Source organism: Bidens hawaiensis, unplaced genomic scaffold, assembly GCF_021521415.1.
Source record: "Bidens hawaiensis isolate Kalapana, Puna unplaced genomic scaffold, B.hawaiensis_p1.1 tig00039985_1, whole genome shotgun sequence".
In the NCBI taxonomy this organism is placed as follows: domain Eukaryota; kingdom Viridiplantae; phylum Streptophyta; class Magnoliopsida; order Asterales; family Asteraceae; genus Bidens; species Bidens hawaiensis.
The window spans coordinates 5,153-76,765 of NW_027497036.1; the positions used below are offsets into that span (position 1 = coordinate 5,153).

At 34.6% G+C, this 71,613-nt stretch overlaps 6 protein-coding genes and 5 pseudogenes across 7 annotated transcripts; 10 read left to right on the top strand and 1 right to left on the bottom strand.

The window, feature by feature from the left end:
* The first annotated feature begins 4,622 nt into the window (after positions 1–4,622).
* LOC143591690 (F-box/FBD/LRR-repeat protein At1g13570-like) lies at positions 4,623–6,185 on the top strand (annotated as a pseudogene). Its single transcript, XR_013145743.1, has 3 exons — positions 4,623–5,574; positions 5,649–5,831; positions 5,884–6,185. The product of XR_013145743.1 is annotated as an F-box/FBD/LRR-repeat protein At1g13570-like (transcript).
* Positions 6,186–8,176: 1,991 nt separating this feature from the next.
* Positions 8,177–11,567, top strand: LOC143591685 (F-box/FBD/LRR-repeat protein At1g13570-like). The gene is made up of 4 exons (XM_077071824.1): positions 8,177–8,304; positions 9,122–9,938; positions 10,243–10,410; positions 10,509–11,567. The coding sequence occupies exons 2-4, from the start codon at positions 9,126–9,128 to the stop codon at positions 10,779–10,781; spliced, it is 1,254 nt and encodes a 417-aa protein (XP_076927939.1). The 5' UTR covers positions 8,177–8,304; positions 9,122–9,125; the 3' UTR covers positions 10,782–11,567.
* A 5,802-nt stretch (positions 11,568–17,369) lies between these two features.
* Positions 17,370–22,185, top strand: LOC143591684 (F-box/FBD/LRR-repeat protein At1g13570-like). The gene is made up of 4 exons (XM_077071823.1): positions 17,370–17,474; positions 19,627–20,377; positions 21,420–21,587; positions 21,685–22,185. The coding sequence occupies exons 2-4, from the start codon at positions 19,631–19,633 to the stop codon at positions 21,955–21,957; spliced, it is 1,188 nt and encodes a 395-aa protein (XP_076927938.1). The 5' UTR covers positions 17,370–17,474; positions 19,627–19,630; the 3' UTR covers positions 21,958–22,185.
* A 356-nt stretch (positions 22,186–22,541) lies between these two features.
* On the bottom strand, positions 22,542–23,974 carry LOC143591691 (F-box/FBD/LRR-repeat protein At1g13570-like). The gene is made up of 2 exons (XM_077071827.1): positions 22,975–23,974; positions 22,542–22,898 (listed from the first exon to the last, which is right to left on the bottom strand). Exon 1 carries the CDS (start codon positions 23,949–23,951, stop codon positions 23,181–23,183), a length of 771 nt encoding a protein of 256 aa, XP_076927942.1. The 5' UTR covers positions 23,952–23,974; the 3' UTR covers positions 22,542–22,898; positions 22,975–23,180.
* An 11,228-nt stretch (positions 23,975–35,202) lies between these two features.
* Positions 35,203–36,561, top strand: LOC143591689 (F-box/FBD/LRR-repeat protein At1g80470-like). Its single transcript, XM_077071826.1, has 3 exons — positions 35,203–35,778; positions 36,051–36,227; positions 36,301–36,561. Exons 1-3 carry the CDS (start codon positions 35,203–35,205, stop codon positions 36,559–36,561), a joined length of 1,014 nt encoding a protein of 337 aa, XP_076927941.1.
* A 1,421-nt stretch (positions 36,562–37,982) lies between these two features.
* On the top strand, positions 37,983–38,673 carry LOC143591692 (F-box/FBD/LRR-repeat protein At1g13570-like; annotated as a pseudogene).
* An 11,571-nt stretch (positions 38,674–50,244) lies between these two features.
* LOC143591686 (uncharacterized) lies at positions 50,245–54,593 on the top strand. Its single transcript, XM_077071825.1, has 3 exons — positions 50,245–50,407; positions 50,508–50,678; positions 54,117–54,593. Exons 1-3 carry the CDS (start codon positions 50,246–50,248, stop codon positions 54,384–54,386), a joined length of 603 nt encoding a protein of 200 aa, XP_076927940.1. The 5' UTR covers position 50,245; the 3' UTR covers positions 54,387–54,593.
* A 6,648-nt stretch (positions 54,594–61,241) lies between these two features.
* Positions 61,242–63,008, top strand: LOC143591705 (F-box/FBD/LRR-repeat protein At1g13570-like; annotated as a pseudogene).
* Positions 63,009–64,988: 1,980 nt separating this feature from the next.
* Positions 64,989–68,086, top strand: LOC143591693 (F-box/FBD/LRR-repeat protein At1g13570-like; annotated as a pseudogene).
* Positions 68,087–68,089: 3 nt separating this feature from the next.
* LOC143591694 (F-box/FBD/LRR-repeat protein At1g13570-like) lies at positions 68,090–69,776 on the top strand. Its single transcript, XM_077071829.1, has 3 exons — positions 68,090–68,887; positions 69,040–69,206; positions 69,285–69,776. The coding sequence occupies exons 1-3, from the start codon at positions 68,095–68,097 to the stop codon at positions 69,552–69,554; spliced, it is 1,230 nt and encodes a 409-aa protein (XP_076927944.1). The 5' UTR covers positions 68,090–68,094; the 3' UTR covers positions 69,555–69,776.
* Positions 69,777–71,612: 1,836 nt separating this feature from the next.
* The window catches only part of LOC143591695 (putative F-box/FBD/LRR-repeat protein At4g00315), a 1,612-nt pseudogene continuing 1,611 nt past the window's right edge, over position 71,613 (top strand).

Consider the following 71,613-nt stretch of genomic DNA (forward strand, 5'->3'; position numbering starts at 1 on the left):
CGCCCATAACGAAGCTCAAGCTGCCCTCCAATGGCTTCTTCGAGAAGCGTTGCCTCAGGTATGTTTAGTTTTATCTTCACGCTTTTCTTTTGTAAGAAAAGGTTCTAATACTTGTGTTTTCTTTGTAGGTTGTGCGTCGGGTCTTTTCAGAGACCTCTTACGATGATGCTATGACCGCAGCCCCTCAACGCTTCTCATGAGGATGGGGAAAAGGCCGGCTTCTTGCTTGGTCTAGGGTTTGTTGAGAAAGGCGTCCCGCCTTCCAACTTCCCTTTGTTCAATGTGGATACCGAAGCCATTTATGACCAAGCATTGAACCAATACGCCGCCTTCCCGCATCCAGTGGTGGAGAAGGTGGACGAAGTAGCTGCTGCTGATGATGGGTTAGCTGTCCTCAAAGCGTTCCTCGAACCACCCCGTTCTTCTGACGGAGCGGGTCCAAGTGGAAGCGTCCCTGAAGCTTGATCCTGAAGATCCCTTCCCATTGCTAAGATAGACTTGTATAGTTTTTTTTTTTTTTTTTTTTTTTCTTTTAGGCGGGTAGTTTCCCGGCCATTCTTGTAATATATTCTTGAAATATTAATCTTTTTGCGTATAAGATTGTTATTTCCTTCTTTGGGTTCCTTGCTTTATAAACTTATGACTTGCATACTTAGTTTAAATTAGCAATTTTCCAAGTGTTTAGAATAAGAACCTTTGAACGTGGTTGATAGTGGGTTAAAGTTTCGCTTCCTCCTTCGTGATTGTGCGGGTGGAACCGTCACTTGCACTTGGTAGGATGGCTAAACTTTAACTTATATCTGACCTGCGTGTAGGTTTTCCTTTTCGAAATTTCTAAGGCATTAAGATAAGTTGACCTTTGAACGTGGTTGATAACAGGAAGTCTTGCTTCCTCTTTCGTGATTGTGCGGGTAGAACCGTCACTTGCACTTAGTAGGATGGCAAAACTTTACCCTTATCTGACCTGCGTGTAGGTTTTTCTTACCTTTTGAGGATAAGTTAACCTTTGAACGTGGTTGATAATAGGTGTGAAGTTTTGCTTCCTCTTTCGTGATTGTGCGGGTAGAACCGTCACTTGCACTTGGTAGGATGGCAAAACTTTACCCTTATCTGACCTGCGTGTAGGTTTTTCTTACCTTTTGAGGATAAGTTAACCTTTGAACGTGGTTGATAATAGGTGTGAAGTTTTGCTTCCTCTTTCGTGATTGTGCGGGTAGAACCGTCACTTGCACTTAGTAGGATGGCAAAACTTTACCCTTATCTGACCTGCGTGTAGGTTTTTCTTATCCTTTTTTAAGAATTTTGTTTTGAACCGTTCGACGCGCGGTTGTCGATAGGTTAGTGTTCATTTTCCTTTCATGATTCATGCGGATAGACCGGCACTTTCATTTTTGGGTGCTGAACTTTTTCCCCTTCAACTGACCTGCGTGAAGGTTTGTCACGTTGCTGGGTTCGTGCGGGTAGGACCGCCTTCCCATGCAATGACGACGTAATTATGCGGTGAAAACCGGCATATTAGTTCAGAAAAGTATAAATGTAAAATCATCAGCTTCGGTGTTCTTAAAGAGAATCATTTCCATTAGAAGTGGCTCTTGGCCTTTTCTTTACAAATTGGAATTGATTTACATGCAGACTGTGTAAATGAGCTCCCTTCCATGTTGGGATGGGAGTGCCATCGAGCCGATACGCACCTGGTTCGGGATCTCGTTCTTTACGCAGCATGTAGTCTCGATTTTGAAGCTGGAATTGATTCGTGTTTTTCCCAGCTGGGGTTCTATACGCACTCGCCTGCTCAGCCTTTATTACGCCACGAGGTGCGCGAGCGTCCCATCTCTGACAAATGCTTCGACCATATCTTTTACATCTATGCATTCTTCAGTGTTGTGGCCCTTTGTCTTGTGAAAGTCACAGTATTTGCTCCGATCAGCATCGTGACGATGTCGGATTATTGGAGGCTTTGGCCATGGGAGCTCTTCAGTGGCGAATATCTCAGTGACGCTTTTGGTGAGTGGCGTCCATCTGGAGTTCCGGTGCGACTGTACATTATCCCTTCCGTCCAACCGATGTTGCAAGCCGGATGAGGTGTCAAAGTTTACCCTTGACTGCCAAATGCCTAGCTTTCGTTTTTTATTTAGTCGGGCGGTGAGGACGTTGTCTTCTCTCGTCCTCTGGGTGTAGAGGTTTGTGCTCTGTGGGAGATCTCTACCCAGTTGCTTCTCTGTTTCCGCATAGCGTTTTGCTGCTGTCATGATGCCATCCCATGTGGATGGCATGCCATCTTTACCCGTTAGGGTGCGGATGAGCTCTGGGTCATGTGCGCCCTGGATGAAGGCAGCGCGAACGAGATCTTCGCTGATATTGCCCAAACTTAGCTTCTTTGAGTTGAAGCGAGTGATGAAGTTTGGCAGAGATTCATCTTCCTCTCGTATGCATTTGAGGATTGTCCATTGCTCCTCGGTATACTTTCGTTGCTGGCTGAAGTGTTGGCTAAACTTCTGTTGGAAGTCTGCCCAGTCGTAGATGTGGTTGACCGGTAGACGATCGAACCATGCTCTAGCAGCCCCCACCAGCGTCATTTGGAACATGTAACACCACGTGGGTTCCGTCCAATTACTGACGGTTGCCCCCGCTATGAACCTGTTCAAATGATCGTCTGGATCAGATATACCGTCATATGTGCCTATGTTAGGCATTTGTTTGGCACTCTTTGGGGCGATTGCTTCAGCAATGTCCCTTGCAAATTTGGACGTTCCTGCATTTGCAACGTTTGGTCTGAACGTTTTAGAGAAGTCCCGTGGACTTCCACCTGTGCTTTTTGGTTTGAAGGCTTGTCCAAAATGCCTTTTCGGTTGGGATTCCGTTTCCTTACGCTTCCCTTTTGCCCTATGGCGAGGGTTCGCGTCGGAGTCGGATTCCTCCGAGTCATCCTCCCAGTATTCGAATTCGTCGGCCTGTTGCACGGAACGCAAGCGTTCGTCCAACTCAGCCTGGAATTCCTTTTGTCGTGCCTCCGCCCATGCCTTAACTTCATCGAGAGTCTGGCGGGGGAGTCTTCGTTTCTCAAACTGGATATCGGTGGATCCCAATAGGTGATCATTTACTGCACTTGCCCCAGCTTTGGTAAGTGGGGTAGTGTTCGTAAAATTTACTTCACTTGCCCCGGCTTCGGTAGCCGGGGTAGTGTTCGTAAAAACTGTGTTGCCGGTGTTCATCCCAGTAGCTGGGGTTGTGGTTACCGGAATTTCTCTAACCATCTTTGTAGAAGTTTGAAAAAACTGGAGAAAAATAAAGTTCTAGCTTTATGCACGGATGGCGCCAATGAAGAAACACTAACCGGACCCCGGGCAGATTACTGGTAACCTGGGGGTTGGATAGCTGTTTCCCACGAGGGGTTAGACCCTTGGAAGATGGTTCTTCTGATAACCTGCAAAACAGACACCGTGAGCTCGTCACTGAGAAGGGGGGGTTCCTCCTTGTGACCACCCTCCGGCGTGAGAATCAGACTAGATTGCTCTTTAAATATAAAAGTATATTAAGAGATTGCTAGAGCAGATATCAGGTATATTATGATGATAATATGATAATAATGTGTCGATGATCATACCATTTGTGGTATTTATAGCCGAAGGTAGGTTTCCAAGGAGGTATGGCCGGCTGCAACAGTGTTCCTGTTCATCAACAGTAGCCTACGCACGTGCCCTGCTGGTAGTTGGTGGGTAGGCAGCGGCTGATAGTGACCAGGCCTGCTGTATACTGTTCCCTTTCCACCAACTGCCGGCTACGCACGTGGTATGACAGTAGTTGGTGAGTAGGCAGCGGCTAATAGTGATACAGTACAGGAGCATGCTGCTCGCCATGCTGTATCAGTGAGCTGTCGTATCTCTGATCAGATCTTTCGCCCATACCTCGTCAGGTACAGTAAAAGGTCCTTCAGTATAGACTGGCTTATTTGGGCGGGAGTATTCCCCCTCCCGCCTCTGTGCGGGATTGCTCCCGGCTTTGCTCATTCCTTCAGGTGACACTGAACGAGAGCTAAGTACCTAGTGCGTGTAGCCATGCTGCGCGGGTGGCCTTCCCTCATGGCTTGTATCCGAGGCTGCGGGAACAGGCGGAGTCCTTCACCATGGGAGGCATTTCCTGCGGGAACAGCTTGCGTACTGCGCGTAAGGACGTCACGTCTCTGAGCATGGTTGGTCCTGCGGATCCAGTTGGTTTTTGCGCAGACGTCCCTGTTTAAGGTGAGTCTTGCGGGACCAAATGGGCTCTACTGGGACCTACCTCTTCAATTGTCCATTTATATATAGGCTTCAAATATATTTTGTGATTCTTATTTAGACTAGATGTATTTATTTTTATAAGTTTTAACTATAAATTTTTTGTATAGTTATGTAGCTTGTACCAGGGGTCGGTTTGGGTCAGTTTTGGACCGTAACCATAACCAAGATGTCGGTTTCAGTTTGATATTAAAGATTATGACGAGTTGGTTAACCTTGAATATGTGTTGAGCCAAAAATAGCTAAATATATAGTTAGGCATAATCTTGGCCTGAAAGTAAGTTTGGGCTTGCAAATTTTTTTACCATGGAATAAATTGCTATTAAACATTTATATATACAAGTATACTACATTAAAATACATATAATTTATAATATTAAAAAGTTAAATATAATCAGTTCGGTTAGGTTTTCTGCACACCGACATCTTGTTTGGTTGATGTATGCCATGGCTATATATTACTTCCATTTATGTTTATGATTTTTGTTATTTAGAATAATGGGAAAAGAAGATGTTATTAGCACCATGCCAGATAATGTGGTAACTTATATACTGGATCGGTTGCCAATACAAGATGCAGTGCGAACCAGTATTTTGGCTAAAAACTGGAGGTATAAATGGACTTTGCTTAGCCAACTCATATTTGACGAGTACTTCTTGTTCTTTTTAAGAGAAACAAATGGAGAAAGTAAGTTATGGGCGAATTATAAGTAGGCTTCTTCTTCAGATTAACGGTGTTAAAACAAAGTTTCATCTTTACATAGAGGACGGTTGTAAGTTGGATGTAGAAGATATTGCACATTGGATTTTGTTCTTGTCCAAAAATGGAGTTGTGGATCTCACAATTTGGAATATGCATGTCCCACAACTTAAGTTGCCTACACATCTCTTCGCTTGTTTAGAGTTGAAACATCTGAAGCTTTTTTTATGTTGTTTCAATCCCCCGGCTAGGTTTCGTAGTTTTCCCAACCTATTGAGTTTTCAGTATGGTTTGATGCAATTTGGCGGTAGCTTTGGGGAGTTTCTTTCTCAATGTCCCTTACTTGAGATCTTGAACACGTGTTATCCGCGTTCCCTTTTTGATAAATTGATCAAGAATCATCGGCATGAGTTACTTGAGACGATGGACATGGATATTGTTTCTGTTGACAAAGTGAAACTAGTTGATATTGCAAAATTTGGAAATCTAAAAATATTATGTTTGTCATTGTGTGATAGTGTGTTGATCACTAGTGTCCTTGAACTTGTGGGGTTTCTTCCAAACCTTCAGGAACTTAGTTTGGATTTGTTAAAGTGCAAGGTAAGGCTAAATTACTCTCTCTCTCTTTTTTTTTACATAATTTATTTACTAATAATACTCACCTTTTTTCATAGTTGACAAAAGATAGTGTAAAAAAGAGGTTCCTTAGCACCTTTCCAAGTCTCAAGACTCTTACATTATTAACAATAGATTTATGCAACAATATTATGTTATCATATGCTTTTGAATTGATTAGGAGCTTCCCGAATCTACAGACCCTTGACGTCACAAATGATTCAGTACGTATAATATCGCTTGTCTTGTAGTCTCATACATAGTTATGCAATTGAATTTTAGTTATTCTTGCAGAATGATGACTCTACACCTGCAATGTGTTCTCCAGAGGTACACTACAACACAATGAACTCGTTGCAGCTTCGGAATGTGGAGATTTGAAAGGTGTTGAGAATGAGTTATGCTTGATTAAGTATTTGCTTGCGTGCTCCCCTTTCCTAAAAAAGATTGTTATTCATCCCCACTCGAGACTAGTATCGTCCGATGAAAAGTTGTTTGTTAGGAAATTGTTGAAGCTCCATCGAGCCTCCCCCAAAGCTGAAATCGATCTTCACTAATTTTACTTTTCTTCAACGTGTCTCTTGCTGCGTATACGACTATAAGCATATATGTATGATCTCTACTAGTTTTAGTTGTTTTGAACTTCTTTTGAATATGCGAATGAATTTGTGGATCCGTATGTATGTGTTTGTTAGTCTATTTTACTCGGTGGGATCGATAGTTCAAATTACTTTTATATAAAGGGGGTTGCTATTTAATCTGTAAACCCTAATTTTTTGCATCTTATAATCTGTATATGTATAGTCTTTAATACAGATTGTTTTTTAAACTGGAGATGGATGGGATAATGGCTTATTTGAGATTGTAAGTATATACCAGTAATTATTAAATTTTATTTGAATAACTGGTTGGTATAATTCTATATTAAACAACCATATTTCAATATAAGTATTGGTTAGTGTACGAGGGGATATATGTAAATTTGTTCATTAAGGGTAAAATGGTCATTTAGTTAGTTAATTTAAATGAAATGAGGAGATATGTAATATATGTGGTTTAGGAAGGGTATATATGTAATTAAATATTTAGCATTGGGGATATATGTAATAAAAGAAGTTAGGAAGGGGATATATGTAAATGCCCCTGTGTAAAAAGGGTGTCAAAATAGCAAAATGTATGTATGAATAAACAATGTCTAAACTAAAACCATGGTTAATCATAAATTAAAGTTTATATGTTTATTTATGTCACTAAAATTGTTACTAATTTACACAGACTATTTTTCAGATTGAAACCAAGAAATCTATAAACAAATAACTGTAACAAAGTAATCTTAACAACCTAAATTTTCATTACGAAATGATTATGCATGAATTAAACCTTTAATCATTTTTTATAATAAAGACGTAGTAAATGAAAAATCATAAAGCAAACCAAAGTCACTCCAATTTGGTTTGGTTTTAAATATCAATTGTTTAGTTTACTTGCCATGATAAAAAAGTTACTTTTTTCTTAAAGGCATATAGCTTTTTTTGGAATCTAAACCTATACTTTTTAGGTGTTTAAAATACTTTGTCATGCTAGGCATTATAGCATTATTGCAGAATATAGTAAGTGAAACTAAGTATATTTCGGCTACAAAAATCATTTTGAAAAACAAATAAAAGAAATTTTAAATAGATTTTTACAAAGAAAAAACAACTTGTAAGGTAATAAGTTATAAGTGTTTCAATTAGATTACTAATGTAATTTTTGCTCAAATCGGGTCACAAAATCTTTAAATCGAGCCTCATTGGATTTTTTGTGCGTCAAGTAAGCAATGAAGGAGAATATGTGGAGGTTGGGATTTGAAATATATGTAGTTATATTTAAAAATAAAAATACATAAATTATATTGAAAATAAAAAGTAAAATTTCATGTCACCGCTTCACATTAACACGAAAAAAAGATAAAAATATTTTCTTATTGAAACACAAGAAAAACATGCTAAATGAAAATGTTAAAACCTATAATTAAAATAAAATATGAAAGTTAGTAACCTAATTGGAACATTTTTTAAAATTGAGTGACCTACTTAAAACATTTTTGACAAAGTTATCAATTTTTATTAATAATAAACTACACTACTCCTAAATTACACTATTTTCCTAACTAGCGCTATGAATGACCAATGATTACAACATGGCAAAATACCCGAGTGGCGTCTAAGGATTTAATGAGACCCTAGGAATCAATCTTTTACGAGTTAAAGCATTCCTCACCCATTCCCAGATTTACGTGAGAGAATTTTGTAGATTATATGATAAGGTTAAGAGCGGTTGTGAATAGAGGAGAGACAAAAGCTAGTATTTCTTTTTGTAATTTTTGGGAAAAGTTTGTTTGCCCGCCATTTATTTTTTAATATTTTTTGAAATTGGTTGTCAGTAGTGTAAACATAAACTGTAAAAATAAATGTATAAAAAATATTATTTAATTTAATAAGAAAGAAAAATATAATGTTTTTTAGTGTAATTATAATACGCGATGTAAACGAAATAAAAAGTTGATCCGGTTCTAATAACACAAGGATGCAAACTGTACTTACTCAAAATAACATAAAATTTGAAACTGATAATTAAACTACTGGGAGTAAACAATACGCCGGAAAAAATGGATCATTAATTCATTAGCAATCACTCGTCGGAAATAATAATAAGGGGGTTTTGATTTTAAAGGTTAGATTATATTTTATAAGTTTTTTTTATCATCTTTACAAAATTGTTGATTTGGGGATTAAAACTTCATCCCCGCCAATATTGTTTCGGGTTTCGGGTCGGGTTGTTCGGGTTTTTTTTTTTGAGAAAAATTGACCCGGTAACCAACAAATCTAAGGTTTGGGTTGGTCGGGTTCGGGTTTTTTTTGGTATTCTTTAATTTGGGTTCGGATGGCTTCGGGTTGGGCTGTCCGGGTTTTTTGTTGAGAGAAATGGCACCGACCCATTTAATGTTCGGGTCGGTCGGGTTTGGGTTTTTTCGGGTATTCTCTAATTCGGGTTGTGGTGGCTTTGGGTCGGGTTGTTGAGTAAAAATGACAACGACCCATTTAAGGTTCGGGTTTGGGTTTTTTTTGGTATTCTCTAATTCGGGTTGGGATGGCTTAGGGTCGGGTTGTTTGGGTCTATTGTTGATAAAAATGACTATGACCTTTCCGGGTTGGTCGGGTTTGGGTTTTTCAGGTATTTTCTAATTCTGGCTTGGGTGGCTTTGGAGTGGGTTCGGTATTCAGGTACAGTTAAAAAAAATGATCGTATTTTAATTGAGAAATTTCTAATTCGGGTTCAGGTGGCTTTGGGTCGGGCTCGGTATCGGGTGGCCTTGGGTTGTGTTTTTCTGGTTTTTGTTGACTAAAAATACCCGATAACCGATACATTTAAGGTTGGGTTCGCTTAGGGTCGGGTTAGGTATTCGGGTCGGTTAAACACACTCATCTCAATGCCATGGCAATTAATTCCATCCATTTATGTTAATGATTAATATTTGGCTTTTTGTTAGAATAATGGAAATAGAAGATGTTATTAGCAGCATGCCGGATAATGTGGTAACTCATATTCTGGATTGTTTGCCATTACAAGATGCAGTGAGGACCAGTATCTTGGCTAAAAACTGGAGGTTTAAATGGACTATGCTTAGCCAACTCGAATTTGACGAGAACTTTTATTTATATATAATACAAAGACACGCGGAAAGTACGTTCGGGAGAATAATAAGTAGACTTCTCCTTAATATTAAAGGTGCCATAACAAAGTTTTACCTCTACATAGACGACCGATGTTTCTTCTCGGTATTGGACAATGAAGATATCGCACATTGGATTTTGTTCTTGTCTCAAAAAGGCGTTAAGGATCTCACCATTTGTAAGATGAATGGTCCGCCACTCGAGTTGCCTACCCATCTCTTCTCGTGTTTAGAGTTGAAACATTTGAAGCTTTTGTACTGTCGTTTTGATCCTCCCGCTAGTTTTTGTGGGTTTCCAAAGCTACTGAGCTTTGAGTCGGGTCTGCTGCATTTTGAAAGTAGTAAATTTGGCGACTTTATTACTCAGTGTCCCTTACTTGAGATTTTGAACATGCGTTATCGACGTTTCTTTCATGATATTTTGTTCAAGCGTCTGCATCAATCGCCTGAGATGAACTTGAGTATTCTCCCCACGGGTAAAGTGAAACTAGTTAATATTGCAAAATTCGCAAATCTCAAAATGTTATCTATATTATTGTGTCATGTCGACAACGTGACGATCACTAGTATCCTTGAACACGTCGGTTGTCTTCCAAAACTTCAAGAACTTCGTTTGGAGTTTGTTAAGTGCACGGTAAGGTTAAATTTACTAATTTAGTTTCATTTTTACATAATATAATTACTACCCTTGGCGTAGCTTAGTTAGGGCCAGGGGTGGCCCCGACCCCTCAGTTTTTTTTGCTCGGTAGTGTAAATTTATCTTTTTTTCGACCGAAATTTTTTATACATAGTGTAAATTAACTCGTTTTCGGGCGAAATTTTGAGCCTTTCCCCTCTCTCGTTTATGAGTTTTTTTTATTGATATTGAGTCCCCCCCCCCTCGGCGCATATGTCCAAGCCTCGCCTCTGATTACTACTAATATTCACATTTTTTACAGTTTACAGAAGGTGGTGCTAAAAAGACGTTACCTGCGACATTTTCGTGCCTCAAGTCGCTTACATTATTTACCATAGATTTAAGCAACGGTATTATGTTTTCGTGTGCTCTTGAATTGATTAGGAGTTCCCCGAATCTACGGGCCCTTGAAATCACAGCAAGTGATTGGGTATGTTTTTTATATACTGATATACATATAACATATTGTTTGTCTTATAATCTCCTATATTGTTTTCGCGTCTTAATGCTAGTTTGTTATTATCGCAGGGTGATGACCAGACGCCTGCAATTTGTCCTCCGGAGGTAAACTACAAAACAATGGGCCCGTTGCAGCTAACGAGTGTGGAGTTTAAGAATTTGAGAGGTTCAGATAACGAAGCGTGTTTGATAAAGTATTTACTTGCGTGTTCACCTTTTCTGAAAAAGATTGTTATTCACCCCCTCGCGTTTGATGTGATGCCCGATGAAAGTTTGATGTTCGCTATGAAGTTGTTGAAGCTCCACCGAGCCTCCTCGACAGCTGAAATCGATCTCGCTTAATTTTACTTTTATTTTTCTTGAACTTGTTTTTTATTTGCTGCACATTTGTATTCATTTACCATTGAACTAATAGCTTAATTAATTTTACAACAGGACATATTTTGTTATAAACTACACATAATTTTTTTCAGTTAGAAATGATTAATCTGTTAATTAAATTATTATCCAACAACTTTAACCAAATAATCATAACAGATTAACACAAATCATTTTTAGCGAAATTGACTTTAATTAATAGTTATAAAACATATTACAAATCTCGAACACGACCTATCTGTTTGGAAAAACTTACATGGAGATGAAGTTGCAACAGGAAAAGCGTTTCGAGCTCTTTTTCTAAGGCTAGAGCTCAGCTCGTGAGTTATTTATTCAAGCTCGGGCTCAAGGTCAACTCGTGAGTTGTTTTTTCAAGTTCAGGCTCAGCTAGTTTATTATTTATTTCTTAATTTTTATAATTTTTTTTATCTTATATATTTTTGAGGAAAATCTTAAATGAGCCTAAGTTCGGCTCGAGCTCATTTAGTACCTTAAGCGAGCCAAGGCTCGGCTCGAGCTTGGCTGTGAAGTATTAACTTGATACGTAGAAGTCCAAAAGAGGTCACCCTTGAAAGTACACAAGGCTCAACGAGCCTAAACGAGCTTCCCATACAAGGTTCAAGCTCACGCTTGATGACTAAACGAGCTTTATTTGAGGTTCGGGCTTAGCTCGAGCTATAAAAAGCTCAGGTCGTTTCGAGCTTTATACCGATCCAAGCTCAAGTAGCTCGCAAGCCGCTCGGATTGTTTGCACCACTAGTTTTGATGCAGAGCCACGCCAAAATCAAACCCAATGGACCCTATGATTTGATAAACACTAAGCGAAGACGACAACCGCGATGATTTGATGTAAAAAAAATGTATTCGCGGTTTATTATTATTTTTATATGTTTTTTTAATTCAAAAATATCAAAAATAAATAAATAATATAACTTTACTGATTTTATTTTATATTTTAATATTGAATTTATTGTTATTCTTAATAAACTAGTTATTATAACCGGTTTTCGGATAATCTATTTGGTTACTAACCGATAACCCAATAACCAAATAACTAGGACGGTTCACGAGACGAGCCAAACCATTCAATGTCTTGCTCGTGCTTGGGTTGTTTACAAACCAAACTGAGCCGTGCCGCTAATTTACAAACCTAGCGATCATTTTTCGATAGACATCGAGCGAGTTTCGAGCATTACTTATTTGTTTTTTCCTTTAAAATTTAGTATAAGAAAAATGGTTTTTTTATGAATAACTTCCATTTCTAGAAAACGTTTACAATAAAGTGGCAGGCAAACGAGTAACAAGCTACGCCGCTAACCCCTTTTGAATAGCGAAGCCAGTCCTACTAAAAAAGGTTTGAAGTTAAATCATACTATACTATTAAAACAAATTAGTTTACCTCCACATGGCTCCTCTCTATTGGACAATTCCCTTTATTTCCAAATATATCTTCCACTTCTCTAATTTTCTTAACAATTAAATAAATCAAAAATAAATTCAATTACTAATAATTAGTTGTAGGTCAATATATTTGGAAATCTTTTATTTTTTTTAGCAACTTTCGATTTCTTCTTTAAAATAGCAAGGTTACAGCTTTTAATTTGAAATTAATTACATCATGTCTAAATTAGCTATTTTTCAAAAGATTAGTCAAACATTCCATTTCATCTCATTTATCAACAATAAATGAGATGTAAAATAAATTCAAAAATTTGCCTCTTATATATTGTATTTATGTTCATTTCCATGCAATTTAATTTTGACTATTGTTCATCTGACATCCTCTATATCAAACATTTGTAAGTTTTTTTATTTCTTACCATTCATTTCATTATTTTTTTCTATTATTACATTAACTACTTACTTCTTTAATTTGTGATTTTTTTCTTTGAGGACGTTATCTTTTATTTTATTTTTTTGTTGTATATATATTATGTACCAACAAATTATTCTTGGTACATGATTTTTCATTGCCATAAATTATGATTCTTATATAGAATCATTGATAAACTTTAAGAAGAAATATTTGACAAAACATGATCGTAAATTTCTTAATGTTATTCCGGTAGTTATACTACATACTCTATTTGATATTCTTATCATATTATTCCAGTAAGGTTTTATATCAGTTATAATTATTTTTGTTTTCCATTTTTTTGTGTTTATATTAATAATTATGTGATTTTTTTCTTATAATCTGTTTAGGTTATATATCAAAATCGAAGATTCAATGGAGATCTTCACTATTTCGTTTTTCCGGTGACGTGATTCAATTTTTCCTGTTGTAAATCATAACATCAATTTTACATTTGTTCACATGATTCAAATCTTCCATAATTTGTAATTTATTTATTATGTGATATTAATATTAATATTTAATTTTATCATTTCAGGTTATTGTCCGAACTTGATATAGCTAATTTCATTGATTGAGGATTGTTTGATAAGATGTCTTTTATTTTTATTTAATATTGATGTATATTTCTGTTAGTATTCATGTATTTATTTATTTTTCACAATTTATGTAATTCAATTGATTATTATATAATCCGTAAATGAAATTTAGTTGATTATTCCATAAGACATTAAATTATCTACAGTAAGATAATCAATCTTATATTGTTGTTGGTCAAAGTTCAATTAAATCATCAATGTCAACGCAATTTAAAACATTATTATACTTTCCAATATTATCTTACTTTCCATTTTTAGATTTATACAGATTTAATATGGCATTTTAGAAACCGATTTTCACCATTCAAATGTCATATACCTACATACATATATATATATATATATAAACAAATATCAAAATTCAATTCTCACCATTTATTTGAAATTTACAAAAACATGTTATAGAATTTTACTTTCACCATTTGTTAAAAAACCGAATTTGAATAAATTAACTATTTAACCATTTATATTGAATAGGTTTAAATAACATTTACATATTTAAACATAATTCCCATTCCTAATTTGACTAATTTTTTTCAACCCTTTTTAATTTTTTGAATACCATCCATAATTATAAACTCACTTCATAATTATTTAATATTCATGCCTTAAATAAAAAAAATAGTTTCTTCTAAATACTTCAAGTTATGATAAATTTAATGTCAATTTCAACTAAATCCCTTAAGTGAATAGTAAAAAATATTAATTTAAGCAATTTTAAAATTCGAATTCTTGACCTCACAAACCGAATTTTAAGAGGTTAACCATTTGACTGAATTTGACTATTTTTTTTTTCTAGGGAATATCTCATAGAATAGTAACCAACTTTCAAAAGTGTTCCAATTAGGTCACTAATGCATATTTTTCTCAAATCGGGTCAATAAATCTTCAAATCGAGTGTCACCGATTTTTTTGTTTGTTAAGAAAGAAATGGAGGCTAATATGTGGGGGTCGAAATTTGCAATATATGTAGTTATATTTTTAAAAAAAATTAAAAAAACGTTAATTATATTAAAATTAAAAAATAAAAAATAAAATTCACGTCACCACTCAACGTCAACATCAAAAAAAAGATAAAAATATTTCCTATGTGAAACAAAAAATAAAAACATTAAAAAAACATGTTAAAACCTTTAATTTAATAAAATATGAAAGTTGAGTGACCTAATTGGAACACTTTTTAAAGTTGAGTGACCTAATTGGAACACTTTTGAAACTTGGTTACTATTCTATGAAATTGCCCATTTTTTCTAATATGATTTGACTCTAATTTTGGTAAATTTGAACATTATTATAATTTTAATAATAATAATTTATTCTCATTTCTATTTATATGAATTTTTACAAAAAAAAGTTGAACAATTTATGCTATATAATCAATACATTTGTTCTCATTAATTTATATATTGATGTAAAGTTATATGTATCTAAACGACTTTCAAATTCGAATTCTCAACATTTATATGAAGTTTACAAAAATATGTTATACAGTTGGACTTTGACTATATTTTAAAAAACCGGATTTGAATAAATTAATCATTTGACTCAGTTTGACTATTTGTATTAATATAATTTCACTCAAATGTTGGTAAATTTAGACATTATTATAATTTTATTAATTTATTCTCATTTCTATTTATATTATCTATTTATAAAGGTTTGTGACCGATTTCACTAAATCTTATATTGTTTATTTATTATTTCAAAAACAGTTATGGAATTAATTGATTTGACTATATTAATGTTTTCCAAATCAGTTATGAAATTAATTAATTTGGCTATATTAATGTTTTCCAGCAATAAATTAATTGATTTGACTATATTAATGTTTTTCAAAATAGTTTTAAATTTAAATGATTGACTATTAATGTTTTCTACAACACCCATGTTATTTGAACTATGGAATAATAAAAGTCACATTTAATCATGCATTATGAATTATGTTTAATGTTTAATATTATTTCTTTAGTGTTTAATACGATATGATATTAGTATTCAAGTAATGTGGGATATAATTTATCAGGTTACAACCAACTATTTTGAAGAGCATGAGATTTTCAAATGCATCAATGTCATATGTAATTCACATGTTGTATTGGCAATGCCAAAGTAAGCAATTTCAAAGTATATACGGAAACTTTGAATGATTATATTGTAGTATTATTTAAAAATGTTTGTCAGAACAGGCTCTCGGGTCACATATCGAAACATGTTAGGGAAAATGCGAGTTCTGAGTAAAATGATTTTAGTTCAAACGCGCATTTAAGTTAACAAATATTTCTTTATTATAATTTTTTAATTTCCGTGTTTTAATTAAGGTAACCAATAAATATTTTTATTAATTAATTAATGTTTTTATGTTTTTATAAAGATTCTTACGATACGTGTTTTAGTTAGGTTAACCAAGAATTAATTATTAAATAATGTATTTATGTTTCTATTGAAATTTCTATAATTTTCATGTTTTTATTAATGTAAACAAAAATTAATTATTAGTTAATGTATTTTCGTTTTTTATACAATCATATAAATTCGTACTTTAAACTTTTAATTAAGGTCGCCAAAACATGTTTAAATTTTAATAAACAAGAAGTATGATATGTAAGTTTATGAGGTTAAGAGTGGATATGTAGCTATAAGGGAAGCAAATAACATTTGTCTTTTTAAATTTTGATGATTGTTTACAGATTAAAGAATGGGCAAAGACACATGGTATCAATGATCCCAAAACTAGACACTTTAAATCTTATTCACTAAGAGGTTATTTTAAATGTTTGTTTTTTAGTTTTAGTTTAACACTTTTTGACGTTTGTATCTTAATTTTTTCTTAATATTCATAAGACATTTAAACCTGATTAAATACGAAAATTGACCAATTAGCAACAAACTTTTAAAGCTTTCTATACTCTTCAATCTCAACAAACCTTTTCATTTTCTTATATTTGACCTTAATTAATGTTTAAAATAAACACACCATTTATTATTTCAAAAATAATAAAAACCTTTCATATTTTTTGGAAGTTGACTAATTAACCTATTTGATTTTAAAATTTTTATAATTATGTCGAAATTATCTATTACAATACAACTGTACTAAATAATTTTTTGTATGCATAAATGTCAAGATTATTGTATACAATTAAAAAAAGAATTATATAATAAAATTAATTTTAAATAAGGTAATGATGTTAAAGAGTTTGAAACATAATTTACTGCAGATTGTAGTCACTTTAATAAAAGTTTAATTAGGGAATGCCTTCTATGTAATAACATATAACAACTTATGTTAACCTTTCAAATGACGTGTGTTTGTTCGAAAATTTCAATATTTCCACCCGTGTCGTACACGGGTTAATAACCTAGTATGATATACATAAAAATAAATTAGTAGCTTGTAGAGACTTGTAGTAGCTTACAAAGATTGAAGTTGGAAATAATGTATATGAAAACAAATTTTTTAAGTCCTAAAAATTGAAAGCAAACATATGAAATTATGAAACTGAGAGAGTAAGAGAAATTTGAAAATGATTGAAATAATTATATGAGTGTACACGAACCAAACCGAGCCGAAATCGAACCCGCATTTCCGAGCTTGCGACAAGTGATTTAGACAACCCTATCACTAGAGGTGCACAAAAAACCCGAACCCAAAACTGGACCGAAAAACAATCCTAACCCGTACCCGACCCATCTCATAGGGTCCGGATATAGTATGCATTTTAGTACCAAAACCCGTACCTGGTAACAGACCCGATTTGTACCCAGTAATATCCGAAAACCGAAACCGGTTCCATACCCGGAACCAAGTTTTTTCAATACTCGAAACCGGTTTTTTCAAATACTCGAAAAATACCCCAAATAGTGTAGCCTTTAAAACACACAATCTATACCCGAGAATTATCCAGAAAAAAAGCCCCAAGATACCCGAAAATATGTTTTTTTCAATACCTAGAAGTGGCGTATTCAAATACCTGATTCCATACGCAACCAGATATTAGAAAAACCCGATTTATAAATCTATGTCAAGTTGTCAACCAGTAACCGGATGGGCTGTTTTGTTGGGCTAAAGAATAAAAACCCGTTTTTTTTTCTCACTTTAATAAACACTAATAGCAGTTACCATTCATCATTCACCTTTTGATCATCTATAAACGAATTATGCCCTAATTTCATCTCTAGGCGATCTGCGATCATCTCTCCAGTGTAAGTTCTCACTTCGATCTATTAATTAATCACCGATTAATCGATAGTCTGTGGCCCACCGAACACATGGCCCAGTGGCTATTTGGTCAAAAATCTATCAAAATTGAAAAATGATATATATATATATATATATATAAAATTTGGAATATAGATATCTGTTTTAAAAATTTACGTATCAAATCCAATCCTATTAATCCCAATTAATTGCTAGTCTCAACTCTCAACCCACAGCATGACTAACTAGCAATTAGAGCACACTGATGTTTTAAAAAAGCGAATAAGTTAAAATGTGTTTGGCAATCACAAAAATCTTTTTTATTTTACCTTTTTAAAAGGGTTAAAAAACATTTTTCCAAAAGCCCCAAATCATGGCTGTTCAAAATGGTTATAAGTCAATAAGCATTTTTTAAACTCAATCCCAAACATGCTCTTAGTCTTTGATTAATCGGATTGGAATTATATATAATTTTGAATAATAACATATAAAAAGTAGTTCACATAAATAAATACTTACAAGTTCACATAGTATAGTTCAAACCTATAACTGGGTTACGGGTTAAAACCAAGGTCCAATCGCCTTTAAAAAAATTCCGATTTGGGCCGACTAGCGATTAATTGCACCAATTAGAGGTGTAAACGTACCGAGCCCGAGCCTCAAACAAAGCTCGTGTAGTTATCGAGCCTTGTATGAGAGGCTTGTCAAACCTTAATGAGCTTTGTGTATATTGAAGTTTGACCTCTTCTGGACTTCTATATATTAAGTTAACATTTAACAGCCGAGTTGTTGCTCGTTTAAGGTACTAAACGAGCTCGAGCTGAGTTTAGGCTCGTTTAAGGTTTTTTTTCCAAATATATAAAAATAATAAATAAAATGTATATAAATTAATTAATATATAATAACCGAGCCGGGCCTGTGCTTGAAAAAAAAAACTCACGAGCCGAGCTCGAGTCCTCATAAGTCAAAACGAGCCGGTACTCGCTTGGCTCTTTCTCACCGATTAGTCCTGATTTTTACTTTTGTTATGAAAGTAATTATGAAACTGACAGAGTGAGAAATTTGAAAATGATTTAAATAATTATATGAATATATATATATATATATATATATATATATATATATAATTTGAGTAAATCGAACCGAACCGAACCGAGCGTAGATTGGTTCGTTTTCAAACTGAGCCGAAATTAAACGAGCATTTTCCGAGTATTTTTCGAGCGAGCGACGAGTGTTTTGGATAGCTCTACTAATAACCGGTTAACCGGATGGGCTGTTTTTTTAGGCTAAAGAATAAAAGCCCTTTTCTCTTTTATTACTTAAATATAAAAACTAGTAGCAGTTAATATTCATCATTCATTCCCCTTTTGATCTATACATATAGACATATAGTTTTGAATATTTACATATAAAAAAGTAGTTCACATAGTATGGTTCAAAGTAGGGGTGTAAATGAGTCGAGCTCGGCTCATTTTGACTTATGAGGGCTTGATCTCAGCTCTGCTCGGTTCGGTTCGCGCCCATTTTCGAAAGCTCGAGTTTGCCTCGTTTATTATTTATTAATTAAGTTATATACATTTTTATTTTTTTAAATATTTTTGGATAAAAAATCTTAAAAATAAGCCTAAGCTCGGCTCGATCGCGTTTTAGTGCTTTAAACGAGCCAAACCTCGGCTTGAGCTCGGCTATGAAGTGTTATAATAATAGATAAAGTCTGAAAGAGCTTAAACTTAAAAATGCACAAGGCTCGAGCTCAGGCTCGATAACTAAATGAGCTTTATCTGAGGCTCGAGCTCGAAAAAGCTCGACTCGTTTGCACCCTTAGTTAACACAAACAATTACACGTAAACATAACAAATCAATCAGAAAACCCAATAACTGGGGTTACGGGTTAACATGAAGGTCCGACTACCTTATAAAAAAATCCGATTTGGGCCGACTAGCAATTAGTTGCACCGATTAGCTGAAAATTAATCAGTACCCCACCAATTATTGATGATTTTTACAACACTGATAAGGATGAAACTTATGATTCTTTTCTGTTTATTATTATGAAAGTAATTTAATAGCATCTGCTTTGGTTCATTAGATAGATTTTAAATAAAAATAATAACAATGTTTATGTTTAATTATGTTTAGTATTTGTCTTGTTGCTAGACTAATGGAATCCGAGTTCGGACCAAAAGATTTTATTAGCATGATGCCAGATAATGTGGTAAACAATATTCTGCATCGTCTGCCATTACAAGAGGCAGTGAGGACCGGTATCTTGTCGAGAAACTGGAGGTTTAAGTGGACTATGCTTAGTGAAGTCGTGTGCGATGCGAACTTCTTTGCGTATTTAATAGAAAGACGAGGCGAAAATAGTTTTGGGATGATTGCAAGTAGACTTCTTCTTCATTTTAATGACGCTATAACAAAGTTTTTCCTTGACCTCACCTTGTTGAACGTTGAAGATATTCTTCATTTGATTATGTTCGTGTCTAACAAAGGAATTAAGGACCTCACTCTCGAATATTGGACTAGACCGCACGTGAATTTGCCTACCCATATTTTCTCGTGTTTGGAGTTGCAACATTTGAGAATTTCCGGCTGTTGTTTTAATCCTCCATCTGGTGTTCGCGGTTTTCCAAACCTATTGAGCTTAAAGTTATGTTGCGTAGAGTTTGGAGGCGGTGACCTTGGGGGGTTTATTACTCGGTGTCCTTTACCTGAGATTTTGAAACTGGATTATATTTCTTATTCCGGAAGCAGCGTGAAACTAGCTGAGATTGCAAAACTTGAAAATCTCAAAATATTATCTTTTCCATTGTGTCATCTTGAGGCTACGAGTTCTTGTAACGTCTTTGAGCTTATGGGTTGTCTTCCAAAACTTCAAGAGCTTAGTTTGGATTTTCAAGATTACAATGTAAGGCTAAGTTGAAGTCAATGGTCCTTTTTATTATTATTATTATTATTATTATTATTATTATTATTATTATTATTATTTTATTTTTATAATCTAAAATAGGCATGTTAACGAACGGAACGAACACGAATAAGTGTATGTTCGTGTTCGTTCATTTAACTTTAAACGAACACGAACACTTAGTTAGACATATATTTGTCTTCATGCTCGTTCATTTAAAAAATTAACATGTCTGTGTTCGTTCATGTTCGTTCATTTAAAATCTAAACGAACACAAACGAACATAAATGAACATAATTAACGAACGGAACGAACACGAATATTATTATTATTCGTGTTCGTTCATTTAAAATCAATGGTCCTTTTTATTATTATTATTATTATTATTTTATTTTTATAATCTAAAATAGGCATGTTAACGAACGGAACGAACACGAATAAGTGTATGTTCGTGTTCGTTCATTTAACTTTAAACGAACATGGACACTTAGTTAGACAGATATTTGTCTTCATGTTCGTTCATTTAAAAAATTAACATGTTCGTGTTCGTTCATGTTCGTTCATTTAAAATCTAAACGAACACAAACGAACATAAATGAACATAATTGAACAAAGATAATCAAACATAAATGAACATATATGAACAAACGTAAACGGACACAAACAAACATAAACGAAATAAATGAACACAAAGGAACATAAATGTGCTCACTTAAGTAGATGATTAATCCAAAGTTTCATAAAAAATGTACATAAACGATCATAAACGAACATAAATGAACGAACGTTCACGAACATGAATGACTGAGCGAAACATGTGTTCATGTTCGTTCATTTAATCAAACGAACACACACTTTTGTTCATGTTCGTTCGTTTATTAAACGGACGAACATAAACAAACTTCCCGCCAAACGGTTCACGAACAGTTCACTAAACGTTCAGTTTGTTACAGGCCTATTCTAAAATGATCATAGTAAAATTTTGTGCCTATTTTTACTGCAAATCATTATATTTATGACTTTTATTACCACTTTCGTATAGTTGACACAAGGTGGTGCTATAAAGCAGTTCACGACCGCCTTTCCCGACCTCAAGGCTTTCAAAATAACAAGCATAAAATTTGGCAATGGAATTATGTTATCGCGTGTTTTGGAAATTATCAGGCACTTCCCAAATTTGCAGACCCTTGAATTCATAGCAGTTCAGCAGGTCTGTACCGATCACACTCCGTACTTGTCATATAATATTATAATTTCATATATGATATATGTGTAATTTTGCATTCAAATACTAGTCGTTCTTGCAGGCTGATGACCCATTTCCAATATCGATTCCAATTCCAAATCCGGAGGTAGAGTACAACATGATGGAGCTTGAGAGTGTCGAGTTTAGAAATTTCAGAGGTTTAGAGAATGAAGTATATTTTATAAAGTATTTCCTTGCGTGTTCTCCTTCCCTGAAAAAGATTCATATAGTGTGGGACTTCAAACTAGAGCCCGTTGAACAGTTGTTTCATGCTAAGAAGTTGTTGAAGCTCCATCGAGCCTCCCCGGTAGCTGAAATCGATTTCGGCTTTTGAATGCATTCTCTTAAATTTGACTCATCTTTTGTTTAATGTTAAGATGCATATGGAGTTGAATTTTATGAAATATTGTGGAAGGATTTTATTATGTGTTGATTGATGAATAATAATGTGTTAAGATTACTTTATGCACTTAGAATGTAAATGAGCTCAATCGAGCAGGATCTTGACTCGTGTAGCTTAAGAGATTTCGAGTTTTATATCTAAACCTTGAACTTAGCTCGTGAGTTAATTTACAAACTTGATAATGATTCCTACTCACACATTTGTTTTTTAATCATTATTTATTTAAAAAAATATATAATATGCGAGTAAGAATCGATATCAAGTTTGTAAATTAACTCACGAGCCAATCATTTACATTCCAAGTGTATAAAGCAAGTGAGACGCCTATTTTAGCCCACATTCATTCAGTCATTGAGTTTATAAACAAGTGATACGTGAAGGTAACAACCGACTAAGATGGCTAATCCTTAGCCACCACTTTATGGACACTGAATTTTGTGAAAAATAAACGAGACCCACTTTCAACCAATACAAATTTGACATGTGTTAAAACCTTAACTAAGTTCATGTTCCAAAGTAAGAAACAAAATGTCACCATAATTCAAACACAAGAGGGCCATAAATTCATACAAATACCCGGGAAATAAAAGAGAAGTTTACAACAATTAAAATTAGGATAGAACGATATCAACTACCGAGGAAGCTCGATGCACCTTCAACAACTTACTAGCAAACTCCAACTTTTCATCCGACGTAATCTTAGAGCAAAAGTTGGAACGAATAACAATCATTTTCAGGAAAGGGGAACACGCAAGTAAATACTTTAACAAACATAACTCATTCTCTGAGCCTTTCAAATATTCAAACATCACACTACGAAGCTTCAGCAGCCCCGTTGCATTGCAGTCTACTGGTGGAGACACGCCATCACGCTGCAAGAATAGCAAACTAGTATTCAAATGCAAATATATATATATTAGATCATAAGACGAGCAGAATTATACATACCAAGCGACATGATGTGATTTCAAGAGTCTGCAGATTCGGGAAGCTCCTAATCAATTCAAAGGCACATGATAACTTCATACTATCGTCTAAACATATTTTTGACAATTTAAGAGCCTTGAGGCTGGGAAAGCCGGTAGAAAGCCTTTTGTCTACAAGAAAAGTAATTTAAATTTTGAAAATATTATTACTTATTATTTATCAGATTGTTAAAAGACACAAGTTAGCATTATTACCATGCAGGTAAAAAAATTCAACTCAAGCTCTTGAAGTTTTGGAAGAGAGTCTAGAAGCTCAAAGATTGTATTGAGCCTATATAAATACATAGATAATATTTTGATATTTTCAAGTTTTGCTATCCGAACTGCTTTTAACATGCATGTAGATATCAAAATCTCGAGTGAAGGGGAGCAAGTAAGAAACCCCCCAAGGTCACACGTTTCAAATCGTATCAGATGCAGCTCTAAGCTCAATAGGTTTGGGAAACCACGAAAAGTAGGCGGGGGACTCAAACAACAATTGTTAAGTTTCAAACGTTTCAACTTTAAACAAGAGAAAAGATGGCTAGGCAACTTAAGTTGGTGAAGAATACCCATCTTGCAAATGGTGAGATCTTTAACTCGTTTTTCCGACAAGAGCAAAATCCAATTTGCAATATCTGTATCATCCGGTTCGTCACGCATGCATAGAGAGAACTTTGTTATGGTACCTTTAATACGAAGAAGAAGCGTATTTATAATTCTCCCAAACTTACTTTCGCCATTTGTTCTCCTTAAATAGTAATAGAAGTTCTCGTCAAACACAAGATGACTAAGCAAAGTCCAATTAAATCTCCAGTTTCTCGCCAAGATACTAGTCCTGACTGCATCTAGTAATAACAGGCGATCGAGAATATTAGTTAGCACATCATCAGGCATGTTGCTAATGAAATCTTTTTGTGCTAGCTTGGGTGCTTTATTTGCCCCGCGAATCAGATGCATTATTCCTAACAAGAAGAAAGATATTGATCAAACACAAAACAAATGATGTCACAAGACGTTTAAACTTCAATTTAATTGCACAAAAAGTGTAGGGTCCCCTTCCTAAGCCCGAGTTGTTGCTCGTTTAAGGTACTAAACGAGCTCGATCTGAGCTTAGGCTCGTTTACGGTTTTTCTCCAAATGTATAAAAGTAACAAAAAAAATGTAGATAAATTATTAATTCATATATAATAAACGAGCTGGGCCCGTGCTTAAAAAAAACTCACGAGCCGAGATCAAGCCCTTGTAAGTCAAAACGGACAGGTACTTGGCTCGGCTCGGCTCTTTCCCACTGATTAGTTATGATTTTTACTTTTATTATGAAAGTGAAACCCGGGGGGGGGGGGGGGGGATCAAGAAACAATATTAATATTACAAAATAGGATATATGATGTGAGGGGTTTTGAAGATGTGTTAATTAGCTTCTTGGTTTAGTAACAATCTTACAACAACAGATGACTAAGCAACTTATTAAACATCAGAATGAAAGATGTCAGTAAGCCAGTAACAATAATAACAATAATAATAATAATAATAATAATAATAATAATAATAATAATAATAATAATAATAATAATAATATTACAAACCTTTCCACACATTGTAACCTTGAAAGAAACCCTCCGATCTCCGGTGGTATCTCTTCCGGCGCCGGCGGTTGATGGTGGTGATGAAGATGATGATGATGCATTTTCAAATGAATATCAATTCATTTCAAGGACCTACTTCCATCACTTATATTACCTCCTTACAGTCGTTGGACATAAATGTCGAGGGGGTCGGACTTAATATGTATAAAAAAATTCATAAATTAGAGGGGCGTGGGCTCAAAATTTCGGTCGGAAACGGGTAAATTTACATTATGTGTAAAAATTTTCGGCCGAAAAAGGATAAATTTACACTACCGAGCAAAAAAACGGAGGGGCCGGGCTCAAAATTTCGGTCGGAAACCGGTAAATTTACACTATGTATACAAATTTTCGGAAAAAAAAGATAAATTTACACTACCGAGCAAAAAAACGGAGGGGGCCGGACTCAAATTTTCGGTCATCAACGAGTAAATTTACATTATGTATAAAAATTTTAACAGTAAAAGAATAAATTTACACTATCAAGCAAAATCCGGAGGGGGCCGGGACCACCCCTGGCCCCAAGTAAGCTTCGTCCTTGGCAGTCATTACTTCTCTATTTTTTAGTCTATTTAATGTTATTATTTTTAGTGATGGTTCACCGCTATAATTTTTTTAATATTTTTGAGGGAGAATGTAATGATAAAAGTATAAAAGAAGTACTGTATTATTTAATTGAAAATAAGAGAAAAAATATGATGTTTTTAGTGTAATTATAGAGATGTAGAATGAAGAATGGATTGAGAATGCTCTTAAGGGGTGTTTGGGATTCCTTATTTTACCTCATTATAATTTTTCATTTAGTTAATAAGTTACAAAAGTGTAACTTATGAAACTTTTCATCTCACAATATAAGCAATCCTAACCACCTCATTACTTTTCAAAAATTTTATAAGTTATAAGTTGGCGAAAATAAACAATCCCAAACACCTTAGTGTAAATTATACGTCGGAGAGAGAAAAAGTGGTTATTTTTTTGTAAATTTGAGAAAATGTTTGACTCTATTTATTTTTTTAATATTTTTTGAATTGGTTGTGAGTAGATGATAGAGAAAATGATAAATGTATAAAATATTATTTGGTTGTAAATAGAGGAGAGAGAAAACTGTAATAATAAATGTATACAAAATTATTATTTAATTGAGCTATTACTTGTTAAATTGGTTGTAAGTAGAGGAGAGAGAATACTGCAATGATAAACATATTAAGTTATTATTTAATTGGCCAGAAGAGAGAAGTGTTATTTTTTAGTGTAATTATAGAGATGATGGTGGAAAATTGGATATGAATGCTTTAAGAGCATTCACAACCTGTCCCCCATCCCTATCCTTATAATTACACTACTAAACACTACATTTATCTTTCTTGTTTAATTAAATAAAATTTTTTATACTTTTATCATTACAGTTTTCTCTCTGCTCTACTCACAACCAATTTCAACAAATATTAAAAAATAAATAGGGACAAACTTTTTCACCCCAAAATTTACAAAAAATCACTACATTTTTCTCTCCACCTTATAATTTACACTCACAACCATTCAAAACTTCACCCTATAATTTATCAATTCCCCTCATATAATTATGAGGATGAGTTGGGAATGCTCTAATTACTTTATCACTCTCATATTTAAACACCATTAAAAAACAATATGTTTCTTTATCACCCTCATATTTAATTAAATAACTTTTTTATAAGTTTATCAGTAAAGTATGTTTCTTTATCACCCTCATATTTAATTAAATAACTTTTTTATAAGTTTATCAGTAAAGGTTCAATCTCCTTTACTCACAGCAAACTTCAACAAGTATTAAAAAACTAGTTTTTATCCCCCGTGTTATGGGGGTTTTACGTTATTCGTTTATAATATTTATATATTTTTTAGATTTTAATTTTATTTATTGTATAGAAGTTAATAATATACTTAGTATTTGATGATGAAAGGGTTTCACAAATAAATGAGGATCTTATAACCCGGTTTAAAAGCTAGGTTTAGTGAGACCCGTGACATGTTTATTTTTTTTACTATACAATTGTTTTTTTAATTATAAATAATATATATCTTTTTTAAAGAAATCATATATTAATTTTTAGTATATCCCTACTTTAAAGGATTTTCACATCAAATATTTGGTGAGATTAAATTTTGATTTAATGAGATGTTATAACCCGTTTAAGGAATATCTGGATTTAGTAAGACCCACGACTGTGAATTCGGGTCAAATGCATAAGAAGTCTCCATTTACAAATAATGAAATCTAGTAGCTTGAGAGAATGCATGGAGCAACCAGAGAGCTTTTAAAGTTTATATATATATATATATATATATATATATATTATAGATAAATAGGGGCAAACCAGTTTTCCCCAAATTTACAAAAAGTCACATACTATTCTCTCTTCTTCATTCACAACCACTCTTAACCTTATCCTATAATTTACAAAAACCAATTATAAAAATTTAGAGGATCGGTTGAAAATGCTCTTATAACTTTTTCCATAAGTTGTAACTTATTAACTTATCCCTCACAATAACACGCAATACCAAACACCTTTTAACTTTTTTAAAAGTTAGTCATAAGTTGCTTAAAATAAACAATCCTACACACCCCCTAAATTGTTTAGTTTCTTGTATTTTCTTTGTTGTTTTACTTCTTATATTTTTATTTTATTATATTATTTTTCCGAGTACAATAATTCAGTCAAATTTGTTCATAAACAGTGAACTTCAGTAACCTTTTTCTTTGTTTAAAGGCGTTTGAAAATACCCCAATAATCAAATTAGTTTGTATGAGACGCAATTTTTGACGCTTCAGGCCTGACTCGGTGCATCGTTAAAGAATAAATTGTGGGAAAACCTTCTTTAGTCGGGCTCTGACTTGAGATAACAACTTGATATTTCAATAACTCGCTTAAAATGAAAGAAAATCAACAAATTTGAGAAATTATACAAGCTCAACGAATGGGAAGCAACGCCACAATGGGTTGCCCTTCCAACTTTTATTTTTTTTGGAATTCAAATTTATATTTTTTAGAACGACGATTTTTTTTATTTAAACAAACACTTGTCACACACTCATGCATGACTAACACTTGTCACACATGCATTTATAGCTATGACAAATTATTAACACTTGTCAAACATGTATTTTAGGCTATGACAAAAGTTATTGACACTTGTCACACATGCATACAACTTGGTGAAGCAAGTTGGTCGGTGACACTTGTCACACATGCATATTACCTCCTAAAGCATGTTGGTGACACATACTTGTCATATACACTTTGCAAGAACTACAAATGTCATGCATGCATACATGTCTAATGTCACATGCCATCACCTTGTAAAGCATGTTGATGACACTTGTCATACACACTTTGCAAGGACTACACATGTCATGCATGCATACATGTATGATGTCACAAGTCATCGACACTTGGCGTGCATGCAATCTTTGACAACACTTGGCATGCAACACATGCATGCTTACACATGGCTACTGAGGTACCCCGGTATCGAGAGTCCGAGACTAAGCACATGCCCAATCGCGTCGGGTGCTCTGCACCCTTACTAATGCTATCGAATGTATTTTGTCATACAAAAATATAATCTTGTGAGTTATCACACAAGAATATAAGCATGCCACCCCGTTACCACCTTGGTGTCCTACCACCACCGTAGGTGTAAAAAAAATGTCTCACTAAATCACGACCGTGTCCAACTAGTCTACAAACCGAGCCAACTTGGTTCAATGTGGCTAGAATTCTTTTATAGGGGGAAACTTCAAATGTGATCTTGAAATAAGACTTGAAACCACACTAATAATGTGAACTTGAGACCTTTGAGTTAACTTGGGATGGTTTTTCCAACCACACCAAAAGAATTTTCCAAACGTGCAAACGTAATGTTAATGGCCTTATTTTACTTGATCCTATCTTACGTACGGAGTTAACCTTGGTTAGCTCTGCTACAATAACTTTATCATTTATAAAGAACTTGAGAGGGAAACCTACAACTTGTAATTGTGTTATATGAATTTGTATTTTTTTGGGTTGTAAAAAGCTAATCTTATAGTATTGATATGTCACCATAATTCAAACACAAGAGGGTTATAAATTCATACAAATATCCAAAAGATAAAAGAGAAGTTTAAAACAACTTAAATTAGGATAGCTTGATATCAACTATCGAGGAGGCTCGACGCACCTTCAGCAACTTACTAGCAAACTTCAACTTTTCATCCGTCGTAATCTTAGAGAAACAGTGGGGACGAATAACAATCTTTTTTAAGAAAAGGGAACATGCAAGTAAATACTTTAATTAACAAACATACTTCATTCTCTGATCCTTTCAATTATTCAAACATCACACTTCGAAGCTGCAGCTGCCCCCTTGTATTGTAATCTACCTGTGGAGATGCGCCATGATGCTGCAAGAATAACCAACTAGTATTCAAATGCAAAACTATATGTTATATTAATATTATAAGACAAGCATTATTATACTGGCATACACGGTAAGATGCTGTGATTTCAAGAGTCTTTAGATTCGGGAAGCTACTAATCAATTCAAAGGCACATGATAACTTCATACCATCGTCTAAACAAATATTTGACAATTTAGCCCTGAGGTAGGAACGAAAGGTAGATAACCTCTTGTTAACACCACCTTCTATCAACTACAAGAAAAGCAATTCAGATTATGAACAATAATGAGAAACATGATTCAACTTGAAAGACACAACTTAGCATTAATTATTACCTTGCAGCTTTGAAAGTTCAACTCAAGTTCTTGAAGTTTTGGAAGAGAATCTACTGTATTATGATATTTTCAAGATAAAGATAATACTATGATATTTTCAAGTTTTGCTATCCAAACTGCTTTTAACGGGCGTGTAGAAATCAAAATCTTAAGTGAGGGGCAGCAAGTAATAAACTCCCCAAGATGATATCACTAGTTTCAAATCGTATCCGATGCAGCTCTAAGCTTAATAGGTTTGGAAAACCATGAACAGTAGGTGGAGGACTGAGATAACAATTATAAAGATTCAAATGTTAAACTCTAAACAAGAGAAAATATGGGCAGGCAACTTGACTGGGTGACGACTCTAGCTTGTTACAAATGGTGAGATCTTTAGACCCATTTGACGCTATCCCCCCCCCCCCCCCGGTCTTTGCTTATGAAAACTTTAAGATTACTTTTTACAACAAATAAATACAAATGTATATAAAACAGTTACAAGTGGTCGGTTTCCCTCTCATCTTCTTTATATACGATAAAGTTCTTGATGTCGAGCATGTTAGCTCAGTAAGATAGGACAAAGTAAAAATAAGACCATCAACATTATGCTTGCACGTTTAATAAACGAGTCGTACATGTTTGGGTTAAGTGTTAAGTATTTATAGATGCCAACTGGTGTCATTCCGAATTTGTGGGTGAACTTGTATAAATTTATGATTATTCCTTTGAATTAATATGTAATTGTTTATGTTTGTTTGTTCGTTGTAGTCGTGTATGTTTGGTTGTCCATTAGTGTCCGTTAGTGTACGTTTGTCAATTAGTGTTCATTTGTTCATTAATGATTGGTAGCTAGCGTCTGTTTTGTTTATAATACTAATAAGCGGACACAAACAAACTCAATTCCTTAATGAATGGACACCGCCTTTTGTTTGGTAAAGTGTTCGTGAACCGCCCGTTTATCCGACAAAACCTTAACGGACAAGCACATACAAGGTCTCGTCCGGATCCATTCATTCCGCATACAGTCCTAACCATGAGCACAAATTGCTTAAGCCCCGTGGTTAATCATTTAAACCAAATCGAGGGAACGAATATTAGAATACTAAACATTACGAATATCAAATATCCCACTATAAATAAAATATTATATTTCCTTACTAATATCAAATATCCCACTATATTATGTTTTAACCTCCAAAACAAATATACCTAACCTTTTTTTATCCTTCGACTGCGTGAAAGTTTTCGTCACTCGTCCGAAACGGTTTCAACTTCTAAGGTCAGAAACTTTAAATATTATAATCATTTTTCCTCATCATTAGGTTTATGAAACTAGGGTTTATGTGCTACTTGACGAATTGAATTTTCAATCTCTTGTATAGTTACGTAATTGATTTATGTTTCGCATTATTTATTTAGTTGGTTGATGTTTATAATATGTCTTGGTAGAATAATGGAACTGGTTAACCGGACAAATAAAGCACCCAAGCTTGTACATGAAGATTTCATTACCAACATGCCAGATAACGTGATAACTAATATCCTGGATCGGTTGCCATTACAAGATGCGGTGAGGACTGGTGTCTTATCGAGAAACTGGAGGTTTTGAGTGGAATATGCTTAGCCACCTCGTTATTGATGAGAACTTTAAATTTCTTTCAAAAGGCAATACAAATAGTTATGGGAGCGTTATAAGTACGCTGCTTCTTCATCTTAACGGTTCCATAACAAAGTGTGTCCTCTACAACAACAAACTGACTGATGAATATATTTGTAACTAAATTTTGTTCTTGTCAAGAAAAGGAATTAAGGACCTCACTCTTGTGCAATACTTGGGTGCAAGACCGTTAAATTTGCCCTTCCATCTTTTTTCTTGTTTAAAGTTAGAACGTCTTAAACTTCATATTTGTTGTTTCAATCCTCCACCTAGTTTTTATGGTTTTCCAAATCTATTGAGCTTAGAGTTGTCTTTGGGTGGAGAAATGAGTGAACTTGGGAAGTTTATTAGTATGTGCCCCTTGCTTGAGAATTTGAAATTGGACTATCCCGGCCAAGTAAAACTAGTTGATAATCTCAAACTATTATCTTTGTCCTTGAGTGAACTTGACATTACAACGACAATAAGTTCCGACAATATCTTTGAGCTTCTGGGTTCTCTTCCAAAACTTCAAGAGCTTTTTCTGAAACTTATTTCAAGGTAATTAATGCTAAGTTGTGTCAGTTTACTTTATAGTCTAATTATTTTTTTTCATTCCACTCTTGTTTAGTTGACAGAAGGTGGTGCTAAAAAGTTCCCCACATCCTTTCTCTCCCTCAAGAGTCTTCGATTATTTAAAATAGATTTATCTTGTGCTTTTGAGTTGATTTGGAGCTCGCCGAATCTACAAACCCTTGAGATCTATGCAATTCAATGTGTACGTTTCAATCTTACTCTTTGTTGTGTAATCTCATAGTTATATAGTTGCGCATTTGAACACTAGTTGGTTATTCTTGCAGGATTCTAACCCATTACCAATACCAGAGGTGGAATACAACAAAACGACGCTTCAGAGTGTGGTATTTACAGGTTTTGCAGGTTCAGAGAATGAAATGTGTTTGATAAAGTACTTACTTGCATGTTCACCTTTCTTAAAAAATATTCTTATTCGTCCGAGTGGGGGTATAAAACCTAGTGAGCAGTTGATGATTACCATGAAGTTACTGAAGCTCCCTCGAGCCTCCACTGTAGCTCAAGTTGATTTCGAGTATTAGTTCTTTTTAACTTCTTTAATGTTGTTGCTGTTATGTGACTTTTTTAGTACTAGCTAGTTGGTTTATGTACTAACCCCCACAATTTTTTTTATTTTTTATTCCAGAGGTATACTTTAATACAATGGGGCAGTTTGCAGCTTCGAAGGGCTGCTTATAGAGTTTAAAGGTTCACAGAATGGAGTATGTTTTAAAAGTCAATTATACATGTAGTCCAATAGTTTGCACAAACGTAACATATTTGGTTCCTGAAATTGATGAAAGTTAACTAATCTGTTAAACGTTTTAATATTAATGATCATGAAACAGTTACTAGCTAGCAATGTAATTACGGTTTGGCCTAGACCATGAACACGCCATCGTTTCACAATTGTTTATTTATAACTCGCCTCGATCTTATTTTACTCGAGTCCATTTAATATGTTATAGTCAAAGTAATGAAAAGAGTGTAAAGTTGGTATGGTCCAAGTTTCTGGTGGGAGTATTCGAACATGAGACATCGATGAATGAAGTCGTGGAATGTCGACAAAGGCGGTGCCCATACTTTTGCTCCGACTTGTATTGTGGATAGTAATAGAAACTTAACTGTGACCAAAAATGGTTGATTCATAGGGGAAAAGAGAGTAGAAAAAAAACCACTTGGCATGATTTTTATATTCGTTATCGAAAATATTCATATTAGATATAACTGAAACTATACACCTAGTAGGCCTCGGTCCATAGTTTGGATCAAGGCGGTTAGTAGATGGCACAAAACAAGGGTTTGGCCGACCCTAATGTTGTGGGCCCGGTTGTGCGTGCTTCTTATTGATTAAATAACTATTGAGGGTCTAACCTTAATGAAATTTGTCTACATATAAACTCAATATGTACTACACTCAATAAAATACAAACCCAATATGCACTACACTCAATAAAATACAAACTCTAGTTTCCGCCCGTGGACTTAGGTCATCGTACCTAAATACGTTAGATATCTGGTGTACGTTCTTTTTGTTTATTGTTTTCTATCCTCCCGTGAACAGATGACGTTTGCTAGGAAGTTATTGAAGCTGCATCGAGCCTCCCCCCCTCCTTTCTTGCACTTCTCTTTTATGAAATGTATTCTATTGGATTTAAATCATCTCGTTTAGGTTTCTGGTCATATTAAGATCCACGGTTGTTGAAGGATATTGACCTTTATTTGTTTAACTTAAGAGCGTTTGAGTTATGTATCTAAACCTTGAACTTAATTATCTCGTTAGTTGATTTACAAATTTTATATTTATGTCTACTTTACTTAGTTATTTTTTATTTATATATAACATGAAATTAACAAACTTAATATAACTCTGATTTAATGTGTAAAATAAGTGGCATACTGATCACCAGATCACATTGCTACAAAACACAAGATGTGCCTTAGATAGTTAGATATAACCCCATTTTTAAAGAAAATGGGTTTTAATGTAGGAAATTACTACAAAATATTCTAGGTTTTTAGTTTTTATAATTTTGTAGGTTATGGGAAAAGCAAACAAAATCGATGCAATTATACCAAACATGAGATGCAGAGATCATAATCACAATTAACGGGTTAGAACTACCATCAAGTTATATTTATATGGCTACACTAAAATGGTGGTAGTCAGGGCCGGCTCAATGTGTTCGGAGGCCTAAAATTAACTAAAATGTTGAGGCCTTTTTTTCTTGTGTATAGCTATAAAGAGTATCCACAAATTATAGAATACGAATGATATGCAATGATAATGGGTGCGTGACGTTCCTCCTAGACTTGTGGCTAATAACTGAGTTATTAATTCTAAAAAAACGACTTTCGAAAACCCATAATTCAAACCTATATTTTAGATTGAGGCTCTATAAAACCGGAGGCCCAAAGCCTTCGCCTTATTTGGCTTACCCAAGACGGCCCTGGTGGTAGTAAAAAAAGTAAATTGTGTGATTAAATACTCATGTGGACATGTGCTATGTATAAATCCATGAAGCATGAACGAACTGTGTGTGGAAAACCTTTTAAGGGTGATTGGATTTAAATACTCGTAATTTTTGGCCGAAAACACTCTCAGCAAAAGAAATGTTACCCACTATTCCCAACTTTCTCCTTGTTTTTTAGGCACTCCTGAACTTAACCCGTTAGTTTTCTTGCTAATGTGGTATCGTTTTTTAGTTTGGAGTGGTGGGTAACATTTTTTTTAGTTGAGAGTGTTTCCGGCTAAAGAATGAAAGTTATATGGGCGGAAAATAAAAACGAGATGAGAGCTTAATAAATTGGGCTTAAACTGATTCTCAAGGCTCGCTAAATTCCATATGGTAAGCTAGAATTAAGTTGGTGTCGCATCCCATACTTAGTTCATATAACCCATGGGAACTTCACATAGCCCGCAACTAATATTTTTAACGGTTGTGTATTTGGGCTCAGTTGTATGCCTCTTCATATATAGCCCGGTACATATCCATACCTAAGACGGAATTACAACCGTTCATTGTTATTTTAATGTTTGAGAATTGCACCAAAGGTAATATTAAACGTAATGTTACGTTTGGTGCTCGAGAATTGTAGATTACTTTAATATTAAACATAATGTTACGTTTGATGTTCGAGACTATTGGTGCCATTCTTGTGAAAATACAAACTAGAGGTCTGGTGAATAATAGCTAGCTTTGTTACCCGAGAGAATTATATCTGATATCATTCATGTTTACAGCGCGGTTTGGATACGCGAGTATGTATGCTTCGGATAATCTGGTCAGTTATGTCCTTTTAAGATATTTTGGGTGTATAACTAGCTAGCCCACTAGGTTGAGTTCCGTGTCATCCTAAAATAAAATATTATATTTCGTTAAGGACATATGATATTTTGTATTTTTAAATTTCCCCTAATATATTTAGGTTTTAACTACCAAAGCCAATCAATCCGACCCCTTTATTATACTTTGGCTGTGTGGAAGCTTTCTGTCACTCGTCAGTATATTTTTTTTTCCCTCGTCGTTAGGTTTATGAAACTAGGGTTTATGTGCAATTGAATTTTAAATCTCTTTATAGTTTTTTCAATATCTATTTATGTTGTGATTAATATAAGTCTTCTTGTTAGATAATGAAACTGGTTAACCGGAGACGTAAAGCATCCAAGATTGCACCAAAAGATTTCATTAGCAACATGCCAGATAACGTGATAACACATATTCTGGACCGGTTGCCAATTCAAGATGCAGTGAGGACTAGTATCCTGGCGAGAAACTGGAGGTGTAAGGGGACTATGCTCAGCCAACTCGTACTCGATGAGGACTTCTTTAAGTATATATTAGAAAATGAAGGCGAACAAAACTATGGGAGAACTATAAGCAGGCTTCTTTTTCATATTAATGGTGCTATAACGAAGCTTGTCCTATACATAGAAGAGAGGTGTAAATTGGACGTTGAAGATATTAACCGGATTTTGTTGTTGTCTAAACACCGAATGAGGGAACTCACTCTTCGTAAGGTAGATGGACCACCACTTAAGTTGCCTACCCACTTCTTCTCTTGTTTGGAGTTGAAACATTTGAAGCTTGAACGGTGCTGTTTGGACCCACCGTCTAGTTTTCATGGATTTCCAAATCTATCGAGGTTAAAGTTGTTCTGTGTACGATTTGAAGACGGGAAATTTGGTGAGTTATTCATTCGAAGTCCTGTACTTGAACTTTTGCACATGGACTTTACCTTTTCTGCCACGAAGTTGAGATTGCAAAACTTACAAATCTCAAAATATTATATTTGTATGTGTGTAATCGTGACACTACAATGATCACATGTCCCGATACTATCTTTGAGCTTGTGGGCTTTCTTCCGAAACTTCAAGAGCTTCGTTTTCACTTGTGGAAGGTAACGATAAGCGGGACCCTTGAAGTTAACCTTTTGTTATATAAAAATTTTCTAACTAATTGATGTACACTTTTGTTATAGTCTTTCACAGAATATGGTGCTAGAAAGAAGCCATCTACCACCTTACCCTGCCTCAAGATACTTGAAATAGCAGAATTGGATTTAGACAATGATATTATGCTATCATTTACTATGGAAATAATTAAGAGCTCGCGGAATTTGCAGCACCTATGCTACATCCTAATATCATCTCATAGTGTACGCATCATACTTAATCCTATAATCTCATAGATATAGTATAGAATTTGAGTACTAGTACTTATTCTTGCAGGATGTCCCGTCAACACACGCAATTTGTTCTCCAGAGGTAGACTACAATACAATGGGGTCGTTACAGCTTCGAAGAGCGTGTTTTTTCTCGTTCAACGGTTCAGAGAATGAAATATGTTTCATAAAGTATTTACTTGCGTGTTCTCCTTTTCTAAAAGAGATTGTAATTATGCCTACAGAAGAGGTAATGCTCGATACAAAGTTGTTGAAGTTTCCTCGAGCCTCTCCCTCAGCTAAAATAACTTTCTTAAAATTACGCTAGTTGTTTTTATACTTCTCTTTTATTTCCTGTCTGAATTACGGCCTGGTTGTGTATGACTTAAGGTGACATTTGGTTTCTTACTTTGGAATATGAGATAGTTGATTTCAAAAGTCAGTCCAGTTTGATTTGGTTTTAAACATCAATGGGTTAATTTACTTATCATGATAAAACCATTGTTATAAGTATAACTTTTGGTTTGGTTTAGACCATGATATAAATTGGGGCCCTTATTATAAGAAAAATGGTTTTCGATCCAGTGGCATCCATGTCATCTGTGTGTATGTATAATTATAGACCACAAATTCTACTGTGAAATAATCTCCAAACCAAATTTAGCTACACTTATTTGTTACTTTTTAAGAAATTGAGTGCCTAGAGAAGTGAGGATCCAAAGTCATTACTTTATTTCACTCCCCCTTGAGCCACCTCTACCATGAATGAACCATCGTTGCACAATTGTTTATTTATAGCTTGGATGTTAGTTTACTCTTAACGGCTTCGGAGTGTGGTGTTTTATTTTTCTGTAGGTTAGGAGAATGAAATGTGCTTGATAAAGTATTTACTTGCGTGCTCTCGTTGCTTAAAGAATATTTTAATTTGCCCCCACTCTCGTCTAGCACCCGGTGATCTGTTGATGTTTGCCACAAAGTTATCGAAGCTTTCCCCGAGCCTCCCATATATCTGAAATTGATTTCGAGTTTTTTTTTGGAACTTCAAAACTGTTTTAATGTGGCATCTGGATTAATATCAGTACATTTGACTGTTGCGTGTTTGTGTTTGTTTTGCACCGTTTAGAAATTTTACTTTTCTTGAACTTGTCTTTTATTTCCCATTTGAATTTATGGCATTGTTGTTTAAGGAGAAATGAACATGTGTTTGTTAGTCTAGTATGAAGTTATTGATCATTGGGTGGTGAACAAGACCGAAACCGAGAAGCAATAAAAATATCAACCTTGAACCGTGCTGGAGTGTTGCAAGTATGAACCATTAATCAGTAATTTACATTTTCTAGCTTATTTTGAAATCCCTAAGTTAAGTTAAGGGGATTTGAAGACTGATATATCCTGTTAATGGTGAGATGTGGAAAGAAGAAATAATATAGAAAGTAGAGATTATTACCAATGTTTTAAAAACCAGTACGTATTTTACTCATATCGGATTTGATTCAAAAATGATACAACCGGTTGAACCGGGTCGGATTGAATAATTTACCCTGCAATTCCATATAAATACAACCCCAACTCAAAAAGTAACTCTAAATTACATTAATAAACGTCACATGAACCAAACATCACACATGAACAATGATTTGTCTTACCAAACCCGGTATAATCGGTTCAACACAAATGATGCAAGGATCGTAGAATAGCAAGTTGGGAAAGTGTACATTGATGTAAAGAGAAAACTCATGGACAAAGTTTTATGTTGTTAGAATAATGGAAGCGGTTCAAGGGGCACAAGATTTTATTAGCAACATGCCAGATATTGTGATAACTAATATTCTCGATCGATTGCCATTACAAGATGCGGTGAGGACTGATATCTTATCAAGGAACTGGAGGCTTAAGTGGACTATGCTTAGCCAACCCATATTTGATATGAAGTTCTTTGCGTATTTAAGAAAAACAACAGGCACAAATAATCATGTGAGAGTTATACATGATTATTTGAGTATTATAACAAAACATCATTGAAGCTGCCTACCCATCTTTTCTCTTGTTTAGAGTTGAAACATTTGAAATTTTTTAATTGTAGTTTCAATCCTCCACCTACTTTTTACGGTTTTCAAAATCTGTTAAGCTTAGAGTTTTCTTTTGGTAGAGAAAACACTAAACTTGAGGAGCTTATTACTCTGTGCCCAGTACTTGAGATTTTGAAACTAGATGTTTCTTATTCTAACAGAGTAAAACTAGATGAGATTGCAAAACTTGAAAATCTGAAAGTATTATCTTTGTCATTGTGTAATATTGACACTATGATGAAATCTAATAGTTCCAGTACAATCATTGAGCTTCTAGGTTCTCTTCCAAAACTTCAAGAGCTTGAGTTGAACTTTGTAGGCTGCAAGGTAATTAATGCTAAATTGTGTCTTTGAAGTTTAATTTACAAAAACATAGTCTCCTTTTTTCATAATCGGACAACATTCTTTTCTTGTAGTTGATACAAAGTATTGCTAACAAGAGGTTCTCTATCACATTTCCCCGCCTCAAGGCTCTAAAATTATCAAGAATATGTTTAGACAATGGTATGAATTTATCATGTGCTTTTGAATTGATTAGGAGTTGCCCAAATTTGTGGACTCTTGAAATCACAGCAAATGATGAATGGGTACGTATCATATTGTCTGTCTTATAATCTCGTATATATAGTTGTGCATTTTAATGCTAGTTACCTATTCTTGTTGGTTGCTACCTCGCGTCCTCAGGTAGACTACAATACAACGGGGTTGTTGCAGCTTCGAAGTGTGATGTTTGAATATAGAACAGGTTCAAAGAACGAAGGGTGTTTGATCAAGTATTTGCTTGCGTCTTCCCCTTTCCTAAAAAAAGTTGTTATTCGTCCCTACTCCTCGCCCTGTTTTGTTACATCGTTGGATGAAAAGTTTACGTTTGCTATGAAGTTGTTGAAGCTCCATCGAGCCTCCCCCGTAGCTGAAATTGATTTCATTCGGTTTTAGTTGTTGTGTACTTTTCTTGAATTTGATGCATATTTGTATTAATTTATGGGAAGAAATGAAGGACATTTTTGTTAGTTTTGTATGAATTAAGGTTCATTTGCAATCAGTATGTGTATTAATTTATGGGAAGAAACGAAAGACGCTTTTGTTAGTCTTGTATGAATTAAGGATACTTTGTAATCAATATGTGTAACATGAATGCGAATGATAATTTCAAACTGTTGTTGGGTTTAACAATCTGCCCTTGGAAAATTAGTCAGTCTTGAATGTACTGATTGTGAAGACAGTGAAGTGTTCTTATATTTGCATCGAATAAAATTTAACTAGAGCTACATCGAATAAAAATGTTTATTTGTAAGTTGTAGTTTTTAGCTTCTTATAATTAAGTTAGTGAAAATCATTATACATACACATACACTAAGGGCAAAAATTAATGCTAGAGAATTTAAGCAGCATGAGTTATAAGCTTTTCGGATCCGATCCTGGAAAACGGAATGCATTCTCTTAAATTTGAATCATCTTGTTCTGATTTTGTTAGACCTATGGGTTGTAAACTTTTCTGACAGATATAGAATTGTAATATTGAGGTATTCAATTATGTGTTGATTTATGAATGTCATGCACACTAGTTCAGTACAAGTAACAAACCAAAGTAAATTGCTTAATATGAATGTCATGCACACTAGTTCAAAATGGTCTTCGGGTCTTCAAGCGACAAGCATACTACAAGAGTTTGTTTAGTGATGATGTTGATCATGTGGAGTCAGAAGGCAATGAAAATGGGAGGTTTATGAAGTAGGCATGTTCAAAACGGTTTGGGACTAGGAACCGGAACCGGTTCCTATATTCAAAACCCTCAATTAAACCGGTTCCAGGCTCGAACCGGTTAGGGAACCGAACCGGTTCTCCCACCCTCGGACCCCTAACCTATCTAACCGGTTCTTACCGGTTCCTAAACCGGTTCCTGTACCGTAACCGGTTCCAACCGGTTACAGTGTAAAAATTTTTTTTTTTTTCGTTTTTCGTTTGCGATTTGGATTCTAAACTACGATTCGTATTTGTATAACATGAAAAATAAAAAAAACAATTAACATAAAATTAAACAATTAACTGATGAAGAAAAGACAACTACTGAAGATGTTTGCCACTGAAGACAACTACTTAAGGTTGCCACTGATGACAACTACTGAAGGTTGCCACTGATGACAACTACTGAAGGTTGCCACTGATGAGAAATACTCATCAGTGGGAACATTCATCAGTTGCAGAGTTTGTTGTCACTGATGCAAAATATGAATCAGTGACACATCAGTTGCAGAGTTTCATCAGTTGGAACATCATCAGTTAAATATGTAACCATTGTACAATGTAAACTTGTTCATTGGATTTGCAATACAAGTGCATTTAGTTTTTTTTTTTCGTTTTTCGTTTGCGATTTGGATTCTAAACTACGATTCGTATTTGTATAGCATGAAAAATAAACAAAACAATTAACATAAAATTCATTTTATTTACTTTAAGAAGTTCAAAAAAAAAAAGGTTACATGTTTTAAAATCTTCAAAAACAAACTAACAAAACATTAAACTTATAAATATAAAGTTGTGACATATTATTTCTTGAAAAGCCTTCTTGTTCGTCGTAATTATTGAGCGGCGACTTCTTCCTCGGAATTACTTGTAGAAATGCCTTCTTGTTCGTCGTGCACTCGAACATCAAGTGGTGTTTCATCTTCGAGAGTGGTTACGTGTTGAATACGATCGATTGAGTCCAAGTGATCCTTTAAGCAAATGCACATCTCCACCGACTCCGAATTTAGTCTTGTTCTTCTCACCGATATTACCCTGCCACTAAGAGAAAAAGCGGATTCCGAAGCTACCGTAGAAGCTTGGACGGTTAGTAAATCACGGGCCATGGTGGCAAGAATCGGAAACTCGGTTTCCTTTACCTTCCACCAAGCCAAAACATCAAAAGTGTCATATTCCTCTTTGGATAAACCGGTAGAGTAATCATTTGCACTATACCTTCCTAGTTCGCTTGAAGGGGTGTTACCCCTTTGTTTTTTAGCCGTTACGTTGCGAACGGTGTTCATAAGGCTAATCATGGGATCTCGTACTCTAGTAGCACTTGAACTTGATGAAGACCCCCCGGCATAGGCATGTGTATGTTTGACCCATATTTATTTAAATAAAAGTCATAAATAAATTTAAAATTCAAGTTAAAATCATTTTTTGCCTCTGTTGAAAAGTTTGGGTCAACTTCATGCATATCTAAGGCTGAAAAAATTTCGTCTATCACACATTCAACCCCCGTAACATTTAACATTGGGTTTAAAGCGGCGGCGCAAGTAAAAACCGGTGGCAATTCAAGAAAGTATTTTTTTAATTTAAACTTCATTGGTAATATGATGTTTGAAAACATTGGACTTTTATTTTCAAATTCTTTAAGATTGTTAACGATTAAAAATAACTCCGAAAGAACCAAGGGACTTGTCGGATAATACGTTCCCGATAGTTTCGTAGTTGATGTTTTAAAAACTTCAAGAAAAGTCGATAAGTCATTGATAATTTCCCATTTCTCATTTGAAAAGGGGATTGCCAAATCATTCTCGGCAAGACTAGAATGAAACATTTGTAAAGTTTCTCTTTGTTTCAAAGCACTTTGAAACATTATGCAAGTGGAATTCCATCGATGAGGTACATCCCAATTAGCTCCCAAAGCTTTTCTTCCCGTATCTTTACAAAATTTTCTATATTCCATTTGTCTTTTTTTACTTTTCTTAAAAACTTCATGTATCATTAGTCTAAAATCGTTTATAACCGATGTAACCTCATCCGAAGCAAGTCCGTCTTGCACGATTAAATTAATGATATGTGCAACACACCTTGAGTGAAAAAATACACCATTGCAAATCGGCGTATATTTTAATTTTAATTTATCAACCGCCGATGTATTATTCGACGCGTTATCAAATGCCATTGAAAATATTTTATTTTCTAGTTTATAAGTTTTTATAACATAATCTAAAATTTCAAACAAATTATCTCCCGTATGTGGATACTCAAAGAGTTCGAAAGCGATGGTGCGTTTCATCATTTCCCACGATGACGGGTCTACCTAATGAGCGGTGACACAAAGATAAGATTCGGGTAGACCATGTGGAGCCGACCAAACATCACTAGTTAAGTTTATTCCCGTATTTATATTTTCAAAATATGCAATTAGTACCTCTTTGGCCTTCTTCCACAATTTTAAACAATAACGTTTAAGAGTATGACGACTTACGTGAGTGTATTGTGGTTGAAGCGTATCTCGAATCATGGCGGTTAAGCGAGGGTTGTCGAAGTGGCTAAACGGCAAAGCTTCTTGAATCACAAACTTCGCCATACGATCTTGAACTCGATCAATTTGGTATGTAAATATTCCGCCTTCACTATCCATTTGCGTTTGTTGATAATCGACGTTCTTTTTCAACGCCTTGCAATACGGTTTTTCGATGTGTTTCTTCAAATTTGAATTCGAAAGTGGGTTTAAATAAATCCCACAAAACTTGCACCGATCCTTCAATGAATGGTCACTCAATTCAACCAAATCCCAATTGCACCAAATCTCTTGATTACGATTATGAGGTACAATACGAACGAAACTTGGTTCGGCGTTGGAACCTTGACCAACAGATGATTGTGAGGTAGCCATAACAACAAATATGAATATAGAAGAAGAGAAAACAAGAGATTAGAGAACTCAAAACGTTGTAATAGCGTTTTTTTTGTATTTTTTTGCGTTCGGGTTTGCGTTTTGAGTGTTGTGATGAACCCATGACACCAAATACCTATTTATACTAGTAGTGGGGTGCTTGGGGGAGCCCAAAAACGGCTATTTTTGACCCCAACGGTCAAAAAACGGCCAAAAAAACGATTTCCAACGGCTATATTCGATCCAACAGCTAGAACCGGTTCCTAACCGGTTCCGGATGGTTCGGTTCCAGAACCGGTTCCGGTTCCTACCCGCCCCCACTCAAAAATGCAAGAACCAGTCACGGATCATCGGGTTGAATCAGATAGGGTCCGGTTCCTACAAAAAACGGGTAGGAACCGGTTCGGGTCCGGTTCGGGTCCAGGAACCGGTTTCGTTGATCATCACTATTATGAAGTATGGTAAATAGCGTTTTGATTTTAGTTGTTTATTTTAGTAGATTTGGGCTTAGTATTGTAGTTTGGACTTGACTGCATGGGCTTAGGCCTTTGTTTGTTTTTGTGGTCTCTTTCCCTCCATGGTTATACCTAGGAGGTGGAATTATCCTTAAAAAAAGATATTTTTCTGCACTTAGAAAGTAAACTAGTATTTGATCCCCCGCATTACGGTGGTGTAAAATTGTTTATTCACACATCCACTTTACTCAAAAACATGAAGGCGTCACCACCACTATCGTATTTGGTCACCATCCCCTCTCGTGCGGCAAGTAATTTTCATAACCATTAAGAAAAAAAAAACACACAAAAACCCGCCCATCGAAAGGTCGAACTTGAGACCTACAACTTCACACCCATCAAAAGGTTGAACTTGAGACCTACATCTTCAAACCCGACCAAACTTACCTGTACACCAATTGAAGTATATGTTAAAAGCTCATTTGTGTTTTTATATATATTAATCACCTGTGTTGAAAAAACTAATAATTAAAGTTAGTGAGGATAACGATGTACAAAAAATAAAGCAAATTTTACAACACTATGATACACAACTCTCCATTGTATGTTTATAAACTAGGTTTTTAATCCGCACTTTGCGCGGGGTTGTTGTTTGTGTGCTTGTGTGTTTGTAAGCTAGTAGTAGAGTTGATATAAGCCAATAAAGGTTTATGCGGATAGTTTAGTTACACCCATTATTTATATACTACATGTGTTTTGAGTCTACATAGAGTTTGCCACATGTATGAGATGATTTTTGCAAGGCTGTTCAGTTGTCCAAAATGGCTGTGTAGCTTCATGCCTATCCGCTATCAAAATATTCTTCACCTACATCTTCTAAGTTGAGGTTCGGGGGTGGTTGTCCTCCTTGGGTGATTCTACCAGTTTGCATCGGTTGCCGAATTGCAGTTGTCTTTTTGCGGGGATTGGGCCAGCAACATCTGAAAACATTGTTTACAAAGCAAGTAACGAACAAATTATTTATTTGTGTTTTGTTTATTAAAAAAGAACAGGCATAGTTTTTTTTAAGTATTTACCTGAGGTGTCGCGGTTGGAAGACGTTTAGGCGTTGTTATTGGTGCTGGTGTGGTTGGTGGCGGGGTTGATGTGTTTGTTGCTGGTGAATTGCTCTTTGGATATGGCGGGGGGGGGGGGGGGGGCTACCTTGTGTGCCTGGTCAGCTATTATGCTTTTGTCCTTGCTAATGTTTTCTGCAGAAGATAAGGTTAAAATTAAAGCATTCCTTTTACAATATACTCATTTAGTAGTAAATAGAATATATGTAGTTAAATAATTTAGAGGGAAAGTTCTGATTTTTAAGTTGTAACTATTTTATTAAACCAAAATTCAAAACCTTTAGTGCACAAATACATCTAAAACTCCAAACACATAAATGACTTGCCAAAAAAAAGTAGCAGCAGCTAAAATAGATACACAATAATATAATCATAAAATTGTCTATTGCAATGAGTCGTTTCGAATTCGACTTAATCAATTTGTTTGTGGCACCTACATTCAAAGATATATCTTATGTATAATAATAATGAATACACTACGACAACGACAGGTACATGTAGTAAGTTTGAATGTTCAGAATTTGGAAGCAACCACTAATAATAGCATTTGCTAGTGAACCGAATAAGACCATTATAATGTACTAAGAGGACAAAATCGCACAACACTGACCTTGTAAAAGTGACTCTTGGAGCTCGGTATTTGGTGGTTTCTACTGAGGTACTTGCTGCTATGGTACTTGCTGGATTACATTCGGATTTTCAAGTATTTTGTTGCACGTAAATCTTGTGGACCCTTGGTCAATGCGGCTGTTGAACTGGAGTTGAAACATTTTTGTTTGGCCTACTATTACTTGCAGTGGGTCAGGTATGGTATTATTTCTGGGTCTTCAAATACTTTTTCGACCACCATTGTCATTGCGTCTGTGCGCACCAATGAGAATACAGCTTCATCGAAAAGTGTAACCGTTGTCATCTCTGTTTCATCCTCGATAGTTACATTCAAACAGTACCTATATTTCAAAAATATTTTGTCATTTTTTTACTATTAAGGAGGTTGTTGAAGTTGATGTTCTTACATGTATCGTTGCTGTTGTTCATTTGGATGGTTACCACGCTTGTGTAGTTTTTTATTACATTGGATGCACCCTCGGTAAAACCATTTTTGTCCATGGATGAGGTTTGTGATCCTGGAAATGCAAGAAAATCTTCGTTCCTGTTGTTGTTAACAATTAGTTTTGACGCTTCAGACAGACTAAATATACTGTAATTTACAAAAGTTAACGGCTTACAAAGTTTTGTGCCGGATCAATCTGCAATAACTGTGCGATTGTGAAACGACCTCTTTGGTTTTGTGGTATGTTGGCGTACCTAATTGTGAACCTGGAGACAATATTTTTTGTAAGTGTACTATGACACGTGTGTTTTTATAGTATGTTATGAGTATATTTGGTTTTTACCGTTCTATTAAATCATCGGTTGCCGGGACATGTGGGTTGATGTAGATGTGTGTAGGAGCACTTGACTCAAGTTGTATTTGTTGGTGTTCTGTTACTTTCATTGAAGTTACAGCTACTATGCACGGAAAAGGTGTGTTGGTGAATCCTTCTTTGTCAACCATATCAACTATATCTCCCCAAAGAGCCACTTCAATGAACTTTTCATTCAAACTGTATCATTATATTTTAAAATGGTTAGTTTAATAGCGGCACCTATGAACAATCAATAATGCATGCATTGTGGTGTATGTGTTACCTTCTTACTATGCATCTTCCAAAATAAATTTGAAGAGTCTTCGCCCTGATGAGGTTATTCTATCCACGGTTATCGAGTCAAAACGCCCAATGTAGTCTGTAAAGTAGACATTTGTTAGTAGCGTATATAATGTGTAAGTTGATATAAATAACTTTTGTTTCTTTAGACCTGTTAACTGTAAGTTCACATTCACGCGGCTTCTTATAATGTGAAATGGTGCGAAGTTGAAGTAGTGTAATGGAAAGCCCGACGGTTCGATTGGAGTGAAGGAGGTTCCTCGGACAAGTTTTACAGTGGCATCTTGAGGAACAACCTTATGGCTATTTCTTGCCTTTTTTGACACGTAGTTAGAAACTCGATAGCAACCTTGAAGTTCCATTTTGCTTTCAAACTGCATTTGGTCTCGAGTGTTGCCACATGCTTCAATTGCATGCCCCTACATTTTATGTTAATAGTATAAATTGCAGCTGCTATGATAGTAATAAAATGTATCGGAACCACTTGTAAAGGAAGAAAATGTACCTCTTTATCTACGAATAAGTAGCAACACTCATCTTTAAACACAAAGGACTGCCACTTTCTTATCAGATGAATGTCTATCTTCGTTTCTGATGAGGGAAACACCTCTTGATGTCATCCTAGTTTTCATATAGTACGATAGTAAGAATTGTAACAGTTTATGTACTATGGTATTACATAGCGCACACACACATACTTGTTTGAAATTAATTTTTAACTTTGAGTTAATCTCACTCACTCATGACTACTGTGAAGAGGCTCACACACACACACCATGACTACTGTCTTTCAATTACAATTAATAATTAGAAGCCTAAACTCTTTTTTTAAGTAAAAAAATTCCATTTCTATGGCCAAAATCTCACATGAAAAACCAATTAGAAGCTAAATTCAAACACACAAAACCCAATTAGAACCACAAAACCCTTGACTAACATAAATAAAGAAGACCAGTGTCTCGCCAGCCCTAATTTAGTAAGAATTTCAATTACAACTAATAAAACCTAAACCCATGAAAGTCAAAATTGCATCTGTTAGGCCAAATTCGAACACATGAAAAACCAATTAAAAGCACAAAACTTGAACATGATCTAAATATGAAAACCCAATAATTGCTGAAGACAACAAAGGCTTTCGTTGACACGCGTATGTATGACCTAAGTAAGTGTAGAAACAGAACCCACTTATAAGTGACATAATATAAATAAATTATAGTATGAGGTACAAATTAAAAAACAGAAGGTACAACAGTAAATGCATAGAAAACTTTGATATTGTAATATATATAATGAGGCATGCCAAGCAAGATACAAAACAAATAAAAATGATGCTTTTTATATATTAAGTTAGTTATAATGTCATCTACTTTTGTAAATACCCAAGAGCTAGTGGTGTGTACTAGCCCCACAAAGGTTTTGGTGTTTAGCTTAAGAGATTTTGAGTTGTATATTCATACCTCGAACGACTACGATTTCATATGTCGTGATCATAGACAACGTTAGGTAGTCTAAGCCTAACATTTATTGTTCTAGGGAGAACTCGTTGCCTAAAGCCTCATTACAGTTAAATCCAGTAGGGATTGGATTCAAACTTGAGTCATTTCCTATTGATACCAGTCAATCATAAGCTCATTGGTAGAATGTCAACTAGTATTATACCCGGCGCATTACACCGGGACAAATCGGTAACACCTGAGCGTTGAGACGGTAAGTCGACGCGAATTCGGTCGATTTCGGTTACATGTGTTATGAACAAAAAACCAAAAATAAAAAAAAGATAGAAAAATTGTGGTGGGACTATTGGGGTGGCGTTGGTCAGTAAAACTTGGGCGTTGGGAAAACCCGAGCGTTTTCGATTCCATGCATTGAGGCAGTGATTCTACGCAAATTTAGTCGGTCTCAGTCACGTTCGTTATTGTACCATAACTAGAAAAATAAATAAACACACAAAACTGAACATTCGGTCGGTTTCGTTACGTTATTTATGTTACCAAAATTAAAACAAAATGCAATGAGTCTAAATGAATTCGTTATGATACTAAAACTAAAAACAAAAATAGAACAAAACAAAATTATCATTCGATTGGTTTACGATACTTGTAGTTAAAAAATATATAAAAAATAAAATAAAATGTCGTGGGCCAATTTGGTGCCACCAATGGCCCAATTGAGACTTAGCTGCGCACCTAGAGGTGCACAAAAAACCTGAACCTGGAACCGGACCCAAAATAAAACCCGATGCATAGGGTATGGTTTTTAGATACTATGCCTGGACTCGACCCTGGTATTACCAATACCCAATTTTCCAATACATGATCATACCCAAACCCAGATATTTGAAAAACCTCAAACTGTACCAAATCTTTCGATTGTTATATATAAATATAATAATTTAATAAAAACATTAAAATAAATACAGTAACATAATATACAAAAATATATAGGAAAAGAGAAAATAAACAGTGGAGTGAGTCAAATTCATTACGCCATAGCGCTTACTCATCGGAGACAGCTTCTTCTTTATTTCAAGGTTAGAATATGATTTGCTTTATATTTTACTCGATACACATTATGCTGAATCGTTATTTTTATGTTTGTAAATCTAGTCTCTAGGGCTTACAAAATTTGGGGAAATTAAGCTTTCTTGGGCTTGTAATAATATTCTTACTGCAAATTTTTTTATTTACTCATTCTAATGTGTGCCATCTTGGACCTTTAAAATGTCTCGCTTATTGCTCACTGCTGTATGTGTGGGCCCGTAAACGATCCGAACTAACACGAACAAGGCTTTGTTCATGTTAGTTTGTTAAGGAAATAATGTGTTCACGAACAAAAATAAAATCGACAGAGCGAAGAGAGTGAGACGGGTGTATTTGTCAATGTGAATAATGAAAGTCTGTAAACGAACTGAACGAACACAAGCAAGGGCATGTTCGTGTTCGTTCATTTAGCTTTGAACAGAAACGGACACTTAATCAAACAAATATTTATGTTCATGTTCGTTTATTTAAAAAATGAGCATTGTGTTCGTTTATGTTCGTTTGTTTAAAATCTAAACGAACTTATCTGAACAAAGATAAACGAACATAAATGAACATATATGAACAAATGTAAATGAACACAAGCAAACATAAACGAACATAAATGAAAACACTTAAATGAACACAAAATAACAAGTATAAAACTTTTAAGTAGATGACTCATCCAGATAATATTTAATTATTTCCTGTTAATACATAAACGAACATAAATGAACGTTCATGAACATAAATGAACGAGCGGAGCATGTGTTCATGTTCGTTCGTTTATTAAATAAAAAGATATAAACGAACTTTCCGCCAAACGGTTCACGGACAGTTTACTGAGCATTCGGTTTGTTTACAGGCCTATGCGTGGCATTGTATCTACATCTTGTGGTCTCACATCAAATATATTCTTTATAAATTGACTTTTAAATCTCCTGTGTAGCTATTGTTTTTGTCCATTATAATAGGTTTTATTCAATCAATTTATGTTCATGACTAATATATTCATGTCGTCTTGTTGGTAGAATAATGGATGGGACCCATAAAACACCCAAGCTTGCACCAAAAGATTTCATTAGCAACATGCCAGATAATGTGGTAACTAACATTCTCTATCGGTTGCCGTTACAAGATGCGGTGAGGACTGGTATCTTGTCGAGAAACTGGAGGTTTAAGTGGACTATGCTTTCCCAACTCGTATTTGATGGGCAGTTCTTTTATTATTTATCAAATACAGGATATAATATAAATAATTTTGGGAGAATTGTTAGCAGGCTTCTTTTTCATATTAAAGGTGCCATTACAAAGTTTCACCTCTCCATCGACCAGGAATTTTACCCTGAGTTAGATGTCGAAGATATTAATCATTGGATTATGTTCTTGTCAAGAAACGGAATTAAGGATCTGGCAATTTGGAAGAGCTCTGGAGCATCGCTTATGTTGCAAATTGAACATGAATTATTACTACTTTGAGATTTTGAACATGAATTATTACTACTTTGAAGCAAAATGAAAGTTGTTGAGTTTTCGAAACTTGCAAATCTCAAAGTTTTATCCTTCTTTATGTGTAATCTTGACAATCGGTGGTCCATAAGTTCCGATCGTATCTTTGAGCTTGTGGGCTTTCTTCCAAAACTTCAAGAGTTGCATTTGGATTTTGTTCGGTGCAAGGTATGTCTTTCAAGTTTACACTCGTCTCACCTTTTCATATTCTAATAAAAATATTTAATATAATCTAAAGCGTTCATTTGATGTATCACTTCTCTTATAGATAATCGATGGTGGTGCTAAAAGGAGGTTCCCAATCACATTTCCCTCTCTCAAGACTCTTAAACTAACAAGTATAGATTTAGACTCCGGTCCGAGTTTATCATGTGCTTTTGAAATGATATCGAGTTTCCCGAATCTGCAGACCCTTGAAATCTCGGCATATGGTTTGGGGGTATGTATCGCGCTCCTGTCTTGTAATCCTATATATGTGTGTGTGTGTATATATATATATATATATGTATTGGATCATTTCAGAAGTTTTTTTACAACGAGAAGTACGAGAAGTAATATTAACCAATCATGTATTTTCTTTTAATATTTTGATTTATTTAATGATGTGGGTATATTAGTAAATTGTGTTTCTTCTTATTTTTGGTAGCTAATACTTTGTTAGAGAGTTACACATTCTTTTTTAAGTTTATATTTGAACTATATTAAAATATATAACTCCTAGTATGGATTTCTTCCTATTTAAATTTAATCAACAACGCAAATATACATCGATTTGTTTCTGATTCTATGCATATCTTCATTGTTTGAATCTATTTGTTATTATCAAATAAACTTAAATTAATTGTTAATAATTCAAGCGAAATAGTTTTCCTTGTCTTATATTTTTATTTTTCCAATTGTATGGATCAAATTATCCAAATCAAGATTCAAACACTAAGATATCGTAATTAAAATAGACCGATCGATTTCCCAATCCTGTTGATTTTCCTTAAATTACATAGCTAACATAATATACAAAATCTAGAAATGCATTTTGTTGCTCGACATAGAATAAACAACTTTTCATTAAAATCAAGAGTACAATTATCCAAATTCTATAAACGGGTAATAAAGATCAATGCCTTTCAAGCCTCCCTTCTTTTGTTTCGAATATTTTCAATCGTCATATGCCTTTCCATCTATTTTTAAGCCAAATAAAACAAATAAAGTTAATACACGTATTTCATAAAAATACAAACAAAGTAACATAGTCTGACCAACAAAATATAAATATTTTTAACTTAAAAGCAAAACAACCTACACAAATATGCACAATAATATTATGTAATTGGAATTCATCTATAGCATAACTCCTAAACAATAAATCCTGCACAAAATCTCACCAGGCGCGTATATATGTTTGCCTTACATAGTCCTACACATAATCACACAGGAACTTACACATGAGCATCCATAGACCTACACATAATACATTTCACTAAGTACGCTTATTCATGTACTAAAATTAAATCACTTAAAATATGCAAAATAGTTTTATTATTGTTGTTATCATATAGTAATTATTCATATTTAATTTACTAGAAATCTATCAAATTAAAAAAAAACTACATACACAACAACCACAATCAACCCTATATAGTAAAATATACTTATAGAGGAGGCCCATTAACCTTACGTAGAAAACAAATTAGTTACACAAAATGCCTATTAACCCTACACAGAAAACAAATTACTTACACAAAAGGCCCATTAACCCTACACAGAAAACCAATACTTACATAATATGCCCATTATTTATATTTATATCATTAAATATTTAAACAAACTACATACACAACAGCCACAGTCACCCTACGTTGTAACAAATTACTTACACAGCAGGTCCATTAACCTTACACAGAAAACAAGCTGCATACACCCCTACACAGAAAACAAACTACATACACCCCTACACATGCAACATTATTCTTACTTAATTAATTAAATATATAAGCAACTTGAATACACAACAACCATGGTCGCTCCTGCACAGTAACAAATATCCGTTCATACACAACAACTATGTAGTAGCAAAAGAAAGAAAAACAAAAACATTGGTGGCAACCAAACCCAACTTGACATGTACTTAAATTAAATTAGATATGTTACCCGATCCGTTCATTTTGCTATCTCTAGGTTGAAATTTGTCATTGTAAGAAAGATGCATAATATACCTACAAATTCTATACTTGTTCGTAATACCACCTACACAGATCATCATATTATTCATAATGTACCGTGTAAAAATTTTTTGTGATTTTTTTAATGGTTGTGTAGGGCCATTCCTACATATATGTACATACATACCGTTACACTAACTATATAAATAGAGGCATATACAACTAACATATCGCTACACAACCATTAAGTGTACTTATGCAAATTTAACTCCTAAACAGCCTACACGTAACATAATTCTAACTCAAATTAATACCTTAACAACATACACAATTTTCAAATGAACCATACAAAGCTTACACATAGCATAATGTATACTCAAATTGACACCTACACAACATACACAGTTTGCAGATACACCTTACATAGCCTACACTGATACACAGACATATTATTACACTAACATTGTTGACTGTTACAGATAATCTTACACAGCCCACATTATTTATAAATAATCCTACACAGCGTGCCTATATATACATAAATATCAATTCACTAACAGAACAATAGTGTGAGTTTATACTAAAAAAAATCATGTATAGCTTTTCATAAAAAAATTATTATAGTGAAAATCCAATAAATTTCACCCCAACTATTTTTTTAAACCCTAGTTTTCCCAAATCAGTATACATAAATTTACCCAACCACCCATTTCAATAGCTCATTCACAAAAATTTGACTTCTTTTTGTAGTAATACTAATTGTACCATCTACCCTACACAATTATATTACATCACTACAAAATAATTGAGTGTAGGGCTTGCTAATGAACTAAAACTAAAAGAAATCAGAATGTAATCATCATTTAGTTTATATACATGTTTCTTTGATTCAAACAAACACCATAAATGATACTACATACCTTGAATCCTTACATAGGTTTTGGCCGCCATAGCGTATACAAAATTCCCCAATTACGCTTCAGTAACAACAACCGGCGATTGCCTTTTATACAGAAGTAAACCGAATCACCCTAGTTAAAGATGTCGATTTTGTGTATCAATTTTGTATGCAGAAACGGATTTCACGTTAGGAGTGACGGCGAGCAATTTGGGAGTGAATAATGGGTTCCAGACGTTACTTATGTAAGCTTATATTATTTTGTCGATTTTGCCCCTTTAGGTATAAAACATGTGTTCAAATAGTCTACATAATTACAAAAATGTCATCTTGTATTTTAAAGCATTGATTAATATAATCTCGCACTTCTCGCTCTAATATTACTTCTCGCAAGATCCATCCCCCCTGTATGTATATATATATATATGATTGATTTCTTTTGAGAACCACTTTGAGTTTTAAGAACTCGAAAGAACTCAACGTAACAATTTTTTTTTACACATATGCAATATGTAAGTGTAGGTAACGTAAAAAAAAATACAGTATTTTTTCACACCGAATCGACTTATTACACATGTGTAACTAACAATTAAACTTGTGTAATTATCAAAAATCTTTATTCTCTCTCCTGATTAATTTTAATCAGATTTATTCTCAACCACATATTCAATACCCATTTAATTGATTGTGTGGTCCATATTGAGTTCTTAAAGTTCTTACAACTCATCAAGTTCTCAAAAGGTCATTCCCCTATATATATGTGTGTGTGTATATGTGTGTGTATAGTTTTCCTTTGAATACTAGTTGGTTATTCTTGCAGGTTGCTGACTCGACACAAGCATTTTGTTCTCTAGAGATAGACTACAATACAATGGCGCTGTTGCGGCTTCAAAGTGTTGTGTTTACATATTCTACAACTTCAGAGAACGAAGTGTGTTTGATTAAGTATTTACTTGTGTTCTCCCCTTACCTGAAAAAGATTGTTATTCGTCCACGGACGTCCCCATCGTCCGGTGATCAGTTTAAATTTGCTAGGAAGTTGGTGAAGCTGCATCGAGCTTCCCCTGTAGTTGATATCGATCTATCCTAATTTTAGTTGTTTTAAACTTGTCTTTTGTTTCCTGCATATTTGTGCTTGACTAAGATGACATTTTCCTTCTTACTCTGGAACTTGTATGAATTTATTGTTTGGAGTTTGGACCTATTTTATATCACTAGAAATTGTTTGCCCTCCACACTCGGTTACAAAACATGACCGATCGAGTCTGGCCTTTACTGATGCATTTAGTTCATGGGTATTGTTGGTGAATATTGTCATGCATATTTATGGTATATATAGCAGTACTTGGTATTATTTATACATGATCATGTGTAGGTGAATATCCTCTCCACAAATTGCACACAGTTTCAACATATGTAGTTTCAACATATGTAACAGACTGGAAGTATTTTTGAACAGTTGATAGAATATTAAGTGCCTAGAAATGCAGAACTAGCTGATAAAACCATGACCTGTTAACCCTTTTGATCTTTGTGTAACACCCATAAAAATGGGCTTTTAGTTTTAGTTAATTAAAGAAATAATGGTATTTATTTATTTTGATTTAAATTATTTAAATTGATTATCTGTATAGAGTAAAAGAGAAATTTGGTGCCACAAGTGGGTACTTTTTGTTTTTATATATGTATTAATGTTTTTGAAAGAAGGTAAATGCATTGGTGTTGGCTGGGTGGTTCAGTTGGTAAGAGAATGTGTTTGTGCCGGTTTGGAACCCTGGTTCGAGTATTTAAAGCGGCAGATCATTGTTATATATTTTTAAGGCCTCTTGGTTCATAATACTCCCAACTTTCTCTCGTTGGTAGATGACACTCTCAACTTTCACTTTGTCACCCACTACTCCCAACATTCAACCTATTTGTTTTTATCACCCTCCCGTTAAGTTAAGGTTAACGTCGTTAACTGAGACGCTGACGTGGCTTTGCTTATAATATTTGTTATTTTACTCAGCTAATGTGTCAGCTTACGTGGCGTGCCAACATGTTTTTTTTATCAAACATCAATTAAAACACAACACTTATTAAGTGGAGGGTGGTGACGGACGGTAGGTGGTGGTGGTGGTCTGACGGACAATGGTGGAGGTTGGTGGACGATGGTGGTGGCGGACAGTGGTGGTGGCGAACGGCGGGTGGTGGTGGACGGTGGTGGTGGTTGGTGGACGATGGTGGTGGCGGTCCGGCAGACAATGGTGGAGGTTGGTGGACGATGGTGGTGGCGGACAGTGGTGGTGGGGGTGGATGGTAGTGGTGGCGAACAGCGGGTGGTGGTGGTTGTGGACGATGGTGGTGGCGGTCCTACGGACAATAGTGGAGGTTGGTGGACAATGGTGGTGGCGGACATTGGTGGTAGGGGTGGCGAACGGCGGGTGGTGATGGTGGACGGTGGTGGTGGCGGACGGTGGTGGGTGGTGGTGGCGGACGGTAGGTGGTGGTGGTAAAAGGCAATGGTGGACAGCGGTGGCGGACGATGGTGGTGGACGGTGGTGGTTGGCTTTGTTTATAATAAGTGATGTGTTTTAATTGATGTTTGCTAAAAAAAACAATTTCCATGTTGGCACGCCAAGTAAGCTGACACATCAACTGAGTAAAATAACAAAATATTAGAAACAAAGTCACGTCAGCATCTCAGTTAACGGCGTTAGCCTTAACTTAACGGTGGAGTGATAAAAACAAATATGTTAGAAAGTTATGAGTAGTGGGAGACAAAGTGAAAGTTGTGAGTGTTATCTACCAACGAGAGAAAGTTGGGAGTATTATAAACCAATAGACCTATTTTTAATTGTGTTATTTATGTTTTTTTTATATATTTTGTTTTTATTTTTGTTTTTTTAGTTCCAATAACGTAACGTACGTGATGAAGACTTACCAAATTTGTGTAGACTCATCGCCTCAACGCTTGGGTTTTACCAAAGCTCGAACTTTAATGACCGACGCAACCTCATGGTACACCTTAGTTTTTAAATTTTCTTTTAGTTCTGATGCCATAACGCACATAACCAAAGCTGACCGCATTCGTGTCGACTTACCGCCTTAAAGGCGGGACTCTTTGGGTTTTACCAACGCTCCTAAAAGGATTAAATGTGTATAAATTTGAAGTCTTAATTTCAACATTTGATTAAAAAAAGGCTTATGTACTTTTAAGAGTTAATATTTGCATTTTATATCTTGAATCCGTATGTTCATGTCCATTCCATATCATGTATTTCTAGAACCATCCATTAAATTCACAAAAAATAAATCGTAAATAAACCAAAAAAGTTACGGTATCGTAACGCAAGCCTTTCATCAGGAATTGTTTTGTTCTGTTTTTTCTTTTTCTTTCTTTTGTTTTGGTGTAGTTCTGGTACCGTGACGAGCATGACAGAAACTGACCGAATTTGCGCAGACTCATTGACTCAACACTCGGGACCGTCAACTCTCGGGTTTGATAAACACCCACGTTTTATCGACTGACGTCACCCCATTGATTCACCTCAATTTTTATATATGTGATTTGTTGTTTTAGTTATGGTACCATAATGAGTAACCGAACAATTTTTTTTGTTTTAGTTCCGTTATTGTTACGAACTTAGTCAATACTATGTCTGGGTTTTATCTACCGATTTTCCTGCATAACGCGCGAGTAACTCGCTAGTTATCAATAATTAATACAAATCTAATGGCCAATCTCTCTTTCGTTATGATAAAATATTTCAATACTTTACTTAAAACCGAGCTTTGTCAAATTTTATTAAACATTTTGATATAAATTGAGCACGGCTCGGTTTTTGAGTAAAACTTATGATATGTAGATAAAAATAAACACGTCTCAACGACATATTCGAAATTATATATAACTTTATATATTAAAGACAGAATTACAAATTTGTCCTTTAAACATACCTGATTTACGAATAAGGTCATTTTTATTTTACTTTCAGGTGGTGTCCATTACATGTTATGTATTCGATTTTCGTTTTTTAAGCTAACTGTCATCTAATTCCACCATTAAGTTGATGCACGTGAGTAACATGCAGACATGTTAAAGATATTTGGGTGTGATTGATCTATTGTTTATCGTGGTTTAAGAGAGAGAGGAGGGATAATTGACATGTTAAAAGACCAAAAAGCCCTCACATGTTACTCACGTGCATCAACGTCTTAACTGAGGAATTGGATGACGCTTAATGTTAAAGATATTTGGGTGTGATTGATCTATTGTTTATCGTGGTTTAAGAGAGAGAGGAGGGATAATTAACATGTTAAAAGACCAAAAAGCCCTCACATGTTACTCACGTGCATCAACGTCTTAACTGAGGAATTGGATGACAGTTAGCTTAAAGGACGAAGATCAAATAAACATAGCATGTAATAGACACCGTCTGAATGCAAACATTTTAAAAGACCTGATTCGTAAATCAGGTATGTATAAATGACAAAATTTGTATTTATGTCTATATTAAAAGTTATAAAAAAACCAAATATGAGTAAAATTAGTTATAGTAATGTAATATTAAAAAAACAAAAGAAGCCAAACACATCGTGAAAAACGGGTCGAAGATTAACAGGTTGTGAATGACGTGTTGGCAGGGAAATAGGTCATGAAGGACGCCTTGAGATTAAACATGTCATGAAAGACGTGTTGAGACCAAACATGTCATCAAAACCGTGTTTATAAACTTTATGTTAATTAAGAACTTTTGGGAATTTTGAGAAAATAAACAGGGGAGTCATTCCGCCAGAGCACGTACTCATTGTAGACAGCTTCTTCTTTATTTCAAGGTTAGAATATGATTTACTCGATACCCATTATGCTGAATCGTTAAGTAAATCTAGGGGGTGTTTGGCCTAGCTTTTTTTAGCAAAACTTATAGCTTTTTTAGCTTTAGTGTATAAAATAAGCTTAATTTGGTGTTTGGTTGAGCTTTTTTAACTTATGCTTATAAGCTTATATAAACTAATTTGAATAAGTTTATTTGAAGATGGTTTTCTAGCTTATTTGAATAAGCTTATTTTTTTAATGGAGTAAATTAATCTTTTGTCTTCCAATGATGATGGATTAATAATATTGAAGCAACTTATTACTAAAACAAATTAAATAAAGATGGATTTAACAACTTTTTAAGAAGTATAATCAAATTTTAAAATATAAACTAATCCAAACACTTACATGGAGCTTATCAAATAATAGAAAATAAATTAAAAGCTACATTAAAAATATAAGCATAAGCTAAAAAATTAAAAGCTAGGCCAAACACCCCCTAGGGCTTGTAATAATATTCTCTAGTTGATAAAATCGAGGGCTTGTAATAATATTCTTACTGCAACAACTGTTATTTATTATTATTGTTTTATTAGAAAGACGACTTTCTTGTGTGTTAGGACAGATTTGGAGAGTCATGTTGCCCCACTGTAGGCCGACTATATTGTCTTAACCGGGCCATACTCGCTTCAGAGTTTTACTTAGGTGTCCCACCAGAAACCATGCGTAACAAACGGTGGGGCGAGAACCTGGGTGTAGGACTGAGCACGGTTCGGTTTGGTTATTAGGCGAAACCCAAATCGAAGTAATCGGTTATTTGAATATACCAGTTATTTTCGGTTTCGGTTCGATTATTTTCGTTTTTTTTTCAATTCTGTGTAGACATTGCAAAAAAGAAAATGAAAATGTATATATTAAGCTTGTATAAGAACATATTAGAGTACCACATATATATTAAACTAGTTTGATCCTCCCGTGCTACGGGAGTTTATATAAGTTTTTGTTTTTAATCGTTTTGCTATTTTATGATGATTTATTTATTTTTTAGCATAGTTTGTTTTAATTTAATACATATATATTAGTTTGTTATTTTATTTTTTTGCGTTTGGGTATTTTCAATTGAGATGTGTAGGTTTTTTAGATTTTTAACGAACAAAAATACACGAACACGAACATGTTGAATTTTTTAAATGAACAAACATGAACACAAATATTTGTCTAATGAAAAAGGGGACGTTGATGTAGTTGACGATGGCGGGTAGTATCGGAAGTTAACCGGCGATGGAGATGATAGTCCAGCAATGGAGAACATGTAAAGAAAATAAATTAAATTAGGGTTTGAGGATGAAAGTATTTACCAATAAATAAGATCTTAAAACCCATTTGAGAGCTATAAGGGTTTGGTAAGACCCATAACCCGTGGAAATTATTCTTTGATGATTAAGGGGATATTTCACAAATAAATGAGATGTTATAACCCGTTTAAAGGTTATCTGGGTTTGGTGAGACCCATGACTCGCGAAAATTATTGTTTGATTATGAAAAGATTTCACAAATAAATGAGATGTTATAACCCATTTAAAGACTATATGGGTTTGGTAAAACCCATATTTGCGATTTCGGGTCAAATGCATGAGAAGCCTCCATTTAGAAATTAAGTAATCTGGTGGCTCTAGAGAATGGGGGAACAACCTGAGGGCGACACGTAGGATTTCATGGTAGGCAATTATATATAGTTAGATTCAAAATAACAAAATTAGACACGTGTTACGTGGAACTATACGAATACAAAGTTGCTAAATAGTGTTTAAAATTCAACAAAGTTCTTAATTAAAAAGCATTATAAGTTTAGTCCCAATCTTCATTCATTATCTTATTTATCTTCAAAGTTTAGTCCATTCCTCATCATCTTGATAATCTTTATCACCATCAATCGATTCGGTTCGGTTTGGTTTTTTTAAATTGGATAACCGAATCGAAACCGAAAATCAGTTTTTCAAAAAAACAAAACTGTCGGTTAATGCTTCGTTTCTGTTTTTTCGATGCGGTTTTCTCGGTTAATTCGATTTCGGTTTGGTTAATTTGGTTTTCGCTCACTTATACCCGGGTGGATTCAGGATTCGAACTGACAACCTCACAAGGCCTAGCCGAAATCCTTCATTGTCATAATCATAGTCACAGGATTCATGGCAACACCCGCGATCTTCTTTTCGAATCGCTCGTACCGGAAACGGGTACAGAAGCGTACCGGATCGCTGTGGAAACGCGATCTGGATCGGTCAAATTGACCGTTCCCAACTGTTGTAAGAATCGAACAATTTCAATCAAAATTGCGTTTTCAGTTAATGAAATCGGTGCTCGGTAGCGCTTTTGTGACTCAAATCGGAGAAGAGATGAAGATCTGACAGAAATCTACAATATTTTTTATCGAATGAGGAGGTTGAGAAGGAGATTGGAGGCTGACGGAGAGGAGATTTGAGAATAAGAACGGCGGTCTTCTAAAAATTAGGGTTACGAACTTAGACTCCTGCACTTGATGTTACTATAAGTTTAGAATTTACATTTTTTGCCCTTAAAGTTTGAATTCTTTTCTAAAGTTTAACCTTCATTTTCTACATATATGTTATTAATATGTTGAAACATAAATAAAGCTTACTTAAAGTTAATTTTTTGTTAACTCAAGTTAGAAACTTATAAAAACTACTACAAAAAATCTATTAAAAGTGTTTTGTATATGACACAATGTACCCGACTATAAGGTGCACCATACTGCGTACCGAATTGGCGTTTCGAATGAGCCTACCCCCCTTCGTACCGAATTTTTAAAATGCACGAACCGCGTACCAGTTTCCGTACCGCGTACCAGACCGTACCGCGATCCATGTGACTATGGTCATAATCCATCAAAAGTGACACAAGTGGGGATCGAGATAGACCTTGGGTCTCCATTGGAGAACCCACGCCTCCTACCACTAGGCCACAAGTGGGGGATTCAACTTTTGTTTTGTTTATTTAAACTCAATATGTATAATATATCCTTTATAAGTTGAATTTTATAAACCTCTTATCTGTTTTTGTCCACTATAATAGTGGTATTCAATCGATTTGTGTTTCTCATAAATAACATATGAATTTCTTGGTAGAATAATGGAACTGGTTCATGGGACACATAAAGCATCCAAACTTGCACCACAAGATTTCATTAGCACCATGCCAGACAACGTGGTAACAAATATCCTGGACCGACTGCCAATACAAGATGCGGTGAGGACTGGTATCTTGACGAGAAAATGGAGATTTAAGTGGACTATGCTTAGCCGACTCGTGTTTGATGAGGACTTCTGTAGGTATTTAGCGAAAAAAGAAGGAAATTCAAATAATTATGGGAGAATTATAAATAGGCTTTTTCTTCAACTTAATGGTGCCATAACAAAGTGTGTCCTCATCAACTTCACCAAATTGCGTAGTGACGATATTAATCACTGGATTTTGTTCTTGTCCAAACGAAGAATTAAGGATCTAACGCTTAAAATTTGGTCTCAGAGACAAGTGAAGTTGCCTACCCATCTTTTCGCTTGTTTAGAGTTGAAACATTTGAAACTTTATAATTTATTTTTCAATCCTCCACCTAGTTTTCATGGTTTCCCAAACCTATTGAGCTTAGAGTTGTATTCGGGATTAGAAGAAAGCACTGACCTTGGAGAGTTTATTACTCTTACTTGAGATTTTGAGAGTGTTATCTCCTGACAAAGTAAAACTTGTTGAGATTGCAGAACTTAAAAATCTCAAAGTATTATCTTTGTCATTTTGTCATCTTAACGCAACGACAATCACAAGTTCCTACAATATCTTCGAGCTTCTAGGTTCTCTTCCCAAACTTGAAGAGCTTCATTTGAATTTTGAAGGCTACAAGGTAATTAATGCTAAGTTTTTATTTTTGCATTTTGAAGAGCTTCATACGCCCTCCTTGCGGTGCGCGCATATAATGTATATATGTGTGAACCCTCAGGTGGGCAAAAGTGAAATTGCACTAATTTTGACGTTATTTTACTAATCTCGTGAAAATAACTTTAAAAGTGGCGAAAGGTTAATCAGGCATCATGTGGTGGCGTTGATAGCCGAAAGACAAGGGTACACGTACAATCGGCCGGTGTCTCGATGATTAAGTGTTATGTGCCTTATGTCCAAGGCTTGATGCAAAACTACTATCGAGCCGGGGTCTCACCGAAAGCAGCCTCTCTATTCCTACGGGGTAGAGGTAAGGCTGTCTACATCTTACCCTCCTCTGACCCTAACATAGCTTTGCTATTGGTGGGATTTACTGAGTACGATGATGACGAGTTTATAGAAACATAGTCTCATTTTTTTTACATTCTACTTGTGTATAGTTAACAGAAGGTGGTGCAAAAAGAAGTTCCCGACCACCTCTCTCTCTCACTCTCTCTCTCAAGGCTCTTATATTATTAAGAATAGGTTTTGGAAATGCTTTGAATTTATCATGTGCTTTTGAATTGATTAAGAGCTGCCCGAATCTGCAGACCCTTCGAATCAAAGCAACTCAATGTGTAAGTACCGAACTATAATCTCATACTTATATAGTTTTGCATTTGAAGTTTTGAACACTAGTTGTTATTCTTGCAGGATGCTGACCCAATGCCAATACCAGTATCGGAATACAACACAACGAGACTTCGTAGTGTGATGTTTACATCTTTTGCAGGCTCAGAGAATGAAATATGTTTAATAAAGTACGTACTTGCGTGTTCCCCTTTCTTAAAAAGGCTATTTATTTGTCTCTCCCCTCGTCTAGCATCGGGTGATCAGTTGATGTTTGCCACAAAGTTACTGAAACTCCCTCGAGCCTCCGCTGTAGCAGAAGTTGACTTTGACTATTTTTGGTCTAGATTGAATTAAGGTGGCATCTGGTTGTTGGACTTGAACTTCAAAACTGTTGTTTTTTATGTGGCATTTAGATTAATATTAGTACTTTTGGCATTGCGTGTTTGTTTTGCACTGGTTTATTATAAATGTATATATACATTATATGCCTAGAAGAAACCTGCAATTTAAAAAAAGTCGGTTCATTTGTTGCATCGATCATTTCTGGTTTTAACAGTCGGGGTTCGTAAAACACAACATGAAGCTTTGTCCAGGTTTGGCTGATATAGCTGCCTAACAAAATCACTTGGAAAGAAAAAAAAATTAGAGTTTTCAGAACAGGTCAGCAAAGTCAACGTTGACTTTTAGGGACCAAAATGTCAAAAGAAGAAATCACAGGTATACATGAATGGGTCAAATTATCAAGACGAGCCAACTTTAGTACGGTGGAGATATTAGATTACCCAAGAAAAAAAATATCAAGAATAAGGAGGAATGTCTCGTGGTTCAATCTATATCGGTGGTAACATGTTGATGATTTGGAAATCTAGATATGACCTAATCTTTAATAACGAGTTTTTTCAAATATTCAAAGTGGTGGACGACATCAAATCCGTGTCGTTCATTTTGGTGAAACATCTTTTGGTCAAGCCTTGAATTGGAGAAATGGTGCAAATTTAATTTTGTGAATTTCCGTTTATAGTGGGTGTTGGTACTTGTAAATCAGTATTTCTTTTTTCTTTTGTTATATGTTTGGACTTCTCGCTTCTTTCTAGGTGTTTCTATTTTTTTTCTTTTAAAAATATCGACCTTTCAAAAAAATTTAAAAGTTATTTAGTTATTCCACATTTATATAGGCCTGGTTACAATCCAAGAAAAAGGGGTGTGTTACGTTAAAAATCAAATGGGCTGAGCAATCACATACATTTTATTTTTGAACAACGGTTGGATCTATCGTCAATATGTTAGTGAGGCTTTTTGAGACGGGATGTTAATGTTCATATTGATTTTGATGTTCCAGGCCTTCAAAAAGGAAACTCACCACTATGAGCAAACTTTCTTGTTCTTGAGTCAGGTTTTGAACCTAAGACCTCCATGGATTCAAGCCTTAAGCATCACCCCATGTCATTGTCCCAGAAGGCTAATTGCAATACCACATATCTAAGTCTAAGAATTCTTCATGTGTTTCTTGACTGAGCTAAGAGTCTTCTCTAGAGGTGCATAAATTGGGTTTTTTTATTATCTGGTTTCAGGTATGAAACCGGGTCGGGTATGACAGGATATTGGAAAATCGGGCATTGGCAATACCCGTGTCAGGTCTGGGTATTGTCCCTAAAAACCATACCTATACATCGGGTTCAGGTCGGGAACTTGAATACCCTATTTCTGGGTATTAAAAAAACATTATTTCTGGGTTGTTATTTGAATAGCTTTATTTTATAGGTATTGAAAAACCTTATTTTGGAGTTTTTTTAGGGTTTTTTTTTTCGGGTATAGATTGGGGTTTTTAAAATGTTGCACTTTTTGGGGGTATTTTTTTGGTATTTTTTCAGGTAATTTCGGGTATTTGAAAAACCTGGTTTCGGGTATTGAAAACCCGCTCCGGATATGGGTACAAATTTGGATACTGAAATGCATACCCTGTTTGTATCCTACGGGTAAGGTCGGGGACTGTATAAAAAAACCCGGTTTCGGGTTTTTTTTGGGTCGGATTCCGGTTTCAACTTGTTGCTCAATCCAAGAATTAAGGGGAACTGCTATCTCACAAATAAAATAAATAAAATAATTTTGTAGAACCCGTAAATACGGGTTGTAATTGTTAATTATAATGATTTAATTTGGTTATTATTAATAGAAATATCATTGTTAATATCTCTTGGTTTTGATAATATCAAATCTTTTCATATTTGGTCATGAACGTAGCCAATCATTGATCACAATTTTGATTACATCCTTCTGTTATCAATGAGATTTGTAAATTGTTAATATTTTACACGTCATAATAATATGGGCCAAGCTAAATAAGCCCAAAACTGAAGCAATGGCCAATTGTCTCATTCAACCTAATCATTTTAATTAACCTAATCGTAGCGATCACTATTCACTCATCGAAGACGGTTTCAACTTTCCAGGTAATTCATTATGTTTCAATGCTTAGAAATTGATTATAGAATCTATGTTTGTATATTGAACATTAACTATGTGTTTTGGTTCATTAGAATTTTAAATATGCATGGATATGTGTTTATGATTGATATGTGTTTTCTTACTAGAACAATGGAACTCATTCACGGAAAACATAAGGTATCTAAGTTTGACCCTGAGGATTTTATCAGCAGCATGCCCGATAATGTGATAACTAATATTTTGCATCGGTTCGTTACAAGATGCAGTGAGGACTGATATCTTGTCAAGAAAGTGGAGGTTTAAGTGGACTATGCTTAGCCAACTTGTATTAGATGACAACTTCTTTAAATATTTAGAAACACGAGAAGACGAAAACAATCATATGAGAATTATAAGTAGGCTTCTTCTTTTTCTTAGAGGAGACGTTACAAAGTGTGTCCTCTCCATAGACAACCGTGTTGATTACTCCGTATGGGATATTGAGGATATTAATCATTAGATTTTGTTCTTGTCAAGAAACAGAATCAAGGATCTTACTATTAGGAGTGTATCACCTCCGATTCCTAAGTTGCCAACCCATCTTTTCTCTTGTCTAGGGTTGACACATTTGAAGCTTTTTAGCTGTTCTATTCATCCTCCAACTAGTTTTTCCGGTTTTCCAAACCTATTGAGCTTAGAGTTGTTAGCGGTACAATGTGAAAGCAGACAATTTGGGCAGTTTATTACACAATGTCCCTTGCTTGAGATTTTGAAGTTCAATGTTTCCTGCAAAGTGAATCTAAATGAGATTGTGCAACTTGCAAATCTCAAAACTCAATCTTTGTTTTTGTGTAATCTTGAGAATAGTGCCAACATAAGTTCTAGCACTATCTTTAAGCTTCTCGGTTTTCTTCCAAAACTTCAAGAGCTTCATTTGGATTTTCTATGTTGCAGGGTAAGGCTAAGTTGGCTAGTCGCGTTATTCATTATATTGTAACAAGTCCTTATGAATTATTTTAACCATTTTTTATATATATAGGTGAGGGAAGGTGATGCTAAAGAGATAGTTCCTTCTACCTTTCCATGCCTCAAGGCTCTTAAATTATCAAATATGGATTTTCACAATGCTATTATGCTATCTTTTGTTTTTGAAACGATTAGACACTTACCGAGTTTGGAGACCCTTGAAATCATAGCATGTTATCATCAGGTATATAGCATACCCTTGAAATCACAACAGATGAACGTGTATGTATCATACTGCTTGTCTTATAATTTCATATAAATGTAATTCCGCGTTTAAACTTTAAATGCTAGATATTCTTACGGGACAACACGATGCATGCAATTTGTTCTCCAGAGGTAGACTACAATACAAAAGAGCCATTGCAGCTTCGGAGTGCAAGGTTTATAGATTTGGAAGGTTCAGAGAACGAAGTGTGTTTAATAAAATATTTACTTGCGTGTTCCCCTTTCGTAAAAAAGATTGCAATTCACCCTCACCAGTCTGTAGCACCCAATAAGCAGTTGATGTTTGCTACGAAGTTGTTGAAGCTCCAACGAACCTACCCCTTAGTTGACATCGGTCTATACTGATTTTTTGTTGGTTTCGACTTATCTTTTGTTTGCTGCGTATTTTTATGAATTTATGGTCCTTAATTTTATGTAATGTGCTTTAAATGACGTCAGCAAGGAGAACTTATCATTTATGTGTTTCATATTATCTTTTTTATCTAAAAGAAAATCACTATAATAGCCAATTTGACCAATCATGTAAACCAAAAGAGATTATTAACTTTTTTATCTAATAGAAAATAAGCTCTGGATGTCCATAATTTTTTTATAGCGCTTGTAATGCGCCTAGGACAGAGAGGTCCAAACGTAAAATGTAAATCGTGAACTTAACTGGAGTCTTTGGCAAAAATGGTATACGCTCGGTTAGGCAAACGGATTTGAATGAAACCTAAAGTTATTTGGCTGCAGTCTGAGCTATGTTGATAGTTAACAAAAGAAATGATTGGCTGCTTGATAATAAGACTTTCTTGATCGAGCTGTAACTTTGGTTGTATGTAAAAGTAATACTTTGGTAGGCTGCAAAATCATACTTTGGTAGTCTGATAGGTTACATTCTAGTGGGATGTGAATTAGTTCTCCAAAGTGTTATAATTCTAAATATATAAAAAATAAAGGTTTACAAATTTTCATTAAGTAATTTTCAACCTAACCATTCACAATTTCACATAATATGGAACTTTTATATAAGGTTATTCAATGAGGGCTCAAAATGCTGATGTCATCCCATTTCAACCATCACATTTTTTTATCTAGTTAAACCACAACGCGTTTATTAAATGACGAGTTAGTTAAATCATACTTACGTGACAGTGTTATGACATTGATTTGTGTTGTAACCAGCCTTGCTAGTTAAACCCTAATGCATAGCCTCACTATTTGTCGAGTGGACCATGATATATTTGCAATTACAGTGCTTATCCGTGAGCCTTGCCTTAAACAAATTGAACCACTACGAACCGAACCGAACTTACCAAACCATAATTTGGATTACATTCATTGATAATTTAATATGTTATATGATATTTTGATTAATTAGTTGAGATATTTTAGGTTTTTTTAAGCTGCTTCTATCCTTTTAATAGTTTCCAGATATTATTTTGTGCTGTAAACTGTTAATATAATACGGGTCTTAATAACTCTGACCCAGTTTAAGTAAGCCCAAAAATAAAACCGAAAGTCTCACTAAACCAACCATTTTAATTTTTGTAGTACCCTAAAAAACAAAGTTAACCTAATTATCGAAACAACCATTTTTTATACGGCGGGAATACATTTTTCCAAACAATTCTTCCGTCATGTGCAAGTAGCAATCACTATTCACTCGTAAGATTTAAAGTTTCATGTTTGAATGTTTTTATAAGTTTTTTATTCTCAGAAAATTGTTGCTTAGATTGATCTATGTGACTAAGGCTTGTTTTGTTATAAGATTACTACATCTTCCATGGATTTATGTTTATTATTAATAATTGTCTTTCTTGTTAGTATAATGGAACTCATTCAACGGACACATAAAGCATTTGCCCCAGAAGATATTATTAGCAACATGCCTGATAATGTGATAACTAGTATTCTGGAACGGTTGCCATTACAAGATGCAGTGAGGACCGACATCTTGTCAAGAAGCTGGAGGTTTAAGTGGACTATGGTTAGCCAACTTGTATTGGATGACGACTTCTTTGAATATTTATCAACAAAAGAAGGCATATATAACCATATGAGAATTTTTAGTAGACTTCTTCTTCATCTTAAAGGAGCCATAAGAAAGTGTGTCCTCTCCATGGACGTCGTCGATATTAATGATTGGATTTTGTTCTTTTCAAGAAACGGTATTCAGGATCTCGTCCTAATTAGCAGAGGGAATGGATTTTCTCCATCACCTATGTTGCCTACCCATCTTTTCTCTTGTTTAGGGTTGAAACATCTGAAACTTTATAATTGTTGTCTCAGTCCTCCACCTACATTTCATGGTTTTCCAAGCCTGTTGAGCTTAGAGTTGTTAGGAGTACGATTTGAAAGCGAACAATTTGGGGAGTTTATTACACGATGTCCCTTACTTGAGATTTTGAAGGTGGGTGATCCCGGTAAAGTGAAATTATGTCATATTGCAAAACTTGCAAATCTCAAAATTCTATATTTGTGTTTGGATGATCATGAGAATACGGCAATCACATGTACTATCTTCGAGTTTTTGGGTTCTCTTCCAAGACTTCAAGACCTTCATTTGGATTTTCAATGTTCCATGGTAAGGTTTATAGAAATATATGTAGTCTCATTCATTATAATGTAAAATGATACGTAGTAATGTTTTTTTGGCTACTTTACAAACACATGTTATTCATTATATTGCAACAAGGTTTTATAAAATAACTAACGACGTTTCATATAGGTGGTAAAGATGGTACTAAAAAGAGGTTTCCTACCGCTTTTTCATGCCTCGAGACTGTTAAATTATCAGGAATTAATTTTGGCAACCTTATTATGCTATCGTGTGTTTTTGAAATAATTAGACACTCACCGAATTTGCAGACCCTTGAAATCACAGCAAGTTATCCGGTATGTATCATACTGATTGTTTTATAATCTCTTATATATTATTGCATTTGAAATTTTGAATACTAGCGATTCTTGCAGAGAGCTGGCCAGTCACCCACAATTTGTTCTTCAGAGCTAGACAATAATATAACAGGGCCGTTGCAGCTTCGAAGTGCAGTGTTTATAGGCTTGAAGGGTTCAGAGAATGAAGTATGGTTGATGAAGTATTTACTTGAAAGTTCCCCTTTCCTAAAAAAGATTGCTATCTGTCTAAACCGGTCTCTAGTGTGCGATGAACAGGTGAAGTTTTTTATGAAGTTGTTGAAGCTCCAAAGAGCCTACCCCGAAGTAGATTTCAATCTATACTGAATTTAGTTGTTTTGAACTTATGGCAACTAATTTATGTAATATGCTTTAAATGACCTTAGCAAGGTGAACTTATATTTTATTTGTTGCATATTATCTTCTTTTTTTGGGTGTTGTCTTTTATAAGGCTATAAAATTTTTTGATCTTCAACATAAAAAAATTGTAGTCACAAGGGATGTTAAATTTGTGGAGGACACTCTTCCCTTCACAAAAGCTGACACACCGAAGGATGAAAGGATGAAGAAAAAACTTTTGTGTGGCCGAAGATTTGGGATTATGAACACACTGTTAGAACTAAAAATGAACCCAATGTTGTTTCTTACAACTTTCAGTTTATTCCATGACAAAGAAATATCCACCTTGTTTTGAATATATTGATATCAAGAACAAACATTGAGACATAAGTATAGTTCACCCTTTTTATATTCGTGATCGTTCATGTCTCTACTAGATTTGGTATAAAAGAAATAATACGTATTTGTGTGGAAAGAAAACATATAGAAAAAGGAAATCATCAAATAGGTGAAAGAAAATAATTGCCTTAAAAATCATTCGGAAATAATAAAGAATCATTTAGAAAAAAGGAAATTATTTAAATAGGTTGAATAGTTGCCTTAAATAATTAATTGGTAAGCACTAATTCAAGTTATTCAACCAAGCAATAAGTGTCGCACCATGCGACGGTGTACATGCATTTTATGTGAAGTGTATAGAAATTTCTATAAATATACTTTTAATAAAGATCATTGCATTTTATGTGGTTTATATATTTTGTAAGTTTAATTACAAATAGTCTATCCCCCCCCCCCTCTTCATGCTCGGTTTTACCATAAACACCTAAATCAGTTACAACCGGACTTGCTAATCATCTATTTTTAACTAACTAATTGTAGTTGACCATTTATTTTTATACATGCTATGTATACGCATTTGATGGTTTGTTCAAGTTGAAGAACATGTAGATGGGCCTTGGAAATTAATTAATTAATAAAACCACATCTATTTGTGTTGCTTTGTTTATTTTCGTGTTTCAATTTGTGTATTGTGTGACAATTCTTGAAATGATATGAATAAATATTTCAACTTTAACAATGATATGTGTGATGAACTATCAACGTTACATCATGATGTATGATTCGTCATTGGTCGGGGTGTGCAAGAGACGCATAACAGGTGGTGAAAATCAAAAAAACAAAACTTTAATGTACAGTAATGTAAAAAAAACCATCTTTTAAATCAACCCATTTAAATACCCGAAACTCGTTCTGACCCGACATCATTTTAACCCGAAACATGTTCTGACCTAAACTCTTTCAATTCGAATCCGACACGAACCGGACCAAATCAACATTTTTTTGTGTCGACTCATTTCGACCCTAACCTGTTATTACTCATGACCCAAACCCGCATGGCCCGACCCGTTTTCAAGGTCTTAACTGACTATTATGTAACATGTTATTTTTTTTAACATACTCAAATAGATAATAATATACTAGCATTTAAAAAAAATATTAACGTGTGAAATATTTATGTCCGTTTAAAAATCCTGGGGATGGGGGGGGGGGGGGGGGGGTAATTGGTTTAAAATAATGGGGTGCAAGGTTAATTATTTTGTTTTGAAACGTTTGCAAAATTAATTATTGTTTAAAATTACATAAAAGATTTACAAAACTAAAAATGTAGGGGAGAAGATGTAATTATATTTTGAAATATCAAATTTTACATAAGAGGCTAGTGACTAGTATACATATATTGCCCATTGAAAATCTTAAATGGACAAACACCCTTTGTACGGCGGGAGTTCATATTATTCTTCTGGCAGGTGCAAGTTATAGCAATTTCCTGGTCGGTTTCAACTTCCAGGTTCGAGCATGTTTCATTGTTTTTGTAGTTTATGAAAACTTTTTATTTTGTAAAATCAAAATCGAATGGCTATGGTCATGCTTTGTTTAAGATTCTTAGCTCGTGAACGATGATCCCGAGTCTTTTGGGTCCTGGTTTCTTACAAGATTACTGCATCATATCTTTTCATTCATTAATTTAGTGTGTGCAATAATCGAT

Bases quoted from the DNA above. Each gene is read 5' to 3' on its own strand.
- LOC143591685 (XM_077071824.1), top strand. From the start codon at position 9,126: ATGGAAATAGAAGATGTTATTAGCAGCATGCCGGATAATGTGGTAACT. The intron at 9,939-10,242 runs GTAAGGTTAAAT...CATTTTTTACAG, and splicing joins TGGAGTTTGTTAAGTGCACG to TTTACAGAAGGTGGTGCTAA. The intron at 10,411-10,508 runs GTATGTTTTTTA...TTATTATCGCAG, and splicing joins AAATCACAGCAAGTGATTGG to GGTGATGACCAGACGCCTGC.
- LOC143591684 (XM_077071823.1), top strand. From the start codon at position 19,631: ATGGAATCCGAGTTCGGACCAAAAGATTTTATTAGCATGATGCCAGAT. The intron at 20,378-21,419 runs GTAAGGCTAAGT...ACTTTCGTATAG, and splicing joins TGGATTTTCAAGATTACAAT to TTGACACAAGGTGGTGCTAT. The intron at 21,588-21,684 runs GTCTGTACCGAT...TCGTTCTTGCAG, and splicing joins AATTCATAGCAGTTCAGCAG to GCTGATGACCCATTTCCAAT.
- LOC143591691 (XM_077071827.1), bottom strand. From the start codon at position 23,951: ATGCATCTGATTCGCGGGGCAAATAAAGCACCCAAGCTAGCACAAAAA.
- LOC143591689 (XM_077071826.1), top strand. From the start codon at position 35,203: ATGAAACTGGTTAACCGGAGACGTAAAGCATCCAAGATTGCACCAAAA. The intron at 35,779-36,050 runs GTACTTGAACTT...CTTTTGTTATAG, and splicing joins AGTTATTCATTCGAAGTCCT to TCTTTCACAGAATATGGTGC. The intron at 36,228-36,300 runs GTACGCATCATA...TTATTCTTGCAG, and splicing joins TCCTAATATCATCTCATAGT to GATGTCCCGTCAACACACGC.
- LOC143591686 (XM_077071825.1), top strand. From the start codon at position 50,246: ATGAAAGTTGTTGAGTTTTCGAAACTTGCAAATCTCAAAGTTTTATCC. The intron at 50,408-50,507 runs GTATGTCTTTCA...CTTCTCTTATAG, and splicing joins TGGATTTTGTTCGGTGCAAG to ATAATCGATGGTGGTGCTAA. The intron at 50,679-54,116 runs GTATGTATCGCG...TTATTCTTGCAG, and splicing joins TCTCGGCATATGGTTTGGGG to GTTGCTGACTCGACACAAGC.
- LOC143591694 (XM_077071829.1), top strand. From the start codon at position 68,095: ATGGATTTATGTTTATTATTAATAATTGTCTTTCTTGTTAGTATAATG. The intron at 68,888-69,039 runs GTTCCATGGTAA...CGTTTCATATAG, and splicing joins CCTTCATTTGGATTTTCAAT to GTGGTAAAGATGGTACTAAA. The intron at 69,207-69,284 runs GTATGTATCATA...CGATTCTTGCAG, and splicing joins AAATCACAGCAAGTTATCCG to AGAGCTGGCCAGTCACCCAC.